This window comes from Arachis hypogaea, chromosome 1, assembly GCF_003086295.3.
Source record: "Arachis hypogaea cultivar Tifrunner chromosome 1, arahy.Tifrunner.gnm2.J5K5, whole genome shotgun sequence".
Lineage (NCBI taxonomy): Eukaryota > Viridiplantae > Streptophyta > Magnoliopsida > Fabales > Fabaceae > Arachis > Arachis hypogaea.
Window position 1 is genome coordinate 31,952,968 of NC_092036.1, and position 72,089 is coordinate 32,025,056.

The 72,089-nt window shown below is 33.3% G+C and overlaps 1 protein-coding gene and 1 long non-coding RNA gene across 7 annotated transcripts; one reads left to right on the forward strand and one right to left on the reverse strand.

Moving 5' to 3' along the window:
- Window positions 1-1,067: 1,067 nt before the first annotated feature.
- Window positions 1,068-3,338, reverse strand: LOC112801426 (BOI-related E3 ubiquitin-protein ligase 1). Its single transcript, XM_025844141.3, has 4 exons — window positions 2,580-3,338; window positions 2,422-2,498; window positions 2,034-2,347; window positions 1,068-1,946 (listed from the first exon to the last, which is right to left on the reverse strand). The coding sequence occupies exons 1-4, from the start codon at window positions 2,624-2,626 to the stop codon at window positions 1,401-1,403; spliced, it is 984 nt and encodes a 327-aa protein (XP_025699926.1). The 5' UTR covers window positions 2,627-3,338; the 3' UTR covers window positions 1,068-1,400.
- Window positions 3,339-29,721: 26,383 nt separating this feature from the next.
- On the forward strand, window positions 29,722-33,580 carry LOC112801433 (uncharacterized). 6 transcript variants are annotated; one of them, XR_003201905.3, is made up of 4 exons: window positions 29,722-31,373; window positions 31,673-31,756; window positions 32,441-32,523; window positions 33,198-33,580. It is a non-coding gene; the product is annotated as an uncharacterized lncRNA (long non-coding RNA). The 6 variants fall into 6 exon arrangements; XR_011862283.1 differs by having other exon boundaries at window positions 31,673-32,523; XR_011862280.1 differs by having other exon boundaries at window positions 32,441-33,580.
- Window positions 33,581-72,089: the final 38,509 nt, after the last annotated feature.

A 72,089-nucleotide genomic window follows, 5' to 3' on the forward strand; every position in this document is an offset into this window, starting at 1 on the left:
TATAATATTAAAATATATGACATATCTCACTCCTATAACCAAAAAAAAAATTATCCCAGATTATATACATAACACTAGAGTGAATTCTTCATATATACGAAGAATTGGCAATATATTACCTCTTGTATGTGTGGCTTTATCTAATAAAATTAACTTCCTATTAAAATTAAATAATTTGACATATTTGGAAAAAAGATCTGTCAACTATGTTTCGAAGCCAGCATGGGCCTATAAGTGGCTCCTTTTAATTGGAACGGCCTATTGGGTTTCCATAGGTAAGAAGGATTGAATTATCTTGGGCTTTTCAAATTTCAACAAAGGTTACTCTACCATTGTAAATAAAAATGGCCTGGTCTACCAAAAACAAAATGGAAAATATTTAGTCTATGATTTTTCGCGTCCAAAACAAGAAAAAGCCTATGATTTTCTATATTGTTTTTTAAAGAATTTTCGTATTGTTTTACACAAAATTTATATGTTTAAAAAAAGCGAAAGAAAAATAATTTTTTGTTTGGAGATGATCAAATGTACGCTTAACTTTTTTTCAAGAAGTAAATCATAAATCCCTCTTTTTTTATTAACAAAAAGTTCAAGTAAATTCAAAGTTAATGGAATTATGGGTACTACACTATTTCATCCGGATAGTCGGGGACCTTGAAGAATATTATTTGGGCTGCCAATTTTAGCAAGTTCCGAAACTACGCCACTGCCACATATTAAACGGTTTTCAATTTAACCTATATCACCTAAAAAAAAGATGTAACTTAACACAAATATTAAATAATTAATATTCTTATGTTTATCTTATATTAGAATCAGCTAATTTTTTTTTCATGTTAATCCCCTAGTATTTTTGTCTAATATAATTTGGTGGTTGGATCCTAAAAGCAGCAAATAAACACCCAAGTCTATGCAAAACATATTAAAACTTCAATTCGATTCCTCGCAAGTTAAAAAACAAATGTAACATGCATGCACACACATTCATATTACTCTCACAAAAATTGACAACTAAAAATTATTCCCACCCAAGAACACTTTATCATTCTAACAAAAAATAACACTAATTAACGAAAGAAAAATAAAAGAATATATATAAATAAGTTAATGTCAACGAAATAAAATTTTTAAGAGAAAGAAAAAAAATTAAAAAAGAAAAAAAGAACATAAAGAAGAAAATGCCAGTACTAACGCCTAACCCTAACCAAGTGGTCATGTACAATCAATTACCCTAAGGGTAATTCAAAAGAGCAGGGCGAAAAAAATGTAATTTTATTTATAATTTGTTTTTTTCTTTCAACTTTTTTGGTGGTTGAGTAAGGACCTGTTTGGGAAGGCCATTGCTATGAACAAACTCATTGTGTGGTAAGAAAAAGAAAAAAAAATTGATGAAATTTTGATCAGAGAAAGACCTCAACGGTTGAATTCTTGAGTGTAAGGCAAACGGGGCACGCGCGGAAGTGCGCCTCGCATTCCGTACAGATGCATAAGTGCCGACACGGCAGAACCACAACTGAAGCCACGCGCCGCCCGCATCCCCGGCACTTTGGACGCGCCGCCGCTGCCGAAACCATCACCACCCTGTCCGGGTCCACATACGCTGATTCTGCGTCCTCCGCCTGTCCCTCAACCGCGCATGACAATCCGGCGCCACCGTCATCTCCGCCGTGTGTGGCGGCGCCAGCAGAGGCCATCATGGTCTGCTGGAGCTGCGCCTGTAACGATGCCGCCGCCGCTTCCTGGGTCCTCGCCTTCGCCATCCACACCTGCGCCTCCGCTGCGAGCTGCGCGGCACGTGCCTCCAGCTCGGCGTTCCGCCGTGTGGCCTTCTCAACCTCCGCCTCCTTCTCCCTGAGCCGCCGTGCCACCACCTCCTCCGCGGCGGTCAGCAGCGCGCGGTAATGCCTCTGCCTTTTCTCTGCCAATGCCCGCCGCAACTCCTCCCCCTGAAGAAGTTTCCCGGACATCCGTTATGATTGGTTGCTTTGAACTTTTACCCCCACAAAAAAATGAAAGAATGAATAATTTGGTACCTGAGCTTGGAGGAATTGTTCAATTTCGTCCCTTTGTTGTTTGATTTGGGAAGCAAAGCCTTGTGAGAACAGAGATAAGAGAGAAGATGAAGATGAAGATTGAGATCCATGAAGAAGTTGTTGTTGGTCGATGGTAGAGTTGGATAAGCGTAGGCCTGTTGAGACCACATTATTGTGCAGCTGAGAAAGGTGTATGAGTTGTGGAGGTTGGGATTCGAAAGGTATCAATGGATTATGATTATTATTATTGTTCATGACAACATTGCTGTTGCTGTGAACTGTGGCCTCTCTTGTTCTCTTCCGAGAATTAGCACCTGGAAATTAAACGATTTAGAAAGGAGAAAAAAAAGAGAAATTAAAGGTTGTGGTTTGGGAAGATGAAACGTACTTCCATTATTGTTGTTGTATAAGATTGGTTGATCAAGGACTAGTCCTGCTGCCTGCTGTCCTTCTTGCCCGTTGTTTCTGTTAAATTCAATAACAGGGTATGAATCCATGACTCAACACAAACACAAACACAAAAGAGGCATATATAGAAATGGGAACCTGTTTAGAAAGAGAATATTTGAGGGATACTGAGCTTGAACTGCCATCAATATACTTGAATTCCTCCTTCTTGCTTCTCTTCTTGTATCAGATAGATGCAAAATTTGATAAAGCGCCTCTTATTAGCACCTCCTCCTTTTCTCTTGAGTTACAATTACAACAAGTCTCCTCCTTGCTATCTATCTCCTTATTCCCCTTACATACACACCCGAAATTATTATTTAAATACTTTCCTCCACTCTACATATATGTATCATCTCACCTATATTGCTAATTTAGACAAGACTTAATAAGAGAGAGAGAGAGAGTGCGCTTAGTTTTGTGTGTGGGTATGTGTGAACGAAGAAGGAGGGCGTTGGTAAATGGGTGATGTATTGTTGTTATTGTTGTTGTTGGAGGGTACGCAGATTTCTGCCAATGGAAATTATTATTGTTTGTATATGACTGACTCACCCATACATACATGCGTCTCTTGTTACTTCTTACCTGTTACCTTTTCTTTCTTTCCTAACAATTCTTTTCTAATTAAATTCCAACAAAATTGTTTTCTTATTTTTTTATTTTTTACCCTTCTAGGAACATATATATTTAGATAAACATAATGGGAAAACGGAAAATTGAAGTAACACTAATTAACACCTGGAAACCAAACAGAGAAAAAAAAATAGAGTAATTAACAGCACTATGTCTCTCTATCCTTATTCGTATTTTTGGGTATCGGAGACGTCTCAGACATTGGGGGCACACCCCACGCGGAATAATACCACAACTACTCCTTTTTCTATATATATAGCTAGGGATCCAATTTAAATCACTTAACTCTTTTTTTCCCTTTTTTTTTCTCAGGTAAGTGAGCTACTGGGATATTGAATCTAAAATTTTAGGAACACGAAATTTCAGCAGTACTTTCAGAAAATAAGAATACATACAATTGAAATTTTTAATGATAGAGACTATAATTTTAATAATAATTTTTAAAAAAATATCTTTATTTAATTATTTAAATTTTAAATTTATTTTTAAATTTTTATATTTATTTTAAATTAAATATAATACTAAAATATAATTTAATCTAATATATTTTATATAAAATATAATATAAAAATTTATTTTAATTTCTGTCTCCTAATATCAGTCTCATATCTTGTATTATTATTATTATTATTATTATTATTATTATTATTATTATTATTATTATTATTAGTGAAACACCCTTTTAATTTAGATAATATCAATTTGATATATATAGTAATTAATAGTATAAATGATATTAATTTATGTTGAAGGTAAAGGAAAAAGTGGGTTTTTTTTTCAGTAATGTTTAAAAAAAAAAATCAACTCAAACAGCCACCCTTCTGCTAAGGTATAATGATGGAATTTCTTTTTATAAAAGTAAAATATGAAGTGTATGCATTACAATACTAAATTATATATTGGATTAAAAGTAATTATAATATACTTTTAAATATTTATCACACTATTAGTAAAAAATTATTTCACATTGTATTGCTTCATTACCCTTGTTTTTTTTATACGTAATTACCCTTGTTTAATTTTCACAGTATTGTGGATTAACAACATTTAAATAAAAATACTTTAAAGAATATAAAATTTGATTAAATGATATACGTGGCATACTTTTAGCCCCAAACAACTAATAAGTATTACATATAGTTGAATTTTATAACGATATCTAGTCGTAAAAAATAAAAAATTTTAGCAAAAAAGTCAAAATTTATTATTTTTAATTTTATATAATACATTTTATAATAAATAAATATTAAATAAAATAATTTTAAACTGTTTAACCTTTTTTTTTTCTAATATTACCGTTTAGTTTTGACGTGATATGTGCTTTGCTTTTATTATTTACTATATCTTCTTAATAATACACTGTATAAAGAACAAATTAAGTAACAACACTTAAATTAAGAGCTTTGAATCTATTGTTAAAAATTAAGGCGACACATAAAAAGCTATAATTAACAATTTACTACATTGGATTAAATTTGTAACTGACTCCAGTTTTAACTCATTTGTTTAGATTAAATTCGCAAACCCCCAAACTTATATTTAGTATATTTTACTAATTAATTACCGTTTGATTAAATCTTAATTAAAAAGCAAATGCTAATGCATGGTAACGCTGAGTTCAAATTTTTTTACTGGCTCTTGAATGTTCAAGTTCAAACTCTTTGAAACAGCTGTGTTTAGAAAACGATGAATGAATTAAAACTATATCCCCGATCTAGATGCATCATTGGAAGAACTATATATTGTGTGTTGAATTTTCTTTCTTTCTTTGCTAATTTAAATAAATTTCCTTCTTCTTGGAGAGGAATTTTGGCTATTTAAAAGGAGTTTCACACATGACTATTTCAAAATAACCTAATATAAAGAACAAATTAAACGTAGAGCAAAGTTTATAGTATCCCATTAGTATAGCGCAATCCAAGTAAAGAAATTAAGAATAGAAACTTTCAAACATGACATGGTGTAGTTGTAACAAAATTGACTATTTTATTTTTAGGTGTAAAACCAATGGAAATAATTATCGATATGTTCTCTGTTTACAATCTTGTTTTAAGTTCCTATGTGACTTGATCTGCAATTTATATTTTCAATTTTCGGATCTCTATAACGCCTTCACGAAAGGAATGTAGCTAGATTCCTTAGGGATTATAATTACCTTTGTAAAATCATGAAAGGTTGAGCAAAAAACAAAAATATGATAGCTGGATTAGCTAATTATTGAGGATAACAACAGGATTTTAACGTGTTTTAATACTGACATAATTAAGTAGAGTTATATTTAGATTTCTCAGAGAAATGATTTAAAAAACAGCAAAAAGTTAATAAAGGACTATTAATAATTAGATTAGATCATTTTTAAATTTTACAGATGGCCAATATATATTTTATGAAAAAAATTTTGTGAGGTAACATAGTACAGTTAATATTACTGTCAACATTTAACATAAATAAATCTAAAATTTTTAAAAATAAAAACATCTAAAAATTTAATTAAAAAATATTTAAAATTTAATCACAATAAAAATTCATCTTTAATAAATTTCATATTAATCTCATTTAATAATCTATAATAATTTAGCAGAATTAACTCTTAAAAAACTACTTATTACAAAGAAATTTATAGATAGATTTAATTTTTATTACAGACGATTTTAAGTTTACGCAAATATTATCCATCGTAAAATCTCATCAAAAATTATTTATCAACAGATTTTTTTCCATCGATAATTTAATGACAGATTTTTTTTGTTACCGACAGATTTTTCTTTAGTAATCGTCCCATCCATTTCACTATAAATGTCAGATTTTTTGATAGATTTAATGTGGAGTCAAACTTTCTAACAGTTTTTTTTGTCAGTATTTAAAACCTAGAAAAGCATTTACAACACACTACATACTGACGGATTTTTCGTTTGTAAATCCGTCAGTATGGTAAAGCATAATTCTTTGTTTAGATTTTTTTATTGCAAGATAAACTTATTTTCATAAAACATAAATATAAATTTAATCAAGATAAATTTTCATCCAATTTTCATCTAACTTGTATTAAAACATTCATAGTATTTCAAAAAATAAACAAGTTCATCGCATTATAAAAAAATAAACAACATTCAGCCAAATAACTTGTGCTTTTTCACTACCCTTTTGGTCATTCTACTTACTTTCCTAAGATCTCAATGTCAGAACTGACAATATTGTGTCACTATACATGCACTCCCCAACATCATGAGACTATTTTTTCTCTGTTCAAATTGCTAGTCATGCTTAGTGTATTCTGATTGTTGAAGCTAGTGTTACATCCAATTATTGCTCATTGGATGTTGCCGGTCCAGATTGCTATTGGTATTATCTTTTTTTGTCACACTTTTTGTTGTCATCGTCTGTTTTTTTCTTCATTTCAAGCTCTAGCTGCTTGTTATTCTCTTCTGTGCTTTGTTGAATTCCAATGAAGTTGAGCAGAGTATTGACAACTGCAGAGTTTTAAAATTATCACAAGACATAGCAAGCAAAACTAAATGTATCGATAACAGGTTCAAAATAAAAGAATAAAAAATCGAACAAAGAGTTATAACAGAGTAATACATACATACATATATGTGTCTTAAATTCGAACCGCATACTCCCTTTCCCTTCATTTTAAAATTTTCTCTCTCTCTCTCTCTCTCTCTCACCCTCTCATCTCTCCATTGTGTCAACATCCTCCTCTCCAGCAGCCCCTTCCGACGGCACCATCTCACCATTTTGTTGTCGTTGTTGCCGCAAATGCCTCCGCTATCGCTGTTGCAAACGCCTCTGCCGCTGCTTCTGCTCTTCTTTTTCTCGGTGCCGGTGTAAGGTCAGAAGCTCCTGCTATTCTTACTTGTTATTAGTTATTATAAAGTAGGATTAGTATTGATTACTATTAATTTTTGTTGATTATTGTTGATTTGTGTTGATTATTCATTTAGGTTACATAATGAAATTTTCATTATATATTTTTTCATTATTATTAATTTGTTCTTAATCTTTGACTTGAAAATTATTTTTTGGTGCTTTAATTTCCTTTTCAAGTTGTTTGTTGCTTCAAATTAGATGATAATTTAGAATTAGTTAAAAAATTTATAAAAAATGGTTTGACGCTAAAGAAATTAAAATAAATTATTTGATTTAGGATTTGTTTATTTAAAAATTTAGAATATTTTAAAAGTTTAGCAAATCTGTGCATTTGAGTTGCTTAGTAACAATTCCTAAAGCCTCTTGATGGTTGAATTAGGATTTGAATCCTTGTATATTGCCTTAATAATGATTGAAAAAATTAAAATAAAATAGAATTTAAATTTACATAACTTTCTCATATGATGTGATATGAGTCTGAAACTTATTTTGAATCAAATTTGGAGGTGTCTAGTATAATTCTACCAAAATTTAGGAGCAATAAGTTAAAATTAAAATTTTTATGATTTTTGTAAAAGCTTTGCTGACCTGCTATTTTTCAGAATTGCTAGGACAAGGGCAAAATTTTAAAAATTTGTACAAAATTCAATTTTAAAGCGATGGCAATGAAACTTGATTTAAATTAAAGTTTAGGATAATGTATGTCTTTAACTAAGTTTAATATAGTATACTTTGATTAAGCATTTTAGATGATTAGTGAATATATTTAGCACATTTTTAACTGGTATATGCTCTTCGCAGACATGACGACTAGTAGAGGTGTTGCGGATTATCCTAGTGGTCATAGTTGTGGTCGTGGTTGTGGTAGAGGGAGGGTTTCTGCCAAAACTGCTGGGAATTATAGATCCTCTCCCTCTACTCCGACTACCCCGTTGACGTCACAATTGCGGGTGCATTGGATCTGTAAAACCCGATAAATTAATAAATAATTAACTAATAAATTAATTATGAGTCTAAGAAATTAAAAAAATAAATTTTATAATTTGAAGAGGTAAAAATATTTAAAACAAATTAAAACACTAATTTTAAAGATTTTTGTCTGAAATTAGGTCAACGGGCCGAATCGGTTGAACCGAACACATATTGAGTCCAAGGCCCAACATATATAACACAACATTTAGCCACTTCCCTTTCTCATTCAGCCAATTCACGCTGGAAGGGGGCAAGGAAAGAACGCAGGAACAAAACCCTATCTCCCCAAATCTTCTCTTGATCATATCTTTCAATTTGGAGCTCTAATTGCCGTACCGTTTGCGGCCACGCGATCATCTTGTCAAGTTCTTCAAATTCATCCAAACAAAGTAATAAGAAATTTGAGATTTCTTACCCAGCCTTACTCTCTTCAATTTCGTGATTTGTGGCTTAAGGGTATTGAGAATTTTGGTGTTCTGATGGTTTAGGATTGAACTAGCTTGGGGTAATTACTGGGTTTCATCCAATCATCTGTGGGTAAAGGTAAGAAACCATTATCCCCTTTGAATTTTTCAATGTTATGAGATTAGGGTATTAAAATTTTGAGTATGTGTGAAATTATATGAAATTAGGTTGAATATATATGAAGTTGAAGTCAAATTGATGAAGTTGGAACAACGTTTTGGTTATTAAAGCTGGTTGAGTTGGTTTGGAGACCTTGAGGCTTGTGGAGAAGAGATTTTGTGGTCTCTTGTGACTTTGGGAGGAATCGACCAAGATATGGTTAGTTTCCTATAGCTAATCTATAATGTTACATGAAAACTTAGGCTAGTTGCCATAAGATAGGCTTGATTGCTTTGAATTATGGATATAGTGGATTAATTATGTATAAATATAGTATTGAGATTGATTGGTGAAGTTGGTTGAATTATGTGTAAAAATGGTTTGAAGAAATTAATGAAATTATGTGTTATAATTATTGTGAATTGGATATTGAGTATGTGATATTGTGCAAGAATAATTGGTGTTGAATTGGTTATGGTTTGGTTGGTTTTGGATTGGAAATTTTGGAAAATTAGAGGCTTTGAATCTTTGGTAAAAACTAAATTTTTAACCAACTTTGACGTCCTGTAATTTGGCTTTTGGACCCCTAAATTTGGTAAAACTTCTCTTAGATAAAAATTGGGTCCGAGTAGTTTATGACATTCAAAGAACGGACGAAAAATAATTTTTTACGAAAAAGTTATGCGCATTTAAAATTTAGGTTTAAAAATAAAATTTTGCAGAAGTTGCTGAAAACAAGAAATTCTGGTATGTGTGCCCACACACACTATTATGTGCACGCACAAACCAGAGTGTGTGTTGAGACTCGTGTGTATGCCCGAGGGGTATGCGCACGCACACACACTAGGGAAGTCGTTTTGTTATTATCCGTATGCACGATGCCCTGTTTTCGCACAAAAGCTTTGTTTTTAATTGTTTGACCTTCTCGGCAAAGTTGTAAACTTCTGTCACCCTTGTTTAAGGTCTGTTAGCCAGTATTGGGATTTTTAAAGGGGACAAACCTATTAAGGGAGTTATGTTGATATTGAGGGAGATTTGTGAAGTGAATTATTGAATCAATGAGGCCGAGTAAAGATGCATGAGATATGGATAAAAATGATAATGATAATGATGAAGTGTGATTGTATGAGATATGAAATAATGCCGATGATGACATTAATAAATTATCAACTAAAGAACCAATTGGCATATGCATTTAAATTATCTGAGACACGAGTTTCTCTAGGTAGATGCAGTGGCTTGCCACCACTTGCTCCAGGTTGAGATTCGAAACTCTGTTGACTCTCTGTCGCAAGATGTAATCAAGCACTTTAACTCCCTGGATTTCTCCCAATAAGATGATAATTGATTGATAAGATATATATGCATAGACTCTTGGGGATGCGCGCACACAGGGATTGTCCAGGGTTTGCTACCAGACATATCGGGTTTGACTGGATAATTGACAGATGAGACTCATCGGTCATAGAGCAAGCATGCATCATATGCATTTGTATGCTTTGTTTGAATTTGCATTTGTTTTAGCTTACCTAGTTGCTTAACTGTAATTAACTGCTACTTGTTCTATTTGCTGTATCTGTTCCATATTTGTGTTATTCTTGTCTGTCTTGCTTGTATTTGTTTCTGAGAAATCCCTCTAGCAGGTGAAGGAGGCGTAGAGAGTTATTTCACTTGGTGATTAAGAGGTTTGCGGAGGTCAAAAAATGAAGAGTTAGATTAGAATTTCCTTAAATATAGTCACCCTATTTGTAGTTTAGTATAAGCTTTAGGATATAATAAATGCAGGTTGTTGGAATTTTTTAATGCTTCTGGCTTTCCAAGAAATTATTTATTATCTATATGGGCAGCTTTATTATACTGAGAACCCCAAGTTCTCATTCTATACATATATTGTTGTTTTCAGATGTAAGACGTGAGACACCACGTTGAGCGTGCTGAAGACTCTTGGGACGCGAAGATCTACATGTGGGATAATTAGTGTTTTATATATGTAAATATGTAGTATTCTCTATCTTGTACATAACTTATATTTTGTCCCTCTTAGAGGTTGAGACCGGAGAAACAGGACTTGTATTTTGTCTTTTGGAAAACACTTTGGGGTTGTATATATGTATAAACATACTCTGGCCGGCCTTTGCTTTGTAGGTCAAGTCTAGAGCTTGTTATTTGTACATTTGGCACTCTATATCATATGTATATTATACTTTCATACACTGTTATCTGTTTCCTTCTACGCTTAACCGTTTCGAGGGTGATGCAACTTTCGAGTTCTATTTTGCTTAACTTTTCTTCAAGGCTCCTAGTTAATTTTTTTCATATATGCCTATGTATGAATTTTACTTTTAGAGGTCATAATACCTCACCACCTTTGATTTACAAACTTAAGCGTAAAGATTTATGTGGTAGGGTGTTACACGACCAGCTATTCATCATGGTCCCGAATCCCAACTACGTCTCCGTGTATACGGAGACGATGACGCCGCTTCCATCCACTCAATAGCCTACTGTCTCGGCGATGCCACCTCCAGTGATGGATGTCGCGGCATTGGAATCCTCTCACGAAAGGCAGCCAGCTGATGCCCCTCCACCACCTCCCATCGTATGGTTGACGATTTGGCCTGATGGCAGAATGACATAAGTACTACTTTAAGTCTTTTATATGTTGATTTCGAAAAAATTATCTATATATTATGGCTTCTCTAATTTTATTATTCACTTAGGTATATTCTTTGACATATCATTAGTAGGCATCCTAACAACTTATTTTAATGCAACATGTGTAGTCGAAGTCGTTGGATCGCGATGCGACATTGGCAAAGACCTTCAAGTACACCCACACTTTGAAGAAGAACAAAGAGAGATTTGCTTATCAGCGATCTGTAGATCATTATGTGAGTAAATATCTGATCTTATGATATAAAATTTCAATAAAATGTACAACTGTCATCCTAATCATAACAACATGTGTTACCCAAGAGTCCTACACACAGAGACTGGAGGCCGTAACTCAGCAATCTCAACAAAGTAGGAAGGACACCAGTGGCATTGCTACTTCAGTCATCGATCCCAATGCAGTTTGGCACAAGACCGCCTTAGCCCAGTACAAGAACCGCATGTACAAGCTGGGGTCATTTTTTGCCGGCAGCCTTGCGCACCTCCACATTGAGGCCATCATCTGCCTCTGCCACCAGTCGAGTCGTCAATCCCGAGAAAGACATTGATTTGAGGATGCAGTGCAGGAGTTCAGGAGCTGATCGAGACTTAGGAGAGGTATCTAGAGATCCTCACACACGTGACAGACATGGATGACCTCAGGCTAGAGTGGAGAGAGCGGTTAGAGTGGCTTCAGTGGATGGAGGCTCAGATGCACGTCGCTAGCATTAGCACTGCTGGTGGCAGCAGTGGTGCTGGTGGGACACAGACATCACCGCTTCTCCGCCGCCTTAGCAGGACTACGAGAACAATGACGATGATGACTACCACGATCTTTAGTGGTTGTGGCTTTATTTTACTGTTTTTTTGTATTTATTTGATTTATTTAACTTTTAATTTATTCGAACATTTGATATTTAATATTACATAATTGGTTTTTATTATTTATAAATTGATAACTAATTGTGTGAAAAATAAATTTAAATAAAAAATAAAAATTAAAAAGGAAAAAATTAAAAAAATTGTCACAATATTTTTTTAAAAAATTGACGTTACCGTCGGATTTACCGACGGTATAATCCGATGGTAATAGTGCGGGAAACAAGATATTGTAGTGCCAACATTACTATCGAAAAAATCCATCGATAATTAAGTGGTTTTTCAAGCAAGTAATCCGTCACAGAATTCAACGGTAACCGATTACCGGTGAGGTTTATACTGTCTGATTCTTTTTATCAGTAAATCTGATGCTAAATAATTTACCATCAGATTTTATTTATTTTTCTAACTGTAAATCCAATAGTACTCAGTGTTTTTCATGTAGTGCAAGTTTATATCAGTTCGTTGTAGGTAGTCTTCAATATCATACGGTTACAAGGCAAGAGTTAGCATTTTTGGTGAATAAAGTGAGTTAATTCATGCAAGCTCCAAGGGCTCTTTACTGGAAGGCAGTGAAGAGAATCCTAAGATACTTATAAGGAACAATAACAGTTGGACTGCACATGTAAAAGTGTTCAGATTTAGCTGTCATAGGTTATTCTGATTTTGATTGGGCTTCGGACATAGAGGATAGGAAGTCCATAGCAGGGTATTGTGTCAATATTGAACATAACCTAATTTTTTAGAGTTCCAAGAAGCAACTATGTATCTCGAACAGCACCAAGGTTGAGTACAGAAGCCTTGACACCGTTGTTACTGAATTGTTTTGGGTAAGAAAATTAGTAGCTAAAATTCACATTGCTGCATATTCCTAAAGTGTACTGTGATAATTTTGAAGTTGTTCAGCTATCAGCAAACTTAGTATGACATTCTCGTCCAAATATTTTGAAGTAGATTTGAAATTTGTTAGAGATCATATATCATTTCAAGAGATGTACAAGTAACAGATGCTATGACTAAAGCAATTTCTTCCAAAAAGTTCACTGAATTTTAATTGAAGAGAGTATGAAAGGAAGGAAATGTTACATGTACATAGATGGTATTAGGGGTGTGCAAAAAAACTGGTTTCACTGAACTGAATTGAAACTGAACTGAAACTGTTTTAAATAAACCAGTTTTTTTAAATAAAAAACTGAACTGAAACCATAGTTTTTATGAAAACCAGTTTATTAAAAACCAGTTTTTATGGTTCAGTTTAATTTTAAACCAAATTAAAACTGGTTTTATTTAAACTCTAAAATTAGTTTTTACATACCATTTCTCTCTCTCTCCCTTCACTCTCTCTCCCCTTCCTCTCTCTCTCTCTCCTCTTTCTCTCCCTCCGCTTTCCCTTCTTTCTCTCTTTTCCCTTTCTTCTTTCTCTCCTTTCTCTCTCTCTCTCTCTCTCTCTCCTCTTTGTCTCCCTCCTTCTCTCTCTCCCTCTCCCCCTTTCTCTCTCTCTCTCTCTCTCTCTCTCTCTCTCTCTCTTTCCCTTTCTCTTTCCCCTTCTCTCTCTCTTTTCCCTCTCTCTCTCCCTCTCCCTTCTCATCTCTCTTTTCCCTCTCTCTCTCCTCCTCTTTCTCCCTCTCATCTCTCTCTCTCTCTCCCTCCTTTCCCTATCTCTTCCCCTTTCTTTCTCTTCCTCTCCTCTCCCTCCTCTCTCTCCCCCTCCCATCTCTCTTCGTCTTTCTCCATCTCTCTCTCCTTTCCCTCCTCTCCCTTTCTCTCCCCCTTTCTTCCTCTCTCTCTCTCTCCTCCCTTCTCTCTTCCTCTCTCTCCTCTCCCTCCTCCTCTCTCTCTCCTCCCTTCTCTCTTCCTCTCTCTCTCCTCTCCCTCCTCCTCTCTCTCTCTTCCCTCTTTCTTCCTCTCCCCCCTTTTCTTCTTTCTTCCCCTCCTCCATCTCTCTCTCTCTCTCTCTCTCTCTCTCTCTCTCTCTCTCCTTTTTCTCTTGCTCTCTCTCCCTCTCTTTTTTTTCTCCCCTCTCCCTCGCTCCCCCACCCTTCCCCCTTCTCTCTCTCTCTCTCTCCCTCTTTTTTCTTTCTCTCCCCTTTTGTTTCTCTCTCTCCTCTCCCTCTTCTCTCTCTCTCCCTCCCTTCTCTCTTCTTCTTTCTCTCTTTCTTCTTTTTTCTTTTCTCTCTTTCTCTCTCCTATTTCTCTCTCCCCCTTCCCTTATTTCTCTCTCCTCTTCTCTCTCTTTCTTCTCCGTCCTCTCTCTCTCTTTCTTCTCTTTCATTCCTTCCTTTCTCACTTTTCTCTTTTTCTCTCAACCTTTTTTCTCTCTCTTTTTCTTTTCTCCAAAATAAGAGAGAGAAGGAGGGAGAGAGAAAAGAGAAAAAAGAAGAGAGAACGAGAGATAGGAAAAAGAGAGAGAGGAGGAGGAGAGAGAGAAAGAAAGAGAAAAAAGGGGAAGAAAGAGCGTAAGAGAGTGATAAACCCCATTTGTAGGGTTTATCTTGTAGTAATTTTTGGAGATTTTATCACATTTTACCCACATTTATTCAACGAAATAGCATAATTTTGTATATTCTCCTTTAATTGTGCTTGAATGTGAAAACATGCTTTTTAGGTCTTAAAATAGCTAAATTTAATTCACCTTGATTCTATTATATGCCTTGATATGTTTGTTAAGTAATTTCAGAATTAGGAGGCAAAGATTGGATCAAAAGAAATGGAGAAAAAGCATGTAAAGTTGGAGAACTCATGAAGAAATGATGGAACCAAAAAGCTGTCAAGCCTGACCTCTTCGCACTTAATTGACCATAACTTGAGCTACAGAGGTCCAAATGATGCGGTTCTAGTTGGGTTGGAAAGCTAACATCCGGGGCTTCGAAACGATATAAGATTTGCCATAGTTGCATCGCGCATAGGGGTGCACACGCGCACAGTACGCGGATGCGCCGATGGTGGCACATGACCCACTTAATGCAATACGTGGCCAGCGATTTTAGAAGCCTTGTGGGCCCAATCCAACTCATTTCTGATGCTATTTAAGCCAAGGATTAAAGAGGAATCAACATACTTTTGATCATTAGTCATAGTTTAGTTTTAGAAGTAGTTTCTAGAGAGAGAAGCTCTCTCTTCTCTCTAGAATTAGGATTAGGAATTAGGGTTAGATTAGGATCTCATAGTTCTAGGTTTAATTCAAGTCTCCTTCTACTTCTACCTTCAATTGATGATTGCTACACTTTGGTTCTTCTTTCTATCCCTATCCTCTTGTTGTAATTTCTCTTATTTTGTTTCTAGGTTTTGTAATTGAGATATTTTTGTTCTTTTATTTTCTTTTAATAATGCAATTTGAGATAATTCATGTGATTGTGATGTTGTTGATTGTTGTTTTGTTAATTCTTTGTAATTGTTAGTTGTTGATTCCTTTTATTCTTACAAATAAAAATACTTTCTTTCATTACCCTCCAAGTGTTTGATGAAATGCTTGAGAGGATGTTAGAGTAGAATTCTATGTTCTTGACTTGAGAAGGTGACTTAGGATTTCTTGAGTCACTAGTGTCCAATTGATTGATAGTTGATAGCCAATAACTCTAGCCTTCATTAATCCAACTAGTGGAAAGCTAGGATTTATGGACTAGGATTGATATAACTCACTTGACTTTCCTTTGTTAATTGATTTAAGGATGACTAAGTGGGATTAATCCTTGCAACTACCATACTTGTGGCTAATGATAATGATGAAGACCCTTGACAACCAAACCTTGCCAAGACCATTTTGTTAATAAAGTTTTCTTACCATTTACTATTCATATTTCTCATCCAAAACCCCAAAATAAACAAGGCCATAACCAATAACAAGAACACTACCCTGCAAGTCCTTTGAGAGACGACTCGAGGTTTAAATACTTCGGTTTATAGATTTTAGGGATTTGTACTTGTGACAAACAAATTTTTGTATGAAAGAATTATTGTTGGTTTAGAGACTATACTTTACAACGAGATTTCATTAGTGAAATTCTAAACCGTCAAAAATCCAATCATCAGAGAGAGAGGGAGAGAAAGTGAGAGACTCAAAGAGAAAGAGAGAGGGAGAGAGAGGAGGGGAAGAGGGAAGGAGAAAGAGAGAAGGAGAGAAAAATAGAGAGAAAGAGGTATAGGGGATAGAGAATGAGAGAAAGGGATAGAGGAAGAAAAGGGAGAGAGAAAGAAAAGGAAGGGGGAGAAAGAGGGGCAGGAGAGAGAGAGGACGGGAAGAGAGAGGAAGATAAGAAGATAGAGGGAGGAGGGAGAGAGAGAGAGAGAGAGAGAGAGAAGAAGAAGAAGAAGAAGAAGAAGAAGAAGAAGAAGAAGAAGAAGAAGAAGAAGAAGAAGAAGAAGAAGAAGACAAAGAGTGGGAAATGGGAGAAAGAGGGGGAGAGAGAGAGAAGAGGAAGAGTGAGAGGGGAAAGAGAGAGAAAGGAAAAGAAGGAGAGAGAGGGAGAGAAGAGAAAAAAGAGAGAAAGATGGGAAGAAAAGAGAAAAAAGGAGAGAAGGGAGAGAGAGAAAGAGAGAAAGAGATTAGGGAAAAAGAGGGAGAGAAGGAGAGAGAGAGAGGGAGGGAGAGAGAGGGAGAGGGGGAAGAAAGAGAATGTAAAAACTAATTTTATATATGTTAAGAGATGGAGAGGGAGAGGGAGAGAGAGAGAGAGAGAGAGAGAGAGAGAGAGAGAAGATGTGGAGAGGAAAGGAAAAGAGGGAGAGAGAGAGAGAGAGAGAGAGGGATAGGGGAGAGAAAATGAGAGAAAGGGATAGAGAGGGAGAAAATGGAGAGAGAGAGGGATAGAGAGATAGAGAGAGGGAGAGGGGAGGGGGAGAGAAAGAGAGAAAGACAAAGAGAGGAGAGGGGAGAAAGAGGGGAAGGGGGAGAGAGAAAAAAAAAGAAAAAAAGAAAGAGGAGGGAGAGAGAAAAAGGAGGGGAAAAAGGGAGAGATGAAGAGAGAGGGAAAGGAGAGAAAGGGAGATAGAGAGAGGAAAGGAAAAGAGAGAGAGTGGGAGAGAGAAAAAGGAGGGAGAGAGATAGAGAGAGAAGAAAGAGAGAGAGAGAGAGAGAGAGAGAGAGAGAGAAGGGGAGAGAGAGGGGAGGGGGAGAGAGAGAGTGGGAGAGGAAAAATGTAAAAACTAATTTTATATATGTTAAAAGTTAAAACTAGTTTTAGCCATAAACCAGTTTAAACTGGTTTTTTTAATTAAAACTGGTTTTATTTTTATGAACTGGTTTAAACTGGTGCACTATGTTATAAACTGGTTTAAAACCAGTTTCTTATTTGACAAAGTAGTTTGGTTCAGTTTCTAAACCATTTAAAATGGTTTAGTTCAGTTTCAGTTCAGTTTATGAAAAAACTGAACCATGAACATCCCTAGATGGTATAAAGCTCAATCTTGTTATCCAACATTATGTTGCTCAACAGCTTTTCTCCACTTATTTCTTTTGCTTTATCCACATGGTATGATCCATCACTTGAAGCCTTCGGCTGATGAATGCATTAACAAATAATAATAATTCCAATCATCTTATTATTTTCATTTCTTCTACTTCAAATTATTTTATAAATATTCACAATTCATACACTGCTATAAATAATATAAACTAAAGTGCTAAACCACATTAACTCTATAACCTGAGATTAAAAGACACTACTATACACATAATTGTTCAATTAACAAATTTTTTTCCTTATTTTAATTTGAAATAAATGTGTATATATAGTATTAATAAAGGAGATTCATAATTGTTAAAAATAATAAAGCAAATTCAGATAAAAGCAACTGGACACATTTAAAATAATTGCATATTTGGCAAAATTAGAATAAAAGCAATTCAATTTATAATAGAACAGATTCAGACAAAGACAAGAAAAAAAAAAGCCAAAATCAGCATCATAACAAGAACAAGAAGAAACAAGAACATACATGCAAATTCCATATAAAAAAAATAACAATTTAGATATATAGTTCATAAATAAACTTCATTCTATACTATAATCATAGAAATTATTATGTTTTAGATTTCACAAATTACAGAAATATACAAAATTCATATCTTAAAATTTAGAAAATTTATTCTCTACAGCAGCAACAGCTGATTTGCAAATATAAAAACTCTCATCGATCATATTTTTTATTTTTAACTTCAAGCAAAACAGGAAAGGTACATGGTTAGGGCTAAGATTAGGGACATGAAATCAGAACAGAATCACAGTAGAAGGGTTAGGGCTAGAAACAAGGAGGCAAAAGTCTACTTGAACCAACAGCAACGAAAAAAGATGATGACAAATCTCTGACGAAGAAAAAAGAAATAATGACAAAAGAAGGCGCACTTAAACCTGGGAACGGAAAAATAACGAAAAAAGGTGATTACTGAATAGTATTTTTGTGTGAATACGCTTCTCAGATTATATTTGTGCCAAAGGTATTAGTCCTAATTAAAATTTTTGACAAATATATTAATTGATTACAGACGAGTCTTTAAAAAAGTTTGAAATTAAAATTTTAATTTAAGTTTTGAAAAAAAATTATTTTTTTATTAATAAAAAATTTGTCAAAAATCTGTCAGTATTTTTGACAATAAAATTCAGTAAAAAAATCCATCAATAACTATTGTTTTCTAGCGGTGAATTCATTACTATTTTATTAATTCCTAACCTTATTCATATTTTATACAATAAAGACGTTCACTACTTGGGTGATCATTTTAAAATATATGAATTAGATTAGATAATACTATATATATTATATATTAATACTAAAGTTAAACGCCTAAAACAAATAAACCAATCAAGTTTATTTATTTATTTATTGGAATGTGAAAAGAAACCGCACCACACGTCATGTAAATGTTATTACCGCAAACATGCATCTTGTGAAAACATAAATCAAATCAACATGACAAAGCTAAGGTTGTTAAGGGGTAACTAGTACACATATTCAATAGGCAGGTCAGCCAGCTCCATAACCAATGGCGTGCATGGGTGATGGGTAGGTTAAAATCAAGATTTTAATTAAATTTGAATAATTGGTATGTAGTAGGAGTTCTCTCTTCATATACCTATATAAGTTAAGAAGATAAAGTTTGTAACTGATGGTGATTTGATTCCATGATTGATGCTATATAAAGAATTATTGTTTTATTAAAGTTAATAAAAATCGAGTTTAATTTTATTGTATTAATAGTGTAAACTATTTATTACATAAATATTCAATCACATATTCTTTTATATGACCATTTATATGGTTAATACATGTATAAAAAAATTTTATATTTTTATTACATTAAAATTAAATTCATAAAAATCTACTAATAACTAATTTAAAACAAATTTACATATTAAAATATAAATATTTAACGTTTATATTAACAAATTATTCTCTATTTTTATTATTCTCCAAATTTATCATAAAAAAAAACTTGGTTATTAGTCATTTCCTTTACCTTCTTTCTATCTTCCTTACTTATTTATTTGGAAGATATGGATCATTTCTATTTGGTATCGATCCTCTTAATCATAGTACATATAGTATATGAAGAATCATAGGAGAAGGTTAACACTTTCAATTTAAAAAAAAATTGATTAATATTAAATCAAATATAAAATAAATAAAAAATATTCACCACCTAATATTTTTTGTCTTTAATTTAAGGTTAGTGAGTGATGAAATAATCCCTCAAATAAGAAAAAGATAGAAGCCGGTATACATGGGTGATCTCACCCAAGAACCAAGAAGGATTTCTAACTTTAATTAATGGAGGAGAGTGACAAAGAAAGAGAGAAGGCACTAAAAAAAAGGAGAAAGGAGAAAGGAGAAAGTGAAAGCAAAGAAGTTCTTTGTTAGTGTTTAATTGGAATGGCATTGCATATTTTTTTGTCGTTGGTTATACCCAGTGGCGGATCTACCGGGGGGGCCCTAAGGTGGCCATGGTCCCCAAAATTTAAAAAAAAAATAGTAAATAGTAATAATTAATAATATTAAATTTATTTTTATATATAATATTGAAAAAAATATAAGTTACAAAATTTTATAAATTAAAATAATTAAAAACTGCACTATGTATTAGATATTTGAATTATTGTTGCTCTTGTTAACAAATAGCCCATTCTAATAATTAATGAGCAAGCAACCGAACTCCTCATATTGAGTACATCTTTAGATCCTAAAGATGCTTTCAAGTTATTCAGTGTTTGCAACATACGCAATCTTGCAAAGAATTTCTATTCTTTAGATTTTTCTGAGCAAGAAAAGATTCAATTGGATTATGAGTTACAACATTATGAACTTGATGTGGTTAAAGCTCCAGATTTTCAGAATTTGTCTACTCTTGCTGAATTGTGTCAAAAATTGACAGAGACAGGAAAATCAAATATATATCCTTTAATTGATAGATTAACTCGTCTTGTTTTGACTCTTCATGTGACAACAGCAACAACTGAACGGGCCTTTTCATCTATGAAGATTATTAAAACAAGGCTTCGAAATAAGATGGAAGATGAATTTTTAACAGATTGTATGATTGTATATATTAAAAAGAAAATTGCTTCAAAATTCACTTCAGAGATGATAATTGATGATTTTAATTCCATGAAGCATCGTCGAGCAAGTTTAAAAATATCAAAATCTTAAAGTATGTAGTTAAACATTGACTTTTATATAATATAATAACTTTTTTTATATATATGCTACAAATCATATTTTGTTAATTTTTTGTTATATTTTATATTTAATTGGCCCCCCTCTTATGAAATTTCTGGTTCCGCCACTGCTTATACCCCAATTAACATAGGGTCCGCTTCTTCTTGATCCTTCTCCTTATAGAATTCCCATTACAATTGAATATATTATTAGGCTTTTTTTTAATGAACTTTATTATCTTCTTTAAAAATGAATTAATTTCACATTTTACACAATAATAACATGAAAAAGTTAAATATTTATTGAATAATTAATTAACATTTTGACTAGTATATAAATATTATTAAAATTAAAGTCATTTTTTATATTTTTATAACACTTTTTTTAAGTAGTATTTTAAAAAAAACATTATTTACTAATAAAAAATTACTTTAATTCTAATAATACTTGTTAAAATATTACAATCATCGTAATCACTATAACATAATCATACATAAGAATATATATAATAATAGATCGTAGATACAAAATGTGAGCATATAATTCACTTTATACTTCTTGTAGGAGTGTATTGGTTGTAAAGAAAAATAAATTTATACATTACCATAATTGTTTAATTTAATTAGTTTTTATTATGCCAATATTACAAGTTTACAACTAACTCTGCATGACAAATATATATGACATTTACATAGTTACATAGTTACATAGTTTTCTTAACCCTCTTAATGAGGACAGCCCCACTTTCCCCCATATGCACATTGTTTTGTTTGTTTATTGTTTCAGTACATATAATGCTTCTGCTTATATACAGTTGTCTGCTGCTTTGTTTCCTTCGTAATTCCTAATGCATTAACACATTTATTTATTTATTTATTTATTTTTCTTTCCTTTAATTTGCATTATCTTGTATTTCCTGTTTTTTAAAACAACTATTCCTTTTACTTTTTAGATTTACATAAAAAGATTAATATACTTAACTTAAACAATATTATAAATCTCGTGTGACCAATACTTAAAAATTAAAGAGTCTCATATTAAAAGATCAACACTTAAAAAGAATTTTATAAAATATTAGACTCACTTATTGTATAAACTATGGTGATAATTTTTTTTTAAAATTTTGTAGTTCGTTACATATAATTCCTTTATCTAAATATATTAAATTTTAATAAATTTAAAAAATAAAAAAAAATACTTATTAAAAAAAGGAGTATATAGTCCACAAAAAAATAGTAGCAACAATCCATTCACATATAAATGTCTTATACACAGTTGATTAAGCTTATTGGTTAGCTCCATAATAATAATAATGTCTCATTTTTCCCATTCACATATAAAGTATAGATATATTCTAAAATAATGTCTCCTTTTTCCCATTCACAAAATAAGATATGGAAAATAAAATAATAATATGATGCAAGATGTGATTAATAAAAATGAGATTTTGGATTTATGTTTTTTGAAAAGTAGATTCTATGTGTAGATGCATAGGTTTGACAATTATTACCCTGTAATTATGGAAATTGTTGTCCTAAAAACAAGATTGGGCCAGCATCCTAGTTGTTTGCCCTCATATATTTACAAATTAATTTGTGTTCACAATGGAACAGAAAATGATCAATTACAATATGTTATTAGGTGAAGTGAAAGGCGACATCATGATATATTATATGTATGCATAATCCAAAAATGAATCTAGAAAAACAGTCTATGGTGTTAAAAAGATGTGGAACTCTTTCAATTATATTCAACGTTTCAAATGGGGTTTGATCTAACGATTTTAAAGACTATTATTGTTAATTACTAAGTGTCTATATGAATATTCTTGTGTGAAACGTAAAGTTTTGAAAATCAAATTGATCATAAAATCAGTAACATTAGAAGTTTAATAATTTAAAAATTTAATTAAGGTTTAATCGAGATTAAATTAAATAGAATAAAATAAATATTTTATAAAAAAAATTATTTTTTTATAATTTATTATTTTAAATCGATTAATTAATCGTTAAAAATTATATCGTTTTAATTGATTAACTGACTTTTTAACTGATTTTTATAATTTTTTGAAATTTTTATTTTAAAGTAAACTGATCTAGTAGTTGATTCTCCATTAACTAAATTGATCCAACCGATTCGGTGGGGTTGTCAAAGCCATGGTGAAATGTTTGATACCTATATACACATTTTATATTTTATTCATAATATTTAATATTAATAGTAATAATGGAGTCAATGCATGAAAGTGGCAGGTCAAGCGGGTTGTTTCTTAATTACTGCAAAATTTTTAAAGGTATATGCTCAGATGGATCAGCTATGATTATGCCTAGACAATGTCCTTTGGAACCTCTCCATCTTCATTTGTTTATTTCTATATTTTATTTTGGTCTCTTGATGCTGGTGAATTTCTTGGGGTCTGGGTTAGGAAACAAGCCAATTATTATTATTTTCTTTCTTATTATTTGCACTATTAATTGGAAAACCAATTCATGAATTCATTATCATTTTTTTTCTTTAAATGTTATTTTGTCTGCCCCATCATTAGATACGTTAGTTTCGTAACTTATACTACTCTTTTCATTTGTTTAAACGAACATTGGTTATTAGTCATATTTAAACAGCAATTTGGTCCCATCATCATAATATCTGATCTATCGTATATATGCTCTACAATGGTCTCTACATTATTCTGGATTCAGCTGAAAACTACGAAAATTTAATTCAAAATGTTGATTAAACTTGAGGGGAAGAAATAATATTTTATTTTTTGGTAAAATATATTTTTCACCTTTTACGATTTTTTTCAAACAAATATCCCTAACATTTAATTAATTTAATTTAATTTTATCTGTATAATCTTTTTTATTAATTCAAATTTATTTCTAATAATTTTTATTTGTGTCAATTTTTTTTAAATATTTCAATTTTATTCTTGATGTTTTAGATATGGTTAATGTTATTTTTTTCGATGAACTAGATGGAGTTAACGTTGAGAGACAATTTTAACACAAATAAAAAGTGTTTGGAATAAAATTAAATGTAATTTAGTGTTAAAAATATTTTTGAAGAAAATCATAAATATTGAAAAAAAAACATAGTTTACTTTTTTTAAAGGAAATTCTAAGGATGAAGTAATATGAATTGATTTTTAAAGAATGTTATAAGATCATCAAAATTTATTATTTTAGATCATCAGTTAGTTATTAATATTTAAAAGTATAAAAATACGTTGTTGGATTACTAAACTAATAAAACTAGATTAAAAAAATTAAATTAATAATTAAATAATTACAAAAAATAATAAATTTTGATAACTCATTAGTATTTTTTTTTAATTGTTTTTATCTTGTATTGCTCATATATCATGTATGTACTCCTAGGCTAATTTTTTTACATAAAAATATATTGGTATTTTTGTTTAAAATGGAATTATTTAATATAATTACATGTAGATAAATTTTATAAGTGAAGAGTCAATAAGTATGATATCTATTAGATATGTGTTAATATTTTAACCAACACAAATATGTATGTTGAACACATGTCAAATTATAGCAATATATTTTTTGTATATTATATTACTATTTTTTTTTATATATTCACAATATTATAATACACTTCAAATATTAATATTAAATTAAAATATTACCTTCATTTTCATATTAAAAATAATTTCTGATGTATGTATGTTGTTAATAAAAAAAATTAAAGGATATGAAAAAAAAATTTATCAGAAGTATATAAATATGAGTCAGCGTGATGAAGGCGTAGAGCATTTTGTGTGGTTGAAGACAAACTACTTTGCTTAACTTAGTTCTTCCCGATTTCTTTGACCCACACACATTTCCAACCAAAACTAGTCCTTTCATTTCATTTTCTAGGGTTTTCTATCACTTTGTCTTTCTTAGCTTATTAATTACTTTTTCTTGGCCTCACAATTTATTTATTATTTAATTAATTAATGCTTATGATGATGAAGTCCCTTTTAATTTGCTTATTACATGGCACCAACTTGCAAATTGTTTCACCTTCCCCACCACTGCTTCACAGCTAATCCATTACCTGTTTTTGGCTATGCCATTCTCATAAACGTTTTGTCATTTCATCATTATTATACATACATGTATAAATTTTGATGTATACCTAGATGACAATCTAAAATATCTTATACTATCAATAATTATATTACAAGAAATTAGAAACGCTAGATAACTATCTTGTTAATTGTTTGTGCTAATTTAATTTAAAGCTTACGTGCATCTAACAATTTAATTTTTTTTTACAATTTTTTAAGATGTTAGATTCATGTGCTTGCCTCATTAAAACTGTTATTTTTAGTGCACATATAGTAATTGTTTATTTTATTATGGAAAAGTCTAGAGCTAACAATTTTATTGAATTTTGGTCAGTACGTAACCAGCAGAGAAAGGTGAGCCATTGGATGAGATCTCACACCATTAAATTATCATTAATGACTACTAATCACAAAAATTGCTGACCCGCTCTTTTATTATTATCTTTCGTGGCTTTATCCCTTCCAATAACACTCAGATTATCACACAATAAGGCAAGTGCTGTGAGCATCAAATTCTTAGCGATTTGTACCATGATATTTTTCTTATATACAAACATAAACACAATCGCATATATGTGTCTTTCTTCTCTGGATACAGCTAATTACTTAGAGCCAATTAATTGCGCTTAAACTTATGTCAATCAAATCATTTCTTAAAAAATTTAAACTGATAATATAAGATATATAAATAATTATATCTATCTCGATCTAATATGCTCTTTATGCAGGATTTTTTTTTGTTTTGTCTAAAATTTTGTAAATTTTTTATTTGTCTTTTTTTTAAATAAATAAAGATTGAATAATTCTAAAATTCTTAAAAACTTAAAACTGATAACAAAATATAAATAATTATATCTTTAACAACTTAAATATACGACTAATTTGCACGACCAATATCTTATCGGAATTATTAAGAAAAAAATTATATTGCACTAATCTCATATCATATTATATCATATATGTATCCTTTTTTTATTAAGGTTGGTGACTCACATTTTTTAGTTCCGTATTGCTAGCTAGTGAAATGAACTATCAGCCCCAACCAAAACAAACCTATCAACAAATCACGTTCTACAAATGTAAGAGGCTCCTATGATGTGCTTCTTGTGAATGAATACATTCTCCATCTATAATGCCTTTGATCTTCGGTTTCACTTTGATTTCTTTTCTTTTTGGAAGTTATATATATAAACTAAAGCTTGAAAATATATATAGTGGAACGGTAGGTAGGTATAACTAGTGAAAGAAAACAGGTCTACCGATAAAGCAAATTGAATTTAATTAGTTCCCATATATTGTACTTGGTTTGTGATTATCAAAAGCTATATATATCATTACTAATAGATAAAAAATTAGGAACTAATATTGTATAGCCAACACTACATCGAAGATTTATTATAAGGAAAAAAATATCTAAACTTTTTATAAATTTATAATTATAAATACGTAGAATGAGACATACAAATAATTATATTTTTAATATATATATATATATATATATATATATATATATATATATATATATTGAATTTATGTGAATTTTGTACATACTTTATTTTTTTTATTGGTTTGATGTTGAAACTTAAAATTATTTTTTTTATGTAAAATACACTAATAAATTATTTCAATCTTAAAATTATGTTAATTTTTGTTACAAGTATGTCTAAATGATTCCATGTAAATCGAATTAATTAAATTGAATTTATACTTTGTATCGATTCGATTTAGTCGAATTAATTTGATTCGATTTACTACTAATATAATATATATATGTAAAATTAAATTTAATTTACTACTAAAGAATACACACATATATATATATAGAATAAACTATTTGTACATAATATTGAGATTTATTATTTTTTAGATTTAAATGATAGTGATTTACATAGTATATACCGTATACTATACATGAGAAAGAAGTAAAGAACACATTTTGAGGGGTTCCGTTTTTTGTGATAATGGCAGTCACAAGAATGAAGCAAGCAGCAGCAGTTATTGTGGCAGTCATGCACATTATTCAACAGAGAGAGGAACAGAATTAAAGTGTGTGTGAGGTGCATGGTGCTTCATGCTGCTGCCTCTCTCTCATCTGCATACTCCAACTCCTACACTTACATCAGTCCTATTCAATTCTTGTGGCCACAACCACATGCGATAACACCACCCTGGCCCCTTTCTTTCTTCATTTTCGTTCCATGCATTTATCTCACCATCGTCCATATAATGTATACGCCCTATTATTCATCTTGAAATCTGATTTAATTTGATTACTAATGCAAAATTTGAGGTAGTGGACATAATAATAATAATAATAATAATAATAATAATAATAATAATAATAATAATAATAATAATAAACTTATTATAACAGTTAAAAAATATTATTATTTATATATCTTTTTCTATCAAATTAAACTTTTTTTAAAAAATAATTTTATTATTGTAGTATTAAAATTTTTGTAACTAAAAGATTTAAAATTTAATCTTTGTTATTATCAAAAGAGTAGAAAAAAATATAAGACAAATAAAAAGAAAAAATAAATTTATGTAAATAATTTATGAAAATATAAAAAATTTAAGTTTTTTAAAAAAATTATTTTATAAAAATAACTACTCTTTCCTTTTGAAATAATATGAATAATGATTTCTGATATTTAATTGAAATAATGTAGCTAGACTTTTGTATCTGTCCTATCAGATGTTTGTTGCCCCGCATCTAACTTTGAATTCAATGTCTAACTATATATATATGCCACCAATCTTGATGAAACTATCGGCAGAGAGAGAAAAAAAATGTTTCCTTTCGTATTCAAGGTACGTATACTTATGGGAACCAAAAAATTATCTTAGCCAATCACCTAGCTAGGTTATCCATCAATTCACAAAGGAAAATTTTCCTTTTATTTTCTCTCTTGAATACTCTGTTAAATAGATAATTTTCCTTTTCATTTAATAATATAGTTTAAATTTTTAAAAAAATAATTTGATGATATTATATTATAATTTTTATGATTAAAAAACTTTAAATTTCAATTCTTATCAATTTTAAAAGAAATGTTTAATATAAGACAAATAAAACAAGTTGTCCATAACAAAAAATTCACTACATAAATCTAAAAGAGGATGATTTCATATATTTCCTGCTAGCTATATTAAAAAATAATAAAAGTAACCGAAAATTTGTATGGCCAAATTTATGTAAAATCAATTATTAGTAGCATGTAACTGAAATTTTTTTTTTTAAATAATATTGGCCTGACTGTGGTGATATAGGTAACCCAATATTAAAGTATTACACCAGATTTACCACCATATTCAAAATATATTAGCGGTAACACACTACTTTAGACATATATAAACGTATATTACAAATATATTATGCTAGGGTAATGCTAGGCAGCCAATGGCTTAAGTGTACAATGTGTATAATGGGTTAAACCTTTGGTCCATGAATAAAATGAACATCACCCACACTATCCAGAATAACCATCCGAATACCAGGGATAATAAACATCTCATGTCATAAAATCACTCATCCTAAAAACTTAAGTTAATTTTGGAGTTCACCAAGGATCAAACCCTTGACCTTTCAAATCTAGAACTCTAATACCATGTCATGAACCCACTCATCCCAAAAGCGTAACCTGACAGGATAATGTAACACTAATGGTCATATCTCTAATACTTCCTAAATCTCTATTGTACACATTGTACGCTTAGACCATTGGCTCCCTATACTTTTCCATTATGCTAAAATAGAGTTTAATAACTAAAGAGTAATGTTAAGGATACAATAATTTAAAATTAACACAATAATTTAAAATTATCTTAATTTAATATTTATAATTTTATATGTGTGACATCTATTATTATATATTTATATTACACTTAATACTATACATTTATTTCAGCCAAGGTTCTGAAAATCAGTTTGAATTGGTCGATTAGATATAATAGTCCATTTTAAAAATTGACGAGAAAAGCGATTTGGTTAATAGACATAATAGTCCATTTTAAAAATTGATTTTGGATCGTTGAACTAATTGAGAACTGTCTAGTCAAATCGAACTGGAACTCGGCTGATTTTTCGCTTTTAACAAAAAACGATGTTGTTTCATTCAATTAAAAAAAAAGGTAACCCTAAAGCACTCAGCCACTGCCACTCTCACATCAGTAGCAACATCTCCTTCCTCTGGAGCTCCTCCCTCATTCCCTCAAAATCACATCCTTCCTCCGTCCAGCCACTAGCCTCCATAGTTGCATCCAGTTCTTCCTTGAAAATCATGGCCCCCATACATAGCGCCATCATTCGTCTCACCATTGCCGCTTGGTTTGTGGTGGTTGTTTGTTGATCCTCCTAGTTTGTTGTGTTTGAAGGTCTTTCCCTCGTTCACTCAATGACAACGTCTCCAAGTCTTGCTCCGCAGCTCTTCACTCGTTGTCCGTTCGTAGTGTTTGTCACCAACTCGCCAGTTTTCGTCGCCACCTTTCGGTCGTCTGACGATCTCCCTCAAATCTTTGCTACCTACCCTCGTCGAAGGTAATGCCTCGGATGCACTAGAATTGTTCAGTGCTTGTTCTTAGTTCACTACTAGAAAATTACTTATTACAGACGGATATTTTCGATAGATTTTATCCCACGGAAATAAAGACAGATTTTGCGAGGGAATTTTTGTTAGAAACAAAGAAAAATGAATTAGTATGAATTACAGACAAAAAAGAGAATCTCTCGATAATTCTGTCAGAAAAATTAGTATTTTTTCATGAAAAATAATTACCGATAGAAAATCCATCTGTATTTAAATGAGAAAAATGATGTATTTTATTAAATTATTATAGATAAAAAATCCGTTTGTAATTTAAAATATTCCATCGGAAGATATTGACTTAAACCTAACTTAACCCCACTCTCTCGAGCTCTATTCACACTCCACACAAATAAAACACGAGCTTCTTCCTCTCTCTGTCACAAGAGCTGCTTCTTCTCTCCGTCGCACGAGCTTCTTCTGCCGCTGCTCGCGTCGCATGATATCTCTCTGTCATCCCTTCTGTTGCACGAACTTCTTTTGTCGCTGCTCTCATTGCGTATGCTCCCTTCGTTGCTATGGTCGCAGAGCTCTCTCTGCCGCTCTCGTCGCATTTGCTCCCTTCATCGCCGACGTCGTAGAGCTTTCTCCGCCGCTGCTTTCATCGCGTCTACTCTCTTTGTGAATTTCAGATATACTCTGATTTTGTAATTTTGTTGCTTAGGGCTCAATTTTTCTATGTCAATTTTAGGTTTATTAATTTTTCTTTGCAGTTTCTATCTTCTTGTTGCTATTGATGCTGATTGAGCTTATTGTAGTTTTAGTGATGAAAGAGGTTCATCTTCACATGCTAGTATCTCGAAATAGATGATAATTTCGCCCTTTCTATTCTCTTTTTTCTGTTTAAATGTTTCTAATTTTCAACTTAGGGATTTGATCACCTGTTCTGAGCTTGTTCCACGATTATACTCTATTTGTAAATTTTTGTATGTGTGGATAAATGCATTTGCTTTAGTTTGAAATGAACAACATTTTATCTCAATTTGAGCTTGAACTATTTATATTGAGCTATTATGTGTATAATTCTTGCTGTAGTTCTTAGTTCTTTAGTTGCTACTCTGAATTCTTAGCTCAGTTTATCGATACTTGGAATTTATTGCAATTTTCTAGTATATGCATTTGTAAATTTTAGTTGTTTATAAATTTACTTAAATTTAGTTAATTTTACTTTTAATTCATCCCATTCATATTGTATTGCTCCTTACAAATGCTAAGGTACATCAAAATATGTACATCGAGAGTGTTTAGATTACTGGCTTGCGGTTAAAGTATGGATGCTGTCTATATTTTAGTTTCAACAGTTTGTATACTATCGTAATATCAATCTATATACTATTTGCATAGGATAACAACTATGTGGTTCATAAGTGATGAATACGATTACTAGTTAAAGGTTGCCAACTTATATATGACAATGAGTAGATGCCAATTTTGTTGATATTCAGATTTCTTTTTCAATCTATTGTTATTAAGCTAGAGCAATTTTAATCTATGATGTAGTTTGAATTACTCTATTAAAGAATGCATGTGTATAATGTAACAGGTTCTAAGCTCTGGGCATCATATTCTGAGACTAAGTTTGGGCATAATAGAAGAGCATTGAGTGTGATCAATCAGAATATAGTGCAAGGTCGACCTTATTCTTGTGTTGTTAGCAAGAGACCTTTGCCATTTTCAACTAATCTTATTTTACTTTACTTTTTTTTTGGATAGAAATATTAATTTCATGACTTCTAAGGTAATTATGTTAAAATCTTAAATGCCTTCAACTAGGTGAATATATTTGTGATTAAATTTTATATTGAACGTTGTGTCAAACGTTAAATTTTTACTTTTGGGTGATTTTGATGCTTTTATGTTACCTTGCTTTTGATGAAACTTATTTGTTTCACATGTTCCTTTATTCATTTATTTTCTCCATTTCTTTGAATTTGAATGTTTGGAAGTCTAATAGCAGAATGAGGAAAGATGGAAAAGAGGAGCAGGAACTAAAAACAGGCCAACGATGTATGTGCATGTTATTTTATAAGGAATTCCATGTTTGATATCTTATTTTTATATCAACGATGTATGTTTGATATCTTATTTCTATATTCCATGAAGTTTCTATACTTTGAAAAGTCCCTTCTTTTTACTCCAAATTCTGTAGGATTGGTTCCTTGACAAAGGCCACTTGGTATATCTTTTATAAATGCCATTTATAGATTTAAAGTTTGGTGCTTTAAAATTTCTTTTCATTATTATTTCCACACAATTGCAACAATTTGATTATAAAAACAAGTCTTCTTTTTTTTTTTGTGATAAAGGTACATGCAATGCCTATGCCTCTCATTTTGGAGCCTTCTGCTTCTGAGTTCGTCAAGCTTCAAAAATTCCAACACTCAGATTTGGTAATATAAGCTATTATGCTAAGACTAAGTTTATTGATCATAGTGTACCTGTAATTTTACTTATTCTTTTTTTGGGCAGGATTGTCAAAGTTACTTTGGATAGGCCTAAAAATAAGAATACCATAGACACCAAATTAATGAGAGGGTTAAAACATGTATTAGAGTTAATTAATCAAGATTCTTCTACTAATGTTGCCATCATCACCAGTTCAGTTCTTGGTGTCTATTGTGCTGGTGCCGATTTGAAAGTATAATAAATAAATATATATCACACTCTGCATTTTGAAATTAAATTCATTCAGATATTATGTTACTATTGACTTATAGGAACGCAAGGCGTTTACTACATCTGAGGTTCGGGAATATTCAAAAGCTCTTTGCGCAATTTTCTCATTTCTAGAGGCATATGATATACATTTGTGTGTTTCGTTTGAATCTTGTATTGATATACTTTTGTGCCTTGCTACTCATGGACTGCTTGTATTTGGAGCTCAGTCAATGTTGTTTGGTGAAATAATGAAAGGTCTCCCAAATTGAAGGAAAATAAAAAGATTATTATGGATTATTCATGCTAAATAAACATTATTATATAATTACTATGTTGTAATAATATGCTTCGTATCATTGTCTTGTATTTAATACTATGATCACATGCAATCTGTCAAATCTGGATCTCTTTTCCAGGGTTATTCCCTTGAAAATCACAACTAGTGAAGGTGGATATGGTCTACATGAGCTACTGAAAGATCGAAAAAGTGTTCTCAATGGTATGTTCCTTCAAAATATTTTTTTCTTGTAGCGTACATTTTCTAGCACAAGTAGCTTCTGAGGGGATGGATTTCATATTTTAGAGAAAGCTAAAGTGGATGCATATTTTCTTCATAGTCTATTTAGAGTAAGATGCTTGGGTATTTGTTCACTTGTTTGCTAATATAGACTTACAAGCCCTTCAAATACTAATTGATATATGTAAGTATTATTTCAAAGGGATTTTCTGTACTGTATTTGTGGCCTTCATATTTGGTTGACCCTATCTAATTATTTTTCAATCTTTAGGTAATGCTTGGGTTTGAAAATTCTGTACACTCTGATTTCTTTGATATCCCTTATATTAGTAGAAACCTCTTAAATTTCAACTTATGTATTTTTGTTGTCTTTTAACATTTGATATCTGTTCTAGTTTCTAAATACAATTGTAGATTTGCTAACTCATGCTTTTAAATTGAACAAAAATTTCTTGAGCACGACTTTCTCTTAGAGAAGTTATCTCATGCGGCTTCAATATATGTTATCAATGAAGAGAGTGAGCCGCCGTTCTTTATTCACTTTTTTAAATGGGATTCTGGAAAATCTGCAGTAAGTTTCTCAATGCAATTACCTAATATGACTTCAAATAGTTTTTAAATTCAGACTATTGTCCTTTCCTTTTCTTACCTTGTAGATGTTGGAAAATTCATTTCAGAAGAAGCTTACAATAGTAAAAAATAGGGGTGCTCCACTTCTAGATGTAAGGCTTTTAATTCCATCGGGATTCGTCACAAGAAAGTGGTTTCCTTTGACAATTTTATGAGGCACTGTGGTTTAGTTTGGTTGCTAATGAACCCATTTCTGATGTTGGGTTAAGTCATTTGAAGTGAATAATGATGATGATGATAGTGCATCATCAGAAAATGTTATCTTGATCAACAAGAAGAATTTGTATGATTCTGACACTCTTTCGTGATATATTCTTTACTCAAATTAGCATATTTTGTTAATTAATCATGAGTCCTTTTATTCTTGAATGCTAATTAGATATGCTGTAATGTATATTATGTTTGTCTATGTGATTTTTGGCTTTTTTTTTCAATTCACAGTGTGTTTGATGGAGTAAATTTAGAAAAAAAATCTAAACTATTCATTTTGTAATGGAAAATTCTAAAAAAAATGTTTTACCTTATTGACAGATTTATAGACGAAAAATCCATCTGTATTAAGAGTTGTGAATGCTTTTCTAGGCTTTAATTACCAACAGAAAATCTATCGAAAGTTTTGACTCTAGCTACTGACAGAGAATCTGTCAGAAAATATGAAATTTTAAGCAAAATGGAAGGGATGATTACTGACAAAAAATCTGACATTTTAGTGAAATAGAGGGAACGATTATCAAGAAAAAATCTATTGATAATGGAAAAAATCTATTAGTAAATTACCGACGGAAAAAATCTGTCGGTAAATAATTTTTGACGAGGCTTTTATAGAGGGACAAAATTCGTCGGTAATAAAAAATCCGTCTGTAATAAAGACTAAATCTATCTGTAATAAGCAATTTTTTAGTTGTAGTTGATTGGCTTTGCTCACTGCTTCTTGCTTGTTCTTGGTTGATTAACTCTGTTACTATCTTACTACTTGATAAATTGATACTAATTCAATTCACATTCTTGCTTGTTTTTGGTTAATTAACTCTATTTTTTGATGGGGAATTAAGTTATTTGACTTTTGAGTTTGTACTTTAAAATTATTTTGAAAATCTTGTTATTCTTAGTTAAAAAAATTGTGCTAAAAGCTTGAAATTTTTAAAAAAATTTGTTGCTGTTGTGTAAGTTATTGTGATTTAATTGTTGGTGTTGTTTTATTTTAAATTCTAATTAGTGTTGTTGTCATCTTATAATTTGCTATAATTTGTTAATTTGGTGTAATTTTTTACTATCTTTGTTTTAGTTGTTTAGTTATTCTCTGTTTATTATTTTAACTGTTATTGTGAACTTGTTAATAATTTGCTAATTTTTCTTGTGTTGATTGTTAACTTGTTTTAATTGTTCATTGTGTTAGTCATTGTGGTACAAATTCTCTTGTTTTGACGGCTTTCTCTTTGGTTCTGGATAAGTCTATATTTAGCTTAGATGAACTTCTTTATGTTGTTGTTTTTATATACAAAGAATATATAACTATATACAGTGTGGTACAATTCTTCTTCATATTCTTGTCTTTTTGCACTACAAGAAAAACGTTGAATATCGTCAAATTTAGCATTGCAAGTTAGCGGTAGATTTATCGACGAATTTATTGTCAGACTTGGCAATAAAATCGTCGGAAAAACCATTTACTCGCGGATTCTGGTTTTCGACAGTAAATTCACCCATAATAATTAGAGGGAAAAAATTGGCGTGATCATTACCGTCGGATTTAGGATCGGATTTTTCCGATGGTAAACCTAATTGGTTCAATCTTGCGTTTTGGCCACTCGCTGATTCATTACTGACGGATAAATCTTATCCGCCGGTAAATTCAACAGTAATCTTGCCACAAATTCGAACTAGAAATCCTCTCCCTTCTCATTTCGAATTACAATCGCTCTCTTTCCGCACCCTCTCCCCCTTTATTTTCTGAGACTGATGGAAGTGTTTATAATTTTTTCATTTCTAATGAATATGATGCTGTAACTATTTGGTTAAATTTTTGGTAAACTGTTTACCGACAATTATTTTTATTATTTTGTCCGTAATTTCGACGATACTCAACGAATTTTTTGTAGAGTTGATTATTGGGTGATTGTGTTTTTATTAAATTGTTAACTAATTTTTGTTGTTGGTAAATGATGGCTGCTTTAATTTTTGTCTAATTATTAATTTTTATAATTTTTTTTCAGTTTTAGATGACAGTATCAATCAAAAAGCACTTAGGGATAATAACATATCTGTAAAAAATAGTTTGGCTTTTAATTCTCTCAGTTTCAATGATACTTTTCATCTTCCTATTAGATTATAATTATGATTTAGTATTTTTAATTATATTTTATTTATTATTTTAGTAATTATTTTGATTGAATTACGATTGAACCGATTAAATCAATAAATTAATAATAAAAATAGTTTAATGACTTGTTAAATTTTCAAAACCTTAATTTCAACAGTAATTAAGGAATACAAACGAAAGCCAAAACAAACAAATTCTAGCTCCTTATATTTTCCAATCTATGGTCCCCAACCATTTTTTTAACCCAATAACATTAACTCTGATATTTTGGCTGGCCTAATAATTAGTTATGTTACTGAGAGCCTGAAAAAAAAGTACCTAGATAATTAAGAGAGCTGTAAAATTTCTCTTAATAATAAATAATTATACATCATAAACAAAGAGTTAGTTGAGTTTCCCTATCCAATCTGGGAATTTGGGGTGCCACCAAACTAGAATAATAAAAATTCAACTTTTGAATAAGATTGACAAAAGGAGATTTTAGATTCGGGCCCAAGAAAATTAAATGAATAGTATAGAAATCTTTTGGAAACGCCAAGTGGACCACACAACAACACAATACAAGAAAAGTATTGACCCCATTACACATGATTAAATTTCACAGAGAATTCTCTATTGCATAATAAATATTATTTGCATTATTAGGATTAAATCTAAAAAGAATCCAAAATTATGGATCCCTTTCGATCTGTTGCGTTCTCAAACGATATAGCAAGCTACCAAAATCACAAAGCATAAGGAGTATGGAAGAAAAAGCAAAGTTTGGTTAAGAACAAAATTTATTGAATACCCAAAGGCCAGTGGACTCAGTTGTGGTCCCCCAATCCAACGGATGGTAATAAGAAATTAAGAATAGATACCAAATTCATAAGAATACTTCTCTTCTTGCCCATCACATCATGCATCATCACTATGTTTAATTTCTCATCCCCTGAATTTTCTTTTTCTTTTTACTTATTATTATTATTATTATTATTATTATTATTATTATTATTATTGAGGGATTAATGGAGTGCAAAAATTTCTAATCTCTCTTAGAATAAAATGACGACCATGCATGCATTCAGCAATTCTGTTGATCTACGTGTTGGATTCCAATTCATCCATTTTCCATTTTTCTTTTTAATGAAGATTATGAATAATGATCATCAGGTCTCAATAATCTCATGTATCATACATGTCATCATGCTTCTAATTTACACCCCCACAATATTTGAAGAATTTAAGGAATCACTCTTTTTTTTTTCTAAAACAAAAATAATATATATGTTTCAAGTGTTTCAAAAATATTAATATTTTAATAATTTTAATCATTAATCTAATTATATACATATTTTATAATATTTATTAATAATTAAAATTACTAAAACACTATATTTTTAAAACATTTTAAAATCTTTTATTACTATATATTAAGTCGTCTGAGTATAATATATATATATATATATATATATATATATATATATATATATATATATATATATATATAAAAGAGGCGGCAGACAATGAATAATTAGCGAAACCGCTGATAATAAAAGACGGTGGTTTATAAACTGCTGGTAATTCATTTTGCGGTGATTTAAAACTGCCACAAAATCCTAAAAATTGTCGCTAAATCCCGCATCCTTGTAGTGATATTCTAAACCGTTGTCATTTCATTATAATTGAATTGTTTTAATTTTTTTAGCCTTACATTACATGTGCATAGTGCATGCGGGCAATATATCCTGATGATGTATGAGAATGTCACCGACGCTCGCTAACAAAGGTTTAAGGGTGATGCACCTTGAATTGGGACCAATATTAAGGAGATCATCAACTAGCTAGTAGCTACACTATCAATCATATAACTATTACTACAATTGAAATATTATATATTAAAAAATAGGTAAAAACTCAGTTATAGTCAATTTCACATGAAGTTGATAACTGAGAGTCGTTAGATAAAAAATTAGTTAAATTAGTTAAATTATTTAATGGCTCTTAACTATCAATTTTACGTAAAATTGACTACACCTGAGTTTTTACCTAAAAAATAATATGTTATGTTTATGATTTTCTAGAAGAAAGTTTATACATTTCAGCAAAAATGTGTTTATGTTTTTTATTCATTTTAATATAAAATCCTGAAATAATTGAAACATATATACTGGAATTAAAAAAAAAAAACTAAAAGTAGTTTTTCTTTTTCTACCAAGAATTAACAGTACAATTAAGGACGAAAAATTTAATTAAACTAAGATTTTATTGCCTGTTACGTGGGTGAAATTTGTTCTTATCAATTGGTCAAGCATAACTCAACACGAGAGGATGCGGAATTTGCTTTTAATTGTGATATCTAGTGTACACGAAGTCACTGGTATAGGTTGTAAGATTCGCGAGTCAAGGTGATGACGGGACTAGACTTTTGGAGTGGCGAGGGTGGTATATGTTCAAGTCAGAATGGATCTAAGAGGTATATATGAAGGTTAAGAATATGTCGTACTTGAGGGAGTCCTTGAACCCTTTTATATAGTATGAGATAATTATCTTATCTTATTTTGTTGGCTAAGATAAGGGAGATATTCGATTTTGAATGTTGGTTAGGGATTTGGAATTATTAGGCCGATTTGGGCCATGAGGGAAGGCTGGACCTGGGTAATTTGGTTTAGAGACTGCTCTGATGAGGGACTCGAGGATTGGGTCTGGATCAGTAGCCCCGAGAGCGAGAGAGTGAGTGTGCACGATCTCATCACTAAAGGAGCTTTTGATCTTCGCCGTGCAACTGTGAGCCTGGCAACGGAGGGCAACATCTGTGCTTCCTAGTTGAAGTCGGAAGTTCAAGGAATGTTTGGTCGTTGTGTTACTCGTCCGTTGCTTTTCCCGAAGAAGGATTTTATCAGTTGCGATTACCCAGGCATCATAAATGATGCTTTAATGCGGGAAAGTTTTTTTTTGTATTTTCCTTGTAATTATTCGATGTGTTTTAATTATTCGAAAATGTTTGGGGTTTTCGGGTTTTATTTTTCTTTCTTTTTTTTTTTTTTTTTTTTTTTTTTTTTTTTTTTTTTTTTTTTTTTTTTTTTTTTTTTTTTTTTTTTTTTTTTTTTTCGAAATGTTTGGGTTTTCGGGCTTTTATTTCTTCTTGCCTTGTTATTGAAACTGCTTATTTCTCTTTTCTCTGAAAGTTCTTTGCCTGTGATTGCCCATTCTTCTTCCGTTTTTCTTGAGTGTTTTTTTATATCCCTTTCCTCGAGTTGCTTTTGGTTGCATTTGTTGGTGTTGTGTTTAGCTTCTACATTCTTCTCTTGTTTGTTTTCTCCAAAATCAGGTTAGTGTTAATTTCGTTGCTTCCATTTTATCTTATTTGCTTCTGCATTATGCTTTGTTCTTTTTAAATAGTGGTAGTTAGGAAACTGAGGGTGCTATGGTTTCGTGTTTTGTGGGAATTGGTAGAGGAAAGGGGGCCATTTAAGCATGTTAGAATTTTGTATGGTTTTCTTGCTCAAGAAAGTGGGCTGACGGTGGTTGCCATTTTCGATTTTAGGTATGGTTTGTCGGAGAGTTGAGGGCACTAGGGCTCCCATTATCCCAGCTGAGGTGTTCCCATCAGTTGCTATTGGGTGACCTTTGATGTGTGGGGGATGCCCTCCAGGGTTACGGAGGAAGATCTCCAGAAGTTGTGCAATGATGGACTGATTTGTGGAGGTGGCAAGGCAGAGCGACAATACGAGCTTTTGCTTCCTGGGGTGGATGAGAGGGTTTGCTATATAAACCCTGACTCTCCCCAAGTCACAGACTGGTTGTGCGTCTATGAATCGATGTTTACTCGGTTGTGGTTGCACCTTCCCTTCTCCCCATTTGTTTAGGCCTTGTTGAATCGGTGTTCAGTGGTTCCATCTCAGCTGCATCCTAATATTTGGGCGGCCATCTGAAATTTTGAATTAGTTTGTGACTATTTAGAGCTCCCAACTCACGTGGAGTTCTTCTTATATTTCCTATGCACCCTTCCGACCAAAGAGGGGAAGTATAAGAAAGGCTATGTATCTTTTCGAGCCCATCCGAACCAACATATCTTCAGGTTGTTTGAGGATTTCTTCCACACTTTTAAGGAGAAATACTTTAAGATTCGACCTGCCGGGGGCATCATCCTTTCTGGCTGACCCTTGAGGGAGAACGTTATTTTGCTACGTATTGGAATTTTGGTACCGGTGCGTCTTACTTAACTCGAATTACATACAAGGGTTTGTCTTCCGAGAACAAGGATATCGCCGATGTTCTATTGTCAGTTTTTGGGGATAGGCCGTTAAACCTTCGGGACGTAATGGGAGACTCGGTGGTGTGTCATACTTATGTTGGTGGGTTTTGTTGTCTTATGTTTTTGTTTCTTTCTCCTTTATCGCCGAATTTGTAACTTTACTATAAAATTTTTCTATCCTTTTTCAGTTGAGATGGTTGGGGGTTTGACCACGCTTGCTGATACGAAATTTTCACAAAACTACCGGCAAGTGCATCGGATCTTATCAAGTAATACCATGATGAGTGAGTTATCATTCGCACGAGGACTAACAGATTAAGCAACCATGATTAGTTGATTATTCTAGTTAGATGATTCATATTCGAGTGAAAATTAATCAAAGAGAACAAGCATAAAATTAAATAACTTGGCATTAAAGTAAATATCTAGAAATAAATGACTGGAATTCAAATGACTTAGCAATGAAGTAGATGAAAGCAATAAAATAATAAGAATTAAATCAACTGAAAGCCATAAAAGTGCATAAGTATATAAAGCAATAAATTTGCATAAGTAAATGACAAAAATTTAAAGAGAACAATTAAATAAAAACAATTAAAGACAAGAAGTAAATGACAAGAATTAAAGGGTAATAATTAAATAAAAGCTAGTAAATGACATGAATCTTAAGAAAGCAATAAATGAATTAGAAGAGTAATATGAATTAGAACATTAAGGATTGGAGATGTTGAATCTTCATGAATAAATGAAACCCACTCCCTTCTCAATCATGCAAAGTTAGATCTATGACAAATCATAAGTAATTGAACCCCAATTCATTGGTGATTCAATTTCTCTTAACTCAATTAATTGCCAATTTCTCTATCAACTACTCATGAGAAGATGTGAAGTTTGATTTTTTATTCAAAACCACATCATTCTTGAGATTTAGATTTAGATTGATTCAATGCCACTTATCAAATTCTAAATCCAAAATCAAAAGAATGATGAGAGAAGAGTTTCAAGCTCAATTTCTATAATCCCTTTTCCAAATTCTCATAGAATTCAAGTGAGATTCAAACTATTTTTCAATAGATTTGAATCCTTGTGATGAAGAACAAAACTCTCTCTTAGAACAACAAAGCTTGAATCAAGAAGAAGAGAAAGATAGCATCAATTCATTATGCAATAGAGCTCCTCTCCTTAATGGAGTTTTACTAAGTTCTTAGCTATGTTGTTTCTGTTTTGTATACATATGTTATAGATTCCCATCGCCCTTATTATTATACTTTTTATACGAGAGATAGGAGTCGTGATATGTAATGTTTATATATATATATATATAAAAGGTGCTATGTCTGGTTTGTATCTATGCATGTACGTTTTTCCAAACAAAAAGTAATTCCAATTTTAAAATAGAAGTTTATACGGTTTCGAGTTTTAAATGGCTCCTATCTTATTATAAAATATATAAAAATCATCCTAATATCCACACTATCAGAGTGGCGCAGCCGGAAGCATGACATTCTGTTAGTAAGAGTGTTATAGCATCCTTAGGTCTTTTGAATTGCATATTGTGGGTACCATGTGATTTGAATTCATTATCTATGATTACACAATTTCTTAGAAAAATTGATGTATTTTGTTGTTTGGTGATGTGTGTCCATTTTGCCTATTGCTTTGATCTCCAAGTTTATGCCTTTGTTCCTTGTTAGAATGTTGAACCTAATTTATTTGAATGTGTGCACTTCACATGCTTTAAATAATTCAATTGGAATATTGCACTCGACTTGCGTAGCTGGATTATGAGCTTTCCCCATAACATCTTTTTGAAAACTTTTCAAGTTGTAAGGAACCATTCTTCCTATGTACTCTTTTTCAACTAAACTCTTTTCTTTTCTTAAATTCCATAACAACCATGTTTCTATCATCTTCGGTTGATTAGGCAATGCGAATAACTTTGAGTGGTGTTATTGATTGGCGTATGATTTCTACTTTCACTTTGTTTCATAATTTTACTCACACATCCAATCATTTCTTTTGCATCAGTCTATTTCACAAATACTTGATTATTCGCCTAAGTATTCTTATGCTTGTTGTTGATTTCTTATTATTTCAACTTGCATCTTTATCTTTCAAGCATCTTAGGCACATTAAAATGAGTGAGCATTTGCATACTTTGTGTAGTTGTGACATCGATTTCAAGTGCTAGTGCGTGAGTTCTAAACCACGCGCAAACATAGAATTCATGCACTATTTTTCTTAATGTCCCAAACTAATCAATTCACTTCATTTTAGTGATTATTACCTCATTTTAGCAATATATTCTTCCTTGTCTTCAAATTTACTCGTCTTACTCGTCTTCGAATTATTACCTCATTTCTTGGAAATTCTCTGATAAGAAATTTGATATATATCTGAGAATCACCTCATCCTAAAATAATAAGGCGGATTTAGGCTTGATAAGTGAAAAGAATAGATATACCATGAGAGATAAAAGCGTGTCCTAAGTTAAAAACCGTACCAAACAAACTCTACCCTTTCATAATCAAACCGGTTTTTCCTCCATTATAAAGCCACGGTTTTCTTTTTCTTTTCTCCACATTTTTCTATCAATTATCAAAACACTATATCTTTAATTATTTATTATGAATTAATTAAAGAGAAGTATAAATATATCATTAAAATTAGTCAAAGATGAACCAACACACGTTAAATCACTTTTTTTTGTGCAACCGAACCATAAGCATACACATAATCAGGAACCTAATCATGATTAAAACCCTAATCTTCTTCATCCTTCCTCTGATAACCGAAACAGAGAGAAACTCCCCAACCAAGGTTACACCTCTTGGTTTCCCTGGTTAGGTGTTCTCTGGAGGAGGAACCACACAACTCTCTTTACCACCTTGATGAGCGGATAATTTATACGCTTTTTGGCATTGTTTTTAGTATGTTTTTAGTATGATCTAGTTAGTTTTTAGTATATTTTTATTAGTTTTTAGTTAAAATTCACTTTTCTGGACTTTACTATGAGTTTGTGTGTTTTTCTGTGATTTCAGGTATTTTCTGGCTGAAATTGAGGGTCCTGAGCAAAAATCTGATTCAGAGACTGAAAAGGACTGCAGATGCTGTTGGATTCTGACCTCCCTGCACTAAAAGTGGATTTTCTGGAGCTACAGAAGCCCAATTGGCGCGCTCTCAACGGCATTGGAAAGTAGACATCCTGGGATTTCCAGCAATGTATAATAGTCCATACTTTGCCCAAGATTTGATGGCCCAAACCGGCGTGGCAAATCAGCCTCAGAATTTCCAACGTTTAACGCTGGAACTGGCATAAAACTTGGAGTTAAACGCCCAAACTGGCATGAAAGCTGGCGTTTAACTCCAGAAAAGGTCTCTACACATGAAAGCTTCAATGCTCAGCCCAAGCACACACTAAGTGGACCCAGAAGTGGATTTTTACGTCATTTACTCATTTCTGTATACCCTAGGTTACTAATTCACTATTAATAGGATCTTTTGACATTGTATCTGCACCTCATGACACTTTACACGTTTCTTTGTGTACTTCCCACGGCATGAGTCTCTAAACCCCATGGTTGGGGGTGAGGAGCTCTGCTGTGTCTTGATGGATTAATGCAATTACTACTGTTTTTCATTCAATCATGCTTGCTTCCATTCTAAGATATTACTTGTTCTTAAACCGGATGAATGTGATGATCCGTGACACTCATTATCATTCTCAACTATGAACGTGTGCCTGACAACCACCTCTGTTCTACCTTAGATTAAGTAGATATCTCTTGGATTCTTTAATCAGAATCTTCGTGGTATAAGCTAGAACTGAAGGTCTAAACCTTGTCTGTGGTATTCTGAGTAGGATTCAATGACTGAAAGACTGTGACGAGCTTCAAACTCCTGAGGGCTGGGCGTTAGTGACAGACGCAAAAGAATCACTGGATTCTATTCTGGCCTGATTGAGAACCGACAGATGGATAGCCGTGCCGTGACAGGATGCGTTGAACATTTCCACTGAGAGGATGAGAGGTAGCCACTGACAACGGTGAAACCCTTGCATACAGCTTGCCATGGAAGGAGCCTTGCGTGCTTGAAGAAGAAGACAGTAGGAAAGCAGAGATTCAGAAGATGGAGCATCTCCAAAACCTCAACCTATTCTCCATTACTGCAAAACAAGTACTTATTTCATGTTCTTTTACTTCTCACAATCAATCCTGATAATTTCTGATATCCTGACTAAGATTCACAAGATAACCATAGCTTGCTTCAAGCCGACAATCTCCGTGGGATCGACCCTTACTCACGTAAGGTATTACTTGGACGACCTAGTGCACTTGCTGGTTAGTTGTGCGGAATTGCAAAAGTGTGATTGCAATTTCGTGCACCACACCTCATCCCACTTTTTCTCCTATTTATATGTCCACCGCTTCTTCTGGGTTTTTTTTAAATGCAAAAATAGAATCGAGAATGAGGGAGTAGGAGAACGACAAAGGGAGTAGGAGTGACGCCAAAAGGAAGTGAAGGAGGAGTTTTTCCAATTCTTCTTGTTCTCCATCAATCAGAGCAGCAAGAGGAGCAGAGTGATGGGATGATATGGGGCTGACCGAAGCTGAGGAGGCACACCAATCTATTTTTTATTTTTCTCTGCTAATTTTGTTAGAACAATTGCAAATATCAAGCAAGGAAGGATTCTTGTTCAGAGCAGCAAGCGAGCATAATTCCTGTATTTGTGTTCATCAAAGAAAGTAAGGCATATGATAGATAGAGTATTATATTTGCTGCTGTGTGTGCTTGTGATGATTGATGGTTCATTATGTGTTTGATTGATGAGGAGTGCATATTGAGTTTCTATTATGATACGATACAGAAAAGTGAATGTTTAATTATGGAGAAAAAATGCACTTGTAAAGAGGTGAATTGATGAGTTTAAGCTCTTGGGGATGTGCTAATCATCCTAGCAGCTTTGATTAGTCAAAAGAAAGATATAATTATGATTTTAGAGGAATTTTAGGCTTAGATATAAAATTTGGTATGTGAGGTTGTTAAATTACTTGATGCAAAATTTTTGCATATTTGGCAGCGATTTAAAATAAAGTCTGGGAGCATTCTGGACCACTGTTTTGGATGAATTTATTTTTTTGTGAAACCTTGGTGTGTCTTGAATGTTACATAAATATTTTAAGGAATTTGGCCAAGTAGTTTGAGAGATATGAATTTTTGAAGTTTGGTAGTTGCTGCTGAATTTTTTTGGTTTTTCAGTTCTGCAGTGTCATCTTCTAGCTACTAGAACTTTCGATTTACTTAACATATTAAGTTGCTAATAAAGGGATTTTAAAGGTCTGTAAGTCTATTTTAATTAAGTACAAGTCTTATATCCATAGCTATTTTGTAGACTTTATCACTTGGAAGCTGGGTTGCGTGCTGAAAATTCTGAACTGATATATGAAGATAGGGCATCACTTCCAATTGACAATTAATTAATCAAATAAAGTGAGATGAACCTGAAACTTGTTTGTTATAAATTTTAGAGGTGTTGAGTATAACCTCACCAAAATTTAGAAGCAACGAATTAGAATTGAAATTATTATGGATTTTACAAAAAACACTACTGCTTGTTATTATTTTCAAATCCTTATGAGTGTAGTAGCAGACTTTCAAAATTTTGTATAAAATTCAATTCTAATATAAATATAGTAAAACCTATTTCAAATTAAATACTAGGATCTCTAGAATGACCTTATCAAGAGAGATTGCTCGTGTGTAAACTTTTCGCGGCGTAAAACAAAATAACAAGACAGCAAGGTGCTGTTCCAAAAATCTAGAGCAACCGTCTCAGTTTTTCTTCTATAGATAGAGTTAGACTATCCAAAAAAATATGATTCTTAATTCTTTAGAAACTTGAATTCAATATGGACACGTGAATATAAAGTTTGTGGGAATCTGTGTTTGTTTGGTATATTAACTATTAAATAGAAGACTGGTTGCCAGGGAAGTACTAGGCTAAAAAAGTCAGGAAAATGAAACCAATTTTATATAAAACTTTGATGTGTCCACTGGTTTGCCTAAAAAGTTTAGAGTTGTTGAGGTTGAGGAAACCCGTAAGGGTGGTTTAAGTCCTATTTTTAGGAAAGATTATGTCCAAATTTTGTAAAAGTATATGAACTTAGTTAAATGGAAATGTGTAAGTTGTCCCTAGGAAGAGTTAAAGTTAAACGGTGATGTGGAGGTATGCTTAGTTACATGGTGATGCGGAGGTATGCATATTTATAAGCTGATGCGGAGGCATGATGAAAAGAAAGGAAATGAAAAACATTGAATGAAAAAGATAATTGAGAATTGTTTGTTTAACTGGGCCTTTGTGCCAAACCGCTAATGTGAAAGTGCCCGCCTGACTGATTGTTTAAGATTGCTAATACGAAAATGTCTGCCTAACTGATAGTCTGTTTCTTACTGTGACGCACATAAAAATGCTAGCGACATTATTGTGATTTGGCCTAACTGACACAGATAACCCGTGATGCTAAGGTATCCTGACTGACATGGATTCGCCCATGAAATTGTTTGTGCATTTGATTGTAATTGTTTACTGTTCATTCTTTCTGCTATGTGCTATCTGCTTCTTGTTAATTTTCTATTCTTGTCTGTATTTTTAGAATTATATGATTTAAAATTTTTCCAAAGCCTAGAATAAGATAGTAAAACTAGGAATAACAGTGATAGAGCATAGCATAAAGAGCGACATTAACCCTGAAGGAAGATACCAAGATCGAGTTATGAGTTATGACGGAACCCGCGATACAAAAATAGCCAAGAGACTTAGCAAGTGAGTAATTGCGTTAGAATCAGAACTCTAGTTCTTACGAGAGGGATAGGTTTTTTGCGCTACACCTTATCGGGAACCATATAGGTTCTCACCCCTTCCTTTTCCCTTTCCCTCACAGATGGAAGATCCAAACTTGTTCGCTGCCACTTGAGTTATACTTAGAGAGGTACCAAAGGAACATGTATTTATGGACCCTACAAGAGATGCTCAAGAATAGTCCTGAGATAATGTCTGCAGACTTGTGTCCCGACAGTGGAAAGAATGTAGGATAAATGGTCTTTGTTCTTTAGACTTTGCTTTTCCTCACTTTTATAGTATTTTTGAGGGATAAAGCTTGATATTTTCTTTTCTTTTGTTATTCCGGGTACCAGCTTAGGGGTTTTCTACATGGACTAGGTATTTGGGAAGTTGTTAGTTGTATATATGTCTATATGTATATATTTATCTAAATATGTCAAGTTTGTATGAACTAACTTGGGATGTATATAGGTATGAAAGTTTTCTGTAATCTTGTTACTATTTGATTTTGCTGTTAAGTTGGTATTTATTTTACATTGTATATCTCTGATGATGTTTTTGGTTGTTGCTAACGGCTTTATTAAGAAAAAGGATCCAATAAAAATAAGCTAACATGCGTGATTCTGTTAGTACAAAAGACTCTTATGTAGTAAATATCATCGAGTCTAGAGTTTTATAGGATTACTGGGAAGTGACACCTGATGACTGGAAGTGATCCAGACCTGGCAGAAATTGGGTCATTACATGAGTCATCGTAAGTAAAAATAAAAGCATGAGAAGGAAAATGCTGCGATGAATAGCAAAAGGGAGAAACCTGTCCCTCAACTACAGCAACCGGATGATCCTCCAACTGAATGTGGAAATTCATAAAGTCTCCGTGTCCCCTAATAATAGTAAGCATGTAAGACCCAAAACCTTTGAAAAGTCTTATTATGATCAAGTCTCAAACCCTATAGTTATTTATAGCCTTAATTTCAGAAATTATTTTATTAAAGACAATTAAGGCAAGTTTTTATTTATTGAATTTGAGATGAGTTATGATTATTATCCAATTTTATAATTATTAGATTATTTTCTATATTTAGATTATAAAGTTGGCAGTTATGAAATAATAGGGATTTTACATGATTTCTTAATACTGCTATTTTGGAAAATGAAGAAATTAATTATATTATTTCTAATTATTTGATTTGGAAATTTTATTGAAAATAATTTGTAAAATTAATGAGCAAATAGTATTTTCAATATATAATTAGTGTTGGATTTAATTGAGTTTCAATTATTATATTATTCCCAATTTTATTCGAAACTACTAAATTACCCCTAACCCTAATTTTCAAAATAAGGAAACCCTAACCCAGTAACACGTTACCCGACCCGGTTCCCTTTTTGCCCACACTCAGCTCCCTAGCCCTCAGCAGCCAAAACCCTTCCACCCAAAGCAACAGCACAATTTCCCTTGTGTTCCCTGAAAGAAAGGAACAAAGAAAGAAAGAGAGATCTGAGGGGGAGTAGAGGTAATCGGAGGAGAAGGAGGGGGAGTGGGCCCTTGCCACCACCTCCATTGCGCGCTACTGCCAGCCTGGAACCACCACCGCCGATGCGTCCTGCCTTGCCGCCACCGAGCTCGCGAAACAGGGAGAGGTGGACTCGCACCGCCGCCACCGCGCCTTGCTGTCGCGACCTAACCACGTCGCCGCCGACCCGTGACGCTGCCTCCAGAACCGCGTGAAGGGCAGAGAGAGAGAGAGAGAGAGAGAGAAAGAGAGAGAGAGAGAGAGAGAGAGAGAGAGAGTTCGCGTCAGAGGAGAGAGGGAACGCGACCCACCGCGTGGAGCTGCACCGCCGTACATCCCCGCTGCCATCACTGACTGGCCAGGCCGCTTCGTCATGGTCACCATCGTGGGTTTTGCTGCTGGTGAGGAGAGGACGTCGCCACGTTTGCTTGTTGCTATCGTGTTCCTTATCTCTACCGGCGCTGGGAACGTATAAAGGGGGCAGACACAGGGAGGAAGGGAGGCAGAGCCGCAGGATAGAGGAGCTACTGTGACTGCCGTCGCTGCCACGGATGTGGTCTGCCATCGAGCTGCACGCCGCCACTGCCGTTGGAAGCGCCGTTAGGATCGCCACTGTTTTGGTGAGCTTGCCCTATTTCTGGTTCTTCTTAGTTCCACTAATTCAATTTTAGTTTGAAGCTGTCACTGAAACTGTTGTGTTTAATAAAGGGGATGTCATATGTTATGTTGTCGCTACCGAAGGACCTACGGCTCTACGTTTCTGACTGCCGGTGGTGGCGCGGGTGTTGCTGGAAACACCATCGGAACTGCCGATACTCGGTGTAGTTGTTCTTCCCTTGTTGCGGTAAGCAGGCTCATTTTGAAAAGCCCTCTTTAATCAGTATTCTGTTATGCGTGGTTAAAGACTCTGTGGTTTGGTAACATAGGTTCGAGTTTTGATTGCTGCCATTCTTGTCACCGGGGGTAGCACGGTTGTTGCTGAAGCCACTGCCGGAGCTACCACTGCTTGATTCAGCCGCTCTTTCTTAGTTTCAGTAAGTATTTCTATTTTGAAAGCCCTTCATTAGTGTTCAATTCCGTGTATTAAGGTGTTTATGATGTTGACGGTTCTAGGGGGTTAGAATCCGAGTTTACTTGTGGCGTTGATGTTGTTTTTTCTATTGAGGAAAACACGCGGAGCCGGGATTTTGATTGTTGATTTCGGATTGAGGCGGAAAGGACTCTGTGATGCGTTTAGGTTATAGATTTACGTTTTGAGGTAGGGGCACTTTCCAAAAACTATACTTTATGTATTGGAATTATTACATATAGATACTGATGTGAGAAAATGTGTATTTGGTGATTGTATCGGCCTTATGTATTATTTGATTGTCTCGAAAGCTTATGAATGTTTGTTGGCTGAATTTATTGTGCGGCTTTGTGAAATGGAATGTTTGGAGTTGATTCTTTAAATATTCGAAATTTGAGTTTAATCCGTTGGGGATTGATTTGAGCTAAGTTGACTATCTTGATAATGTGAAAGATAGAATACTCTTTGAAATTCAGCCTAGTTTGCTTTAATTGATTTGGTTTTAATAAATGATTTATTGCTTAACCGATTCTTTAAAGCTTTGGAAATGAGTAAAATCGGTTGATATTAAGTTAATTTTTGAAATGGTTTCCTTGAGATATGCCACTGAGGCGACTGTTGGATTTAGCTTGCTTTTGAATTGATTTATGGTTTTGAGCTGTTGAAAAGGAATGAGAAACAGTTTAGTTGGGACCCAAACCAGGTGGCAAAAGTCCAAGTTTTAGGGGAGGTGCTGCCAAAATTTCTACAAAATTCTAGTCTTGTTTGAAAAGTTATTTAAAAAGGGTTGGATTTGAGAAATTGTATTATTTGATTTATTAAGATAATATTATGTTTTCAAGCTTAATTTATTTAATGAACTTTATGCGTTGAGTTCGGCTTATTTAGAAATGAACTATTTTTACCGTTTGAATCACTGAAGGAAAGAATGATGCTCTAATATTGATTTCAATATAAAAAGGAGCTTTTAGTGGTTTTTAAAGGAATCTAGACTTTTGATTGAGTAATTAAGTTTGAGGCATTTTGGAAGAGTTAGAAAAATGGGTTCCAAAAAGAAACCTAAAAGTGGTTTGATTTAAATGAACCGGTTCCATTTCAAATGAGTTGATTTTTGAACCGGGTTGGAACTTGTGATTTTGTATGGTCGGTTTCATAATAAATCCATTTTTATTTACTTGAACCAAGAATCTATGATTTTAAGAGTTTCAATGAATTTTAAGGAATTGATATAGGTTGACTTTCCCTAAAGACTTGGGACTCTGCCGAGAAACTTTTGTTATAAAATCTCATTGTTGGATGGGTGATTTTGAATACTTTGAAATAAATGCTTAACTTGCCATGGTTTTGGAAGTTTTAGAAAGAGAATGCCGAGAGTAGATTTGTTTTAGAAAGGGAACTCACTTTGAGTAAATTTGGCATATGAGCCTGAGATGATTTGAAAAATGAGATCTTCAAAGCCAAAGCTGAAAAGAGTTGAAACTTGACTTTAAAGTGAAATGATTTGAGAAAAAGTGATTTATAGCTTAAATGCCAATTTTATGAATTTGATGATGTTGAATGGTGGAAGTGCTGTTTTGTTGTGAGCCGGAATGACTGTGTATGATTATGAATATTGGCTGGTTCTGGATTGAACCGTGAGCCAGATGGCTGAGATAGATGTTGATCCATGACTGAGAATGAAAGCATATATGCTGAGATATTGATAAGTTGTGATGTTGCACTTCTACTATCGGAGATGCAAGTTTCCCTGGGAGAAAGTAGTGGCTAGCCACCACGTGCTCCAGGTGGAGACTCGAAGCTCTTTTGACCCTATGTCGTCAGGGTGGTCGGGCACTGTGAAATTCCGGATATTCACCAGTGAAGGTGATGGACACGATTATGTTGAGTATAACTCAAGTTGGGGAGACACGACAGAGGGACAGTCCAATGGTTAGCTACCAGGACTTGTCGGGTTGGCTATATAATCGACAGATGATATCATCAGCCACTAGGACAGGCATGCATTATATGCATCTATGTGACATTGTTTGGGTGTGCATATTGTATGTGGTTTGCCTTTGTGATTAACTGCTAATTGTTCTACTTGCTGTAACTGTTTGTTTGTGCTTAAACTTCCTATCTGTTTTTGCATCTGGGACTCTGTTAGATTGTGGTGATTGGTTGATGGTTGGATTGTTTGGGCCTAGGGCCGTGGTTGAAATGAGATGGACCGATGATTGGTTTCGGTTTTGTGTTTTTGGTTTGGAAAAGTATGAAATGCTAATTTGGTTCAGCATGGTTAAACCTTTTTAAAAGGCTTTTGAGTTTTGAGAATTGAACGGTTCCTCTTTTAGAAAAGATTTCCGACTTTACTTTTATTGTAAACCGTTATTTTTGAAAAGAGGCATAAGACGGTTATTAATCACTGGTGCGGTTATCTTCACGTATCCTATTACAGTAATTCCCAAAAACCCTCTACTGAGAACCCTTTCGAGGATGATGTTCTCACCCCCCTACAATTTTTCCCTTTCAGGATATGGGCGCAGAAGTCACGAAGAGTTTATTTAGTTGTTGTTGAAATGCTCTGTATTGCTTTAGATTATTATTTATTGTACCCTCGCCGTTATCTTGAGATATTTTGTAAGAGGGATAGGAATTGTATTGGATACTGCTTGTAATATTATTTATAAATATATGTATTTATATGGATGTATTCTTTATGAGTTTTTGTAAGTTGTATGGTATGCATGGATGTACGTTGTATAGCAAAAGTATTTTTGGGAGCGGTTTTACGGTTTAAAGTTTTAAACAGGCTCATATTTTAGTATTGAATAGTATAAGTGTTATCATAATGTCCGAGCTATCAGAGTCGCGCAGCCGGAAGCGTGAGCTTTGGTAGTTAGGGTGTTACAAAGCACACAAAGGGCCGAGTGAAATTCAAACGTGGGGAGTCTTAGAGCGACAGTTGTTTATAAAAACATTTTTTTTCAAACACTTTCACATTTTACATTTCTTATTACTATGTCTTTTAGATTTCTTGTTAGCTATTTGGTTACTTTGAATTTTCTTTTAGTAGTTGCATTTTATTTTGGTTTGTATATAACTTGGTTATCTTTTCCAGTTTTACTTTTAGTTAATTGCATTTTATTTTGGTTTGTACATAACTTAGATATCTATTCTAGCTTTAGTATATTTTCTTCCCTTAATATAGTTTGTACATATATCTCTTTATCTTTTAGTTATGATTGAATAATGTGAATAATAGGAGAATAGGGAAATGACTTAGGAATTTTGACTTTTCATCTAACCACATCATACATATATACATATACATATAATAAACTTAGTCAAAATAATTAATTTTCAAAGAAATTTTTTTATAGGGCATCCCGTTGATTTGAGTTAAAATTTTTTATTGAACTTGCTTGAAAAATATTGTGGAACATAGATTAGAGCTAGAAAACACAACCAAGTGAGATTTGAGCTTTAAAGTGTAGTTGCATTATTTCAATCACTACTTTATTCTTGTGTGTATTATTCTTTCTATGGTTGTAATCTTTGACTTGTTTGAATCTTTATGTCCAATATTATGTGTATAAATGGATTTACATGATTGAGACCTTTATTTTATTGGAGCTCACTTACCCAAATAGCATTACCCTTTCTATTTACCATTGTTACCCGATTTTAAGCCCTTTTAATCCCCTTTTGTTCTAAATTTTAGCACATCACCATCCTTAATTGAAAAAAAATAAATGTTCTTAATTTGAATCTTTGATTAGTTTAGCTTAGTGAGAGTGTACATCATCTAAGTGCAGGAGAACATAATTTGAAAACATTGGTAGAGAGAAAAAATGGATATTTTACAATAAAATTTTGGAAATTGAGTACATACTCATGCATTGAATGTTGAGCTATATGCATTAATATTTTTGTATATATTATGTTACTGAAAAAAAGAGAAGAAAAAAAAAAGAAAAAGAAAGAAAAAAGAATCAACAAGGGGACAAATGTTACTCCAAAAGTAAAGTTTGAAAAAAAAAATAAATGCCTGTGATATGAATTGAAAAGAATGCATGAGTGTGTGTGAAGTGAATAATAGGTAGTTAGGATTGCATTAGAATTGAATAGGTTGTTATAGGTTAGGTGGGAGGTTAAGCTAAACAAAGGTTCAAAATTCTAGTTCACTTGACTAAACACATCCTTACCTTTACCCTAGTCCCATTACAACCTTCGAAAAAGTCATCTCATGATACTTGCATGCATGCATTAAATATTTGTTGATTTTTAGAAGAAAAATAAGTTTTAGAAAGCAAGGTTAGATGAGAATTGAGTGAATCAGCCCTAAAAATTAGAGCGATTAGAGAGTATACACATCCAGTGAAGGGTTCGATTGCTCAAATTTTATGTTTCCACCTATCATGATCGATTATCTTGCAAGTTATTATACTCTTTTTAAAACTAAAATTGATTCATGGGACTGCATTGAATGATATATTGTACCAGCCCTATATGTTTATATGTGTTTTTAGAAATTGATTTGTTTTGACCTAGTAGATACAAGTTGATAGAACTAGATAGAAATAGGTAGAATAGATATAAATAGCTTACTTGTAATAAGTGTTGCATCCCTTAGTTTTATCCTTCTTGATATATAGCATGAGGACATGTTATTGTCTAAGTGTGGAAAAATTGATAAATCAATATTTTACGATGATTTTTAGATTAAAAAGAGTGGAATTTATCAACTTATCTTTCACTTATGCCTTGGAAATGCATGCTTTTATGAATTCTCTTCTAATTATGCTTAATTGTTAAAAACATATTTTTTATGCTTTAAATTGTCAATTTAATTTCGCTTTTACTCTATTCGATGCCTTAATGTGTTTGTTTGAGTGAGTTAAGGTTTATAAGGCAAGGATGACTTGAAAAAAATAGAAGAGAATATACAAAAGTAGAGAATTCATGAAGAAATGAAGGATTTGAAAAGTTGTCAATCCTGACCTCTTCATGCTAAATTGATCATAACTTGAGCTATAGATGTCTAAATGAGACAATTTCAGTGGCATTAGAAAGTTAACATTCGAGGCTTCAAAATGATATGCATATAGTGGACATTGAGTTTGAGAGTGTGCACGCTCACACTTCTGGCGTACGCACGAGTCTGGTTGCGTGCCTCATTCAAAATGGCATGTGACCCGTGATTTCTAGCCCATTTCAGGCCCAATCCAACTCATGTCTGATGCTATTGAACCAAAGATTAAATGAGGATGACTAGGTAGTCTTAGTTTAGGTTTTTTTTATCATGTTTTAGGCCAATTCTAGAGAGAGAAGCTCTAACTTCTCTCTAGAATTTTAGGGTTTTAGCTTAGTTTTCTCTTTAGTTTTCTTGTTCTAGTATCTTAATTTGCCTAGTTTCTCTTATTAATTTCTCTACTTTGCTTCTTTTTAGTGTATGAACAGTTGTTAAATTCAAATTTTTCTTTTTTGCAATTTGATGTTTTCATATTTATTGATGCTTGTTTGAGTTGTTAGTATTGCTTTCTTGCATTGGTTACTCATATATTTTATTAATTCTTACAATTTATCATGTTTTACTTTTATGCCTTTCAATTGTTTGATAAAATGCTTCTTCTAGCTTTAGAGTAGATTTTCATTCTAGGCTTGGGATTGAGGACTTAGGTGACCTTGAGTCATTGATGTCCAATATTGATTGATGATTTAGGGTTGTTAGTTGATTTGGTTTCCACTAACTCTAATATTTTACCAAATTTAATTGATAAGTTGGTTAGGATTTGTGAATTAAGATCAATTATGCCTACTTGATTTTTCTCTGATGTTTAGAGGTCGATGAAGTGAAATTAATTTTTCACAGTTGTCATGTTTGTGGTCAATGATAAGGATAGAAATCATTGACTCTCAACCCTTGCCAAGACCTTTTTGTTATTTGAATTTTCTTTCCTTTGTTTTAGTCACTTTTGGTTCAATTTCCTTTGATGTTTAGTTATTGATTTCTTCTTTAATTTTTTGTCATTTATATTTCATTTAGTGTTATCAACCCTCGTTTTTTATAGCCAATACTTGTACAGTCGACTGGAATTTTGTGGAAGAATGACTCGAGAATTAAAACTCACGATTTTTATTGATTTGAATTGTGACACATCTTTCTAAACTTTGATAAGGGTCATTGATAAGATCCAAATGTTAACTCAGAATTTCACAAAATATAACTTTCGTTGCAAGTATAGTTATAAATCAACAATTAGTTCTCATAAAAGTTTAAAATATATATTGTCACAATTCAAACTAATTTAATCGGGAGTAGAATCCTGGGTCATCTTTTCTAGGAACTAGTGACCACGAGTGGATAAGTTTGGTTGTGAAATCGGGGTTTCAATGAGAGAGCAAAAAATTAAAGAATTAAAGAACAATCAAAATTGAAATTAATGAACTAATAAACGAATTAAAAAACTATCTATGTAGTATGAACAAGTAAAGCTTATAAATGATTGGATTGTGGTTCAAAACATAAACAAAACCTTGGCTTGGGTTGAGTTAGGGAATTTCTTCCTTGTCATAACTACAACTATAATAATTATAATGGATTAATCTCACCTAGTCAACCCTCAACTATGATAATTTTCTTAGTAAAAAGCTAGCATTAGTGGAAACAAGAACAACTAACAATCCAAGAATTATCACTAAATATCGGACATTATGATTTTAGTATCCCATATACTCATTTTTCGAAACCAAGAAGTAGAAATCTACTCCATAATCAAAATTGGCATTTCAACAAATACATGGTAGGCATATTCACAAAACATGGCAAAGTTGCAAAAATACTAAGAACTATGAACAACCAATGAACAAAATCAACAATGACAACTTAACAAACATATAATAACCACTAAACATCAAATTCATTAACTAGAACTCAAAATTGCAAGAGCATATAAGTATTGATGAAATAAATTAAAATATAAGAAAGTGTAGAACAAATAGTGTATTTAAAGGGAAAATTAAAAAATACTTACAATAGAAACAAGTTAGAATCCAAGATCTAAAATAGAAGATGTAAACTTGTAGTATAAATCCTAAGAAAATTGAGAGAAAACCTAAGCTAAAAACTGCCTAAAACTATCTAAAAATATGCCTAAGTATATTATATGTCTTCTCCCCTTACTAGCCCTTCTATATATACTTCAAACCAATCAGAAATGGGCCTGAAAGCCTTCAAAATTGCGAGCCACGTGACTGTTTAATGAAGTCACGCGTTGGTACTTGTGCGTACGCATAGGTGTGTGCGTACGAACACTTATTGAATTTTCCATTTGTGCGTACGCACAAAAAGTTGTGCATACGCATACTCTGAAATGCTTTTCTCCTTTGTTTTCTTCATGTTTTCTCCCAATTACAGGCTTCCCTTCCATTCTCATCAAGCCATTCCTACCTATTACACCTGAAATCACTCATCAAAAGTATCAAGGCATTGAATGGAATGAAAGTGGGATAAAATTTATTAAATTAAGCACAAAAGAGCATGTTTTCACAATTAGGCACAATTTAGAGGGAAAACACAAGAGTATGCTATTTATGTGAATAAATGTGGGTTTATATGATGAAATCCACTCAATTCAATCCAAAATTTATCATCAAATATGGATTCATCAATTCTCCCACACTTATATGTATGTGAAAATTCTCCAGCCAGCCTTGGCTTCGCAGGCTGAGCTAGGAGCTTGTTATCTTGTATCTTTGACCCTCTATTCCTACTTTCTATTTATCTATACCTATGAACTCTAGCTTTCTTCGCACGCAAGTAATCTCTTTCTTGAGCATTGCGCTTTTTCTTGGTTTTGTGATTTGTTTCACCTATCTCTCAAGGCTCCTCATCTATTAATTCCTTCCAATATTATTAAAATGTATATATTTTATTCTAAAGGTCGTAGCACCTCGCCACCTCTGTTTTACATTCTAGGTGTAAAACTCTGTGTGGTAAGGTATTACATGGATCACTCAACCGTTGTAACTTGGTCCATCAATCCTCGTGGAATCGACCCTTACTCACTTGAGGTGTTACTTGGTACGACCCAGTGCACTTGCCGGTTCAGTTGTGGTATTCGAATTCTGCACTAATTATATCTCTCAGACTTTGCATCAAGTATTTGTACTACTCGAACAAATGCATGCGTGTCATTATTAGGCAAAGCACATAGAACCAACTCCTCAACATTGTATACATGAACCCTGTAAAACACTCAATAGGACACATAATAAAATAGACAATCCATCATGTTCTCCATAACAATGCAATAAAACTAGAGAGTTTACCACATAATAGAAACAGAACAAAAAGAGAGGTGATTACAGTTGCAAGAGATGATTATATAAGAAAAGAAAACATTAATCATCATTATGGTGAGGGTTGAAATAGGGAAATTTATGAAGGGTTGAAACAGAGAAACAAATTTGTGACGATTGAAACAGAAAAAAGGGGATTAAATTCGTACCTTCTTGTGTTACTATAAGGGTTAAGTGCCGATTGAGGGAGAGGCAGTGACGATTGAAGGAGGAGCAAGAGAGAGTCAGCGTCGACGAAGGTAAGGTTTGTGCAAGAGAGAGTCGGCACGAAGGGAGGCCTTGAGAGCAAGAGTGAGCACCGACAGTGAGTGCACCGATGGAGGGTGCACCGATGGAGGTAGCATAGATTAAGGTTTTTGAGAGTTAAGAGAGAAGAGGGTTGCAAGAGAGAGATAGAGGGTTGCGATTTGAGAGAAAGTTGCGAGCTGAGAGATGAACATAGGTTCTCAATGATGAAAAAGGTTACGAGCTGAGAGAGGGTTGCGAGGTAAGAGAGGGATGCAAGGGTTTAAGGTTCTTAGTTGAGTGATAAAGAGGGTTCGAGGGTTTAGGGTTCTCACTTTTAAGTGAGGGATATTTTTAATGATGGTTGTTCTTAAGAAAAAAATTAAGTGTTTAAAGGGGAAATTAAATTTCAAGTGAGATCCCTATTGTCACACTTTTTTAGGGTGCCAAATAATTAGAGGATATGGGCATGTTTTAAAAATGTGTCTATAGGAAAACAAACTAGCCACGCTTCAAAAGCGTGCTTGTTTCCCTCTATGGTCACGCTTTTGAAGCATGGTAAAAAAACATATGGCCAAATCACTAATTAATCACCACCCTTATAAAAGCATGGTGTTAATCCCTTTTAGCCACACTTTTGAAGCGTGACACAAAAAAGCGTGGCCAAATCTCTAATCAATCGCCTCTCTCATAAAAGTGTGGTTGTTGACCCCTTTTGGCCACACTTTTAAGCGTGACAAGAAAAAGGTGTGGCGATAGACTTTTGTCTTATAGTAAATGTATACCTTCTCCTCAACTTTAATTTCCTCGCATGAAACCTCGTTAATCATATACACAAAATCAGCACAGTAGCTTTCACTAGCTCAACGAAAACCATTTCTGGTTTTCCAACCTTGACAATAAGATTCCACCAACATTCTTAAAAATAGTTCTAGACACTAGCAACTGATTGGATAAAAAATTTGCATAGAAAGGACTGATCATGTTGAACCCAAAAGAGAATTTGCCATAATCCAAATGGTTGAAACAGTAAACAAGTAAGATTGAGAGTAATTCATTATGTGTGGTGTTTTGGGTTTTATCATTGTGAAGATGTAGGTTGGTGCAGAACCACACGACGATGGCACGACAAAATGCAATTCTTGCAAAGAGATCAGAGAGGCGATGGGGGAGGAAAGAGAAAGGAGATTAGAGTAGATTGTGAGAGATGAGAGCTTGTTACTAATGAAATTTGAAGAGAGAAAATAATACCGTTAAAACTTGCTTGTTGCTAAAAATGAGAGCTTATTCCTGGCTAATGAAGTTTGAGTATCATCAAATACAATTAGTGATAAAATATATTTATAAAAAAATAAAAAATAATTTAAGAATAAACTTGTCTGTTTATCGAAAAAGATTTGAACTTTTTTAAATATTATAAAAAGTAATATTTTTTAATAATTTTGATACTAAAAATTCTTTTCAATAATTAAATCTTTTTAACGGTTCTTAAAGAAATTTTTTCTTAGTTTTAGCAAAACTTTAATTTTTAAGAAGCCACTACATCATATAAATGTACTAGCATGCGCGCGTGCTCGCACATACACACACATATATAAAAATGTTAGAAGGCTATCAGAATTTATCAGTTTTAGCCATTACTTAGCTATTAATGTTTAAAAATATGGGATAAAATTTGTTGTTGAATTACTAGACTAAAAAGAATTGAGTTAATGGATAAGTGATGACCAAAAATAACAAATTCTAATAGTCTTTTAGAAAAGTGACGCAGTCAGAAGCGTGACATTCTGGTGTTGAGAGTGTTACACTAAATTTGTTTCCGTTTATAATTTCTTTTTTTCTTCCCTGTGTGATTATGGAATGAAGATTGAATGTAAATGCCCTTCGGTATTAATTATTTGACGTAATAAGTTTTGTTTCCTTTTTTGAAATCTAATGCAAAATTGACATTAATTATGAAAGATTAAATTATCTAATAATTTTCCATGATCATCTTTATAAAAAGACAATTTTTTGTGACTATCATATTAATAGTTAGTAATAAAAATATTTGTTCTTATGGAAATTGATTACTCATTCTATACCTACCTTTTTGGCAACCTAGTTTTATGTTAATACTTTTAGTACATTAATTTATTTTTTATGTTTTTTCTTTATTAATTATTTATAATACTCAACACTAAGACCTTATTTACAAGAAGCAGTTTTTATAGGAACTTTACCAAAAGAACTCGTATAGACCTTTAATTTTCTCTTCTTTATTTAGAATATTTTATTTTAATAAGTTTTGTTGGGTAAACAAATGTCTTAATTGATGGTTACTATACTTGTCAAAATGTTTTTATACAAAATTTGTGTTATGCATGGTTTAGTTTGTTGAATGGGTGCATGGGTATTATTAAAACTCATTATTCATCTTATACATTAAAAAAGAGGTAAATAAAACTACAACTGTGATAGTGGAGATGCAATGACTTCTGAAATTATAAAATCCTCTTTCTTGCAATAGTTAAAACTTCTGTGTTTGGTCTATATGCCTACTTAATTCATTATCATGCTCCTCATTTCTTTTTGTTGTTCTGTGAAGATTTGCTTTGTGATAGTGTCCTGTGTAAGTGTAATGATAACCTAATCTTTTTTTTAAGGATGTTGAATATAATAGAAGTGATGCTAAGGTTGTATTGATGGTGAGTCTAACTCCAATATGTTCTACCCTTCCCCCGAAATTTTCTCCAATTTGAGAAGTTTATTTTTATATAGTTTTGATACACTACAACAAATAAGGGTTTTTGCAACGGTCAAAAACCGTTGCTATAGATTGAAAAACCGTTCCTAAAAATTTAGGCAACACTTTGGCAATGGTTTTTGACATGTGGTATATGTGGCCGTGATGCCAGGGCATTTTGGCCAGTTTCACTAACCTTTTCTTTATTGTTTTAGGGTAGTTTCATGCATTTTCTTAGTGAATAGACAAGTTTTAGATGAAAATACACTTATACCTTGATTCAAGTAATTATTGTGAACTTTACATGATTGCATGAGGATTAGGCAGGAATTGTATGATAAAATTGATGATGCATAATCTCATGATTTAGAACAGAGCTTTGATGCACCTTAATTGCTTGATTTCAGGACAAAGGAAGCAAGAAGGAACCATGTTAGCAACCACGTTAATCTAATTAATGTGACCACTAACGTGGAATGGGACAAGCCTGTAGCGTTAATGGAAAAAGTGATCGCCAATAACGTCTTCGAAGCCATCATAGCCCACGTTAGTTGCCACGTTAACTACATTAACATGGTAGCTAACGTAGAGGAGGAAGAGGAGCTCCAACGTTAGTGGTAAACATGGTTGCCACTAACGTTCCACAAAGGCACAATGAAGCCACGTTAATCCAATTAACGCGAAATCTAACGTGGGATGAAGAACCAATCACTAACATTAGTGACACTCACCTTTGTCACTAACGTTGGACCAACCCAAGAGTGCCCACGTTTGTGGTCACGTTAAGACCACTAACATGAGAGATAACGTGGAGCTAAGCATGATAACCCAACGTTAGTGACACTCATCTTTGTCACTAATGTTGGAGATGGCAATCACTACCACGTTAGTGGCCACATTAATCTAATTAACGTGAACTCTAACGTGGGAGGGAGGGGCGTTGGAGCATTAGTGACAAAGGTAAGTGTCACTAACGCTCTCGAAGCTTAGGCATGCCCACGTTAAGAGTCACATTAGTTATACTAACGTGAACTCTAACATAAGGAAAGAGGGCACAAGGCAACGTTATTGGAAAAGGTGATTCCCAATAACGTTTGCAAAGGACCAAGAGGCGATGTTAGTGGTCACGTCAGTGCCACTAACGTTGAAGTTAACGTTGATCATTTTGGGTTAGAACGTTAGTGGAAAAGGTGATTGTCACTAACATTCTCGAACCCACATCCTCACTTAACCTTAACGCCTCTAACGTCCTAACTAACGCTCATGCCTAACTCACATTTTTTCTGCAAACAAGGCTGAGCCCACTTAAGATTGTAACTGCTTCAACTCAGGATCAAAGGCCCATATCCAAGACTTGGAGAACTCACTAGAAGATCAAGAAGAGTAGTATATATAGGAGTAGTTTTGAACTATGATGGAGCTTTTGGAACTTTTGGAGAACTACACTCTGTATATTTACTTTCTGCATGTATTTTGTTCTACCCTTTTTTTCATTTTCATTTCCAGAGCTATGAATAACTAAACCCCTTTCATTGGGTTAGGGAGCTCTGTTGTAATTTGATGGATCAATTATAGTTTTCATTCTTCTTCCTCTTTCTTTTCTCGTGATTTACTAGAAAGCTTTCGATCTTAATCTAATTGGTTAGTTGTCTTGGAAAAGAAACTCTCCATAATTGGATCTCCTCTGAGCCTTGGAAAAGGGATGAAGAGATCACGCTAGAAATGCTTTCTCATATTGGACCAAATTGGGGTTTGGGCGGATATAGTGACATGTAATCCTCCCAACACTTTGATTTGGAAATACATGTGGTATAATCAGTGACCACACTTCATCTCTTCCCATGAGCAATTAAATCAAGGAATTGGGCAATTGTTCAAGCCTAGAGAGATTGGATTGCCAAGGAATTAGGATCCAATCACCTAATATTGCCAAAGAGATCAATGAATGCATTGATTGAGGAAGAGATGAGAATAAACTTGATCCGGAGAATGCAACATCTCCTAAGCCCAATGAATCCCCATCTCTGATCTTACCCATTTTCTTTACTTTCTGCCATTTATTTCCATGTTCATCTTTCCAAACCCCCATTTAAGATTCTGCACTTTATTTTCTGCAATTTACTTTCCCGTGATTTAATTTCCAGCAAATCTCAACTACATTCTGTTTAGCTCAACTAGCACACTCTTCCAACTAAAGTTGCTTGACCAATCAATCCCTGTGGGATTCAACCTCACTCATTGTGAGTTTTTACTTGACGACAATTCGGTATACTTGTCGAAGGGAAATTTGTTGAGAGAGAAGTTTTCGTGCCATTCGAACTGATGTGTGACGCATCTGATTTTGCAGTTGGGGCAGTATTAGGACAGAGAAAAGAAGGTGCATGTCATATACTATGCCAGCAAGGTCCTCAATGACACTCAACGAAATTATACCACTACCGAAAAGGAGTTGCTGGCAATAGTTTTTGCATTTGACAAATTTAGATCATACCTTATTGGTTCTAGACTTATTGTTTTCATTGATCACACAGCACTCAAATATCTATTTGCCAAATAGGAGTCAAAACCAAGACTAATCAGATGGATCTTCTTGTTGCAGGAATTCAACATTGAGATTAGAGACAAAAAGGGTGTGGAAAACAAGGTAGCAGATCATCTATCTAGAATCCCTTGTGAGAAAGATGCTACACATGATGTAAGTGTAAATGCGTTCTTCCCAGATGAGCAGTTAATGTTGGTTCACAAAGCACCTTGGTTTGCAGATATTGCCAATTTTAAAACAGCCGGTGACCTACCCCCTGTGATCAACAAACATCAAAGAAGAAAACTCATCAATGATGCTAAGTATTTCATTTGTGATGAACCTTATCTCTTCAAGAAATGCTTAGATGGAATCCTTAGGAGGTGCATTTCAGAAGAAGAAGGACTGGAGGTCCTGTGGAGTTGTCATAATGCTAGCTATGGAGGTCATTTTGGAGGAGAAAGAACCGCAGCAAAGGTACTGCAATGTGGGTTCTTCTGGCCCACTATCTTCAAGGATGCTAAGGAACTGGTGAGGAGCTGCAATGAGTGCCAAAGGGCTGAAAATCTGCCCAAGAAAAATTAGATGCCAGAGCAATACATTATAGAACTCGAACTGTTCGATGTATAGGGAATCGACTTCATGGGACCATTCCCAACCTCATATTCAAACAAGTATATCTTGGTGGCAGTGGACTATGTACCTAAGTGGGTGGAGGCCATGGCAACCCCAACAAATGACAATAAGGTGGTCATAAACTTTCTTAGAAAGAATATCTTCACCAGATTTGGAGTCCCACGAGTTCTCATCAGTGACAGAGGGAGTCATTTCTGTAATAGACCATTGGAGACCCTACTCATAAGGTATGGGGTGAAGCATAAGATTGCCACACCTTATCATCCCCAAACAAGTGGGCAAACTGAGATAGCTAAAGAGAGTTAAAAAGGATCTTGGAAAAGACAGTGGGGGCATCAAGAAAGGACTGTGCGAAGAAGCTAGATGATGCTCTTTGGGCATACAAGACAGCTTTCAAAACACCAATTGGGATGTCCCCATATCAACTGGTGTACGGAAAGGCCTGTCACTTACCATTAGAGCTGGAGCACAAGGCCTTTTGGGCTCTCAAGATACTAAACCTGGACAGCACTGCTGCTAGTGAAAAGAGGATCTTGCAGCTGCAAGAACTGAAAGAGTTTAGGTCTCAAGCCTATGAAAACACTAAGATCTATAAGGAAAAAGCAAAAAGGAGACATAATCTCAACCTGGCACCAAGAAGTTTTGAAGAAGGACAACATGTGCTTCTCTACAACTCCAAACTGAAACTCTTTCCTGGGAAACTCAAATCAAGATGGTCCGGGCCCTTTCTAGTCATAAAAGTCTCACCTTATGGACACATAGAAATCATAGAAGAAAGCTCAAAGAGGACATTCACTATGAATGGGAAAAGACTCAAGCACTACTTAGGTAGCATGGGGGAAGACCCCAAACAGAAGTATAATCTCAACTAGAGAAACCACCGTTGAGCTAGCGACGCTAAAAAAGCGCTCTGTTGGGAGGCAACCCAACCTGAGGAAGGAACCATACATCATCATCTAAGGAAGAACATCAAGGAGGATCCCAAGACAAAGAGACTTGAGCATTCCGATAAGTGAAAGGTGGTGGAGTTCTTTCTTAGTTCTATCCTTTTTCAAGTTTTAAATAAGGAAAATCATGTATGAAATAGAACATGCTTCTATAGTAGCTTAGGAATTTTCAATTCTGTCTTTAAGATTTTGTTGTTTAGGTCTAAGTGTGTTGGTCTAGGCCCTAGCTTTCATTTTCATCTTGCTTATATGTATGCTTGCCCTTCTAAGTCAATTAAAAAGAAAATGTTATGAAAAACAAGAGTGGAGTTATCTTGTGAAGTAAATTCTTAAGTTTGTGGTATGGTGATTGATCAGCTAAGTTGGTTCACCTACAAGGTATAGAGGCAACTATATGCTCTAAACCACATGCTTGAAACACATTCTATGAGACTAACCAAACAATAAGATCCCAATCAGAAAAGAGAAAGAGCAACAAGAGTTGAAAAGAAAAGAAAAACAATAAGAGATAATGCTAGGCACCAAGGGTTTGAATATTGAGGCATGTGTCTGTGGTGTTCATGTGCAAGGGATATACTTGGATGAATAAGCTCTTTGGGGTGCCTTACCACTTGGTAACTTGGGTTAACTAATCCGGGATTATCTGCTGAAAGTCCACTATCAAGAGTAACCTTTGCTGCAGAGCACTTAGTAACCCAAAGAGGTGCTGGACACCAAGGTCTCAAGAAAGAAAAATAACAAACCATGTGCCTATGGTGTGTATGTATGGGGGAAAGAGACTTGAGGGAGTAAGTCCTTAGGGGTGTCTTAACACCTAGCACCTTGAGCCAACTGGTTCGGGAGTGTTGGCTGAAAGCTTATCATAAAGAGTCGTCCTCTTACAGAGCACTTAGCCTAAGAAACATGCAATAAAACTTGGAAAAGAAGGAAGGATCAACGATTAGGAAGTCTCAAAGGATGCAATCAAGTGAGTGTTCAAGGGCATAATAAAGGCCTGAAAACCAGTAAAGGAATGAACCTAAGTTACTATGCATGAAACCCCATAAACCAGGAATTTGACTTCTATAATGATTACTTGTTTATCTTGTTCTTTCATTCTTTTCTTTCCCATGTTTCAGTACTTGCTTAGGGACAAGCAAGCTTTAAGTTTGGTGTTGTGATACCAGGGCATTTTGGCCAGTTTCACTGACCTTTTCTTTACTGTTTTAGGGCAGTTTCATGCATTTTCTTAGTGAATAGGCAAATTTTGGATGAAAATACACTTACACCTTGATTCAAGCAATTATTGTGAACTTTACATGATTGCATGAGGATTAAGCAGGAATTGTATGATAAAATTGATGATGCATAATCTCATGATTTAGAACAGAGTTTTGATGCACCTTAATTGCTTGATTTTAGGACAAAGAAAGCAAGAAGGAACCACGTTAGCAACCATGTTAATCTAATTAACGTGACCACTAACGTGGAATGGGACAAGCCTGTAGCGTTAATGGAAAAAGTGATCGCCAATAACGCCTTCAAAGCCATCATAGCCCACGTTAGTTGCCACGTTAACTACATTAACGTGGTAGCTAACATAGAGGAGGAAGAGGAGCTCCAACGTTAGTGGTAAACGTGGTTGCCACTAACGTTCCACAAAGGCACAATGAAGCCACGTTAATAGTCATGTTAATCTAATTAACGCGAACTCTAACGAGGGATGAAGAACCAATCACCAACGTTAGTGACACTCACCTTTGTCACTAACGTTAGACCAACCCAAGAGTGCCCACGTTAGTGGTCACGTTAAGACCACTAACGTGAGAGATAACGTGGAGCTAAGCATGATAAGCCAATGTTAGTGACACTCACCTTTGTCACTAACGTTGGAGATGGCAATCACTACCACGTTAGTGGCCACGTTAATCTAATTAACATGAACTCTAACGTGGGAGGGAGGGGCGTTTGGAACGTTACTGACAAAGGTAAGTGTCACTAATGCTCTCGAAGCTTAGGCATGCCCACGTTAAGAGTCACGTTAGTTATACTAATGTGAACTCTAACGTAGCGAAAGGGGGCACAAGGCAACGTTATTGGAAAAGGTGATTCCCAATAACGTTTGCGAAGGACCAAGAGGCGATGTTAGTGGTCACGTTAGTGCCACTAACATTGAAGTTAACGTTGATCATTTTGGGTTGGAATGTTAGTGGAAAAGGTGATTGTCACTAACGTTCTCGAACCTACATCCTCACTTAACGTTAACGCCACTAACGTCCTAACTAACACCCATGCCTAACTCACACTTTTTCTGCAAACAAAGCTGAGCCCACTGAAGATTGTAACTGCTTCAACTCAAGATCAAATGCCCATATCCAAGACTTGGAGAACTCACTAGAAGATCAAGAAGAGTAGTATATATAGGAGTAGTTTTGAACTATGATGGAGCTTTTGTCACTTTTGGAGAACTACACTCTGTATATTTACTTTCTGCATGTATTCTGTTCTACCCTTTTTTCATTTCCATTTCCAGAGCTATGAATAACTAAACCCCTTTCATTGGGTTAGGGAGCTCTGTTGTAATTTGATGGATCAATTATAGTTTTCATTCTTCTTCCTCTTTCTTTTCTCTTGATTTACTAGAAAGCTTTCGATCTTAATCTAATTGGTTAGTTGTCTTGGAAAAGAAACTCTCCATAATTGGATCTCCTCTGAGCCTTGGAAAAGGGATGAAGAGATCATGCTAGAAATGCTTTCTCATGTTGGACCAAATTGGGGTTTGGGCAGATATAGTGACATGTAATCCTCCCAACACTTTGATTTGGAAATACATGTGGTATAATCAGTGACCACACTTCATCTCTTCCCATGAGCAATTAAATCAAGGAATTGGACAATTGTTCAAGATTAGAGAGATTGGATTGCCAAGGAATTGGGATCCAATCACCTAAGATTGCCAAGGAGATCAATGAATGCATTGATTGAGGAAGAGATGAGAATGAACTTGATCCGGAGAATGCAATATCTCCTAAGCCCAATAAATCCCCATCTCTGATCTCACCCATTCTCTTTACTTTCTGCCATTTATTTCCATATTCATCTTTCCAAACCCTCATTTAAGATTCTGCACTTTATTTTCTGCAATTTACTTTCCCGTCATTTAATTTCCAGCAAATCTCATCTACATTCTGTTTAGCTCAACTAGCACACTCTTCCAACTAAAGTTGCTTGACCAATCAATCCCTGTGGGATTCGACCTCACTCTATTGTGAGTTTTTACTTGACGACAATTTAGTATACTTGCCAAAGGGAAATTTGTTGAGAGACAAGTTTTTGTGCATCAGGCCGTTACCAATGCTCATAGGCAACAGTTGTTTACCTAAGGCAATGGTAACATAAAAACCGTTGCCAAAGTTACAAGCATAGACAACGGTTTTGAAAGAAAATTTTAAACAATGGTTTCGAACAATTACTTGATAAGTAACGTTTTAGAGCCGTTCTCTTTCAAGATCCAACGATTTAAAACCATAACTAGATTGGCAATGATTTTAAACTGTTGTAATTTTATTATACACAAAGCCAACAGTTTTAAAGCGTTACTGTTGGTGTCATTTTTGGCAACAATTTTATTACCATTGCCATTTTGTAGTCGTCTAAGACAACGGTTTTAAAGCGTTACCATTGGTGTTATTTTTTGGCATTTTGTAATCATTTTGACAACGATTTTAACACCATTGTCTTTTGTAACTTTTGACAACAGTTTTTTTAATATATAATTCTTTATTTACAATAGTTTTCTCATGAATGAAACTAATTCCTTTTTTTAATTATTTAGTATCAATAAATAAACTAAACTATTTGAATCAAGTCACTAAAGAAAAAAATTGAACATTTTCTATCAAATTTGACTTATAAAAATTGTTGTAAGATCCACAATCACATTATATTATCATTGCAAGATAACATAGTATTAGTCTAGGTCATAACTACTTGTACTTATATCATCATCATTTTTTCAAAATACCATACTACTATAGCCTAAGTCATGACAACCTCGAACTATATCATCTAATTTTGCAAAAAAATATAATAACAAAAAAGAGTTGAAATAGCTAAGTAGCAAATAGATTTATCATCATGTCCACAAGTTCATGACTTTTACTCTGTAACATTTGCTCGTAAAAATTTAACCTTAATCAAGTTCGATTTCTCCTTCAACATAGTTTTCCTGTAAAAAAAATAAATATAAAACTTCACATCTTTAATATTAATAATGTTTACTAAAAATGTTTGAGAGAGAGAGGACCAACATATATATCATAACATTCTTCTATTTAGATACATAAAACTATTGAATAAACATTAACATAATCAACCATTATTTAAGATATGATAACATATAGAAATTTTAACAACAAATAATACCTCGTGATAAGCATCATTGTTCGGATTGCCTAAAGTGCTTCCTAGTTGAGCAGCTAACATCTCATGGTCCACTCCTGAGCTTTTTTTGTTGTAGCATCATCTTAACAAGCAATTTTAGTTCATCTACTTCTTTTTGCATCACATCAACATTACCTTCTAATGTTGCTTTCTCAGCTACATGTTGCTGCTTAAGGGTAGCAATTTCTTCATTTTTCTTTAACTAGTTGGTGTGGTAACTCTTCCATGACATCGCACTCTCCCTGTCTTCTCTTTTCCAAATATGGATTGGAAATCTCTAATTGCTGATTTTTTAGACATTTTATTTCAACTTGCAGATGTGCCTATAATAATAATAATAATAATAATAATAATAATAATAATAATAATAATAATAATAATAATAATAATAAAAGAGTAACTACACAATTGGATTAAAAACATATATCATTTGACAACATCAAAACAAATAATAGAAATTAAGAGTAATATCAAGATTCTTTAACTCAACTACAAGGATAAAAGTAACCACAAGTGATGGACAAATTGTCAAGACACAAGAAATTCATAACCTATTTTAATGAAATTAACTCCCAATACTTACAATAACATCCAAGTGTCTTCATCCAATGATTTTTTCTTTGTGCTTTGGCGAGTCTCAACAAACATTTCTGCTTGAGTAGGTAGTTCATTATTTTCCTTAGAAGCAGCCTATACGTCCAGTTCAAATAGCATTTATATAGAGTTAAAATAAGTTTATTTTCTAAAATCAACACATACTTGATACTCAAAGACACACACCACGCATACACATACAAATGCACAACAAATCAAAAATTGTACCAATCTTGCACGTATTCTTGCAAAATTTATTGGTCCCTTTCGATGCCTAAATTTCTGTTGTGCCCTATTTTTCTTATTCTACCTAGATATTTTCTACATAGCAAGAGACAAGTATTCAAAAGATCATCATATTTCACTCATAAATGGATATAATATAATTGCATAAATAATTATGTAAGAATTGTAGTTTTCACGTAAAACCGCTTTCATAAAATAATAACTTTAACTGCAAGGAATAGGTTCGAAAATATAAAAATTATATTTTGAAACTAAAAAAATAAAATTTGAATTTAGTGAATTCAAATGAGTTAGAAAATGTATCTTTTGCGAAAGATTTTTGTAAAAAGGTGTATCGGTACTTAAGCCGGCAATACCGGCTCTAGTCTGTCCGGTACCTTGTTTTGAGAAAAATAAGATTTTGAAAATTAAATTTATTATTTTGAAAGGACAAAATTAATTTATAATTAAAAATCGGGCACTAATTCTAAAGGTTTTAACCCAAAGTAGGCCAAACGGACCTAAAATGCTAACGGGTTGGATCGGGCCCAAGCCCAACATATATATTCACATTTAAATGGCCAACCTAGCCACTTTCAGCACAAACAAGAGAGGGGAGGTGATAAATCTCAATTTTTATGGTTTATCTTGTGTCTTATTTAGTGGATTTTATCAACTTTTCCCATACTTATTCAATAAAATAGCATGATTTTTGTAATTCTCCCTAATTTGTGCTTAAGAGTGAAAACATGCTTTTTAGGCATTAAAATAGCTAAATTTAATTCACTTTTCTCCCATTCGATGCCTTGATATGTTTGTTTGAGTGATTTAAGGCTTTGAAGGCCAGAATGGATTGAAAGAAATGGAAGAAAAGCATGCAAAGTGGAGAATTCATGAAGAAATGAAGATTTGCAAAATTCATGGCAGCACGTGTACGTGGCTCACGCGTGCGCGTGGGAAGAAAATCTGCCAGGCGACGCGTATACGTGGCCCACGCGTCCGCTTGACAAGTGGTACATGACCAACTTAAAGGCAATACGCTAGGGGCAATTTCTGAGCCATCCAGGCCCAAATCCAACTCATTTCTGAAGCTATTTAATGCAAAATTCAAGTGAGAACAAGGGAAGAGTAATTAGGGAGAGATAGAAACATGCTTTAGGTCTTCTAGAGAGAGAAGCTCTCCAATCTCTCTAGAATTAGGTTAGATTTAGGTTAGATTTCTCTAGATCTATGTTTTAATTCTTGCTTTGATTTAGTTTTCTTTACAATTTATTATTCTTACATTTTCGTTCTCTTAGCTTTACTTATTATTTCTTCTATTTTGTTGTCTTTATGTTTATGAACTCTTGTTTGTTTTAATTTCCATTAATGCCATTTATGTTTTATGTTTCTTTGATGTTTAATTGAGTTGTTATTGTTATTTCCTTGCATTGGGTAGTTGTAGAATTTATATTTCTTGCCAATTTACTGTGCTTTTCTTTTATGCCTTCCAAGTGTTTGATAAAATACTTGGTTGGGTTTTAGAGTAGATTTTGGTACTCTTGACTTGTGATTGAGGATTTAGGACCCTTGAGATCATTGATGTCCAGTTTCATTGGAAATTTAGGGTTATTAGTGGTTCTAAGACCAACTATGTCTACTTGACTTAATCCTCCGATGTTAGAGGGCATCTAAGTGGAATTAACTCTTTGTAATTGCCATGTTATGGTCAATGCTCCAAGATAGGAACCTTTGACTCTTGATCCTTACCAAGACTTATATTAGTTATTAGTTTTACTTTCTTGTCATTTTTATTTTCTTGTTAATCAAACCCAAACCCCCCCCAAAATATACAATTCCATAACCAATAATATGCACACTTTCCTGCAACTCCTTGAGAGATGACCTGAGGTTTAAATACTCTCAGTTTTTATTGGGTTTGACTTAAGTGACAAACAAATTAAACTTTGATTGAGGATTTTTATTGGTTTGGAACTATACTTGCAACGGAATTATTTTTTTGAAAATTCCTAACCAACATTTATCCCCCATCAGGAGGCGCTGGGTCGAGAGAGAAGAGAGGTGAGGGTTTGGTCACTATTCACCACTAAATTCTGGTGGCCATAACTTGAGCTACGGAGCTCCGATTGACGAGCTGTTTATGGTCACGCGAAGTTCTCGCCGAGCTCTTCAATTCTATTTAAACAAAGTGGTAAGCAACTTGAATCCCAAGCTCCAATTTTCTATTCTTTGATAAATTCGAGTTGTAGCTTTGTTAGATTGAGATTTTCATAGTTTTGTTTGTTCAGGGGTGATC

Excerpts from the sequence above, each read along its gene's own strand:
- LOC112801426 (XM_025844141.3), bottom strand. The coding sequence starts at position 2,626 with ATGGCAGTTCAAGCTCAGTATCCCTCAAATATTCTCTTTCTAAACAG. Across the intron at positions 2,499-2,579 it reads AATATTCTCTTTCTAAACAG|AAACAACGGGCAAGAAGGAC; the intron begins GTTCCCATTTCT and ends TGAATTTAACAG. Across the intron at positions 2,348-2,421 it reads ATACAACAACAATAATGGAA|GTGCTAATTCTCGGAAGAGA; the intron begins GTACGTTTCATC and ends TTTAATTTCCAG.